At 44.9% G+C, this 72,089-nt stretch overlaps 1 protein-coding gene across 2 annotated transcripts; it reads left to right on the top strand.

Moving 5' to 3' along the window:
- The first annotated feature begins 28,781 nt into the window (after positions 1 to 28,781).
- LOC121001124 (ubiquitin carboxyl-terminal hydrolase CYLD-like) lies at positions 28,782 to 62,196 on the top strand. 2 transcript variants are annotated; one of them, XR_005778983.1, is made up of 15 exons: positions 28,782 to 28,910; positions 30,909 to 31,416; positions 33,770 to 34,039; positions 37,965 to 38,037; positions 38,559 to 38,737; positions 39,207 to 39,360; positions 39,786 to 39,921; positions 41,045 to 41,155; positions 41,705 to 41,796; positions 49,169 to 49,235; positions 50,054 to 50,186; positions 56,061 to 56,169; positions 56,325 to 56,443; positions 56,804 to 56,991; positions 61,956 to 62,157. XR_005778983.1 is itself a non-coding variant. In XM_040432056.1 (15 exons), the coding sequence occupies exons 2-15, from the start codon at positions 30,967 to 30,969 to the stop codon at positions 62,138 to 62,140; spliced, it is 2,286 nt and encodes a 761-aa protein (XP_040287990.1). In that variant the 5' UTR covers positions 28,782 to 28,910; positions 30,909 to 30,966; the 3' UTR covers positions 62,141 to 62,196. The 2 variants fall into 2 exon arrangements, 1 of the variants encoding a protein (XP_040287990.1); XM_040432056.1 differs by having other exon boundaries at positions 56,784 to 56,991; positions 61,956 to 62,196.
- Positions 62,197 to 72,089: the final 9,893 nt, after the last annotated feature.

The raw sequence follows: 72,089 nt of genomic DNA, 5'->3' as shown, positions 1-72,089 counted from the left end.
CCTTATAACGTGTACAAAAGGGGGCGCATGCGCGCGGCTCGCGAGGAGGTCATGCTTCAGTGAGCTCCGCTCCGGTATTCGAGCTATCCCTGATCTTAGCGCCTTTCATCGGGCTCCACTAAGCCTTGAAACTAATGCAAGGGACCCCGAAGATGACCCGCACCAAAGGGAGAACTAAAATACCGGGTACTCCCGTTCCATCGCAGACTTTACCGGAGATCTTCCGGCAGACCAGACAAACTGTCATGGCGGACGCAACTACAGAACCTGCTAGTCCTGCCTCCTCGTGTGATGGTGGGCCCCCGCCAGACATGGCAGATCGCCGCACAAGTCAAGACGATTTATATAAGAACATAGCGGCCCTGTTCCGAGCGGAGTTATCCCAAGCTATCTCAGAATTTTCCCGTCAGATACAAGATCTGGGAAACAGAGTCTCGGTTCTAGAGACAATGACAGATGACCTTTCTGACGCATTGGGCCGTGACAGAGGAGACATTAATACCCATGAGACCCAGGTAGCAGAGTTGGAACTTAAAATAGAGGACCTTGAGAACAGGACCAGGAGAGGAAACCTGCGGGTCAGAGGCCTCCCTGAATCGTATCTCGATATACAATCCACTCTATCCTCCCTGTTTACAACTTTATTGCCACAAACGGAGTTGAACCTCCTGAAGATGGATCGAGTTCACAGGGCTCTGGGGAAACCTCGCAATCCGGACCTTCCAAGGGATATAATCCTTAAATTCCACCATCTGGAAACGAGGGATAAAATCCTAGCAGCAGCTAGAGGTCTTCCTGACTTACCTGGACTTCCTGCTTCAGTCCACCTCTATGCGGACTTAGCTCCGTCCACGCTTCGTAGGCGTAGAGAGATGAGACCGGTCACTCAGGCCTTGCAAAAAGTGCAAATAAGGTACAAATGGGTATTCCCCTTCAACCTGTCCTTTCAACTGAATTTCACACGGTGCACTCACCATCAGAGGGACTTGAAGCATTACAGCGTGCAGGGATCCCCTGTGAACACCAAGCTCTGTCATCCTCCTCACCGAAGCCGCAACGACCGGCGAGAGTTTGGACCAAAGTTCCCCCTGCCTCTAATGGTCTGAACAGATCAAGGATCACCTGAATTATCTGCAATTTTTTGCAGCTTGATAGCGGTAATGCTCATCTTAATTATAACCGGTCTTTATAGGGACTCTTGTTATATACCCTAGAAAAGTACACTAATATTACAGGGAATCGATAATGCAGACTTTTATGTTGACCCTAATCCTGGGATCTTGTGGGAGCGTATTGTTGGCCACTATATGGCTAATTCACTCCCCATCTATCCCATCCGCAATTGTTATTTGTTTTGGGCTTAACGGCTCAATTTACTATTCTTTGTTTGTTCATGTTCTGCTAATGTTTAACTGTATTGTTGTTCTTTTCTTGGAGATTATGCCTATGATTATCAACGCAAATGCTGGGGTGGATTAGATCATTGAATCGGAGGCGCGCCTGGGAATGGATGACGTATGGCACTTCCCCAATAATAAGAGCTTGTGCTCACATCTTCATTATGTGCAAATTACTAACTCATAATGTCAGGGGTTTAAATTCCCCTAGAAAGAGAAAGACAGCTTTTTCTATATATCTTAACCCCTTCCCGACTGCAGTCTGTATATATACGTGATATTTGCACATGCCCCGTGCAGCTATCACGTCTATAAACGTCAAGCCAGTTCTTTAATCCAAGCGCTGCAAATCGCTTGGATTAAAGCTTCTGCCCCTGCCCTGCTGCTGTCACGGACAGCATACAGTGCAGTAATGGCTGGCAAAGGACCAATCAGAGTGGCCCCTTGACGGCAATCGATCCGATTGGTTAGTTTGTGCAGACTAACCAATCGGATCGCGGCAGTGGAAAAAATGCCGGTTTTAGGCTCGGATCTGCGCTCTGCAGATCACAGCCTGAAATCAGGTAGTGTGTCACAACCAGACAGCGGAGAAGCTCTGACAGGAGCTTTCCAGATCCTCCTCCTTGAGTTTCTTTGTTTTGGTTAAGTTCCTCATCTCGTTAGTCTATCTCAGCTGTCATGCAGTTGGACTGATTGCTTCCCTTTAAGTTCCTCCCCATAATGCAGTAGTGTGCGGCTTATACAACTTCCTGGAGTTGGTGTGCATGCTGTTTCTTTTCCTCAGTCCTCTGCAAGATAAGTGCTGTTCCTTTATTTGTGATTTTCTGTCTGCTGGATTTTCAGGTGACCCTGACTCCCTCCGTGTCTTGTGTAGGGAGCCGGTGGTCGTGTCCCCTCACTATTGTAGGTATTAGATAGCCGAGGTACGTGGATATGCGCCCATCCACCTTTGGGGTGTTCGCATAGGCTGAGCAATTAGGGAGAGTGGCAGGTCTCATGTAGGGGTCTCCCTTTTGTTCCTTAGTTGTGGATCCAGTGAGTCATTAATTGTATTGCATTGTCTTGTTTCCTGTACACCATCCGTGACATTATAAGCCGCCAAAACCGTCTCAAGCATGGATCCGGTTTCACTTTTGGCTGTGCGCTTCCAGGGTCTTTCATTGGAGGTAGCTGATCTCCGTAAGACTTTTTCTCAGTTTCAAGTGACCGGTTCAGCTTGCGTTCATGGAGTTTGTTCTGAGCCTAAGATCTCGCTCTTGGATACGTTCTCCGGGGGTAGTGAGAATTTTGTGCGTTTTAGAGAGGCTTGCAAACTCCATTTTCGCCTTCTTCCCCATTCCTCTGGTGATGAAGAACGGAGGGTGGGGATCATTATATCGCTGCTCAGGGGTAACGCTCAATCCTGGGCCTTTTCGCTGCCGGAGGGGGCACGGCCCCTCCGTTCAGTGGATGAGTTCTTTTTAGCCCTGGGTCAGATATATGATGATCTGGATCGTTTTGCTCTGGCTGAGTCTAGACTACGTCTGTTATGCCAGGGTAAACAATCCGCAGAGATATACTGCTCAGAATTTCGGAGATGGGCAGCTGATACTGGTTGGAATGATGCTGCACTCCGAAGTCAATTTTGCCATGGTCTTTCAGAGGGATTGAAAGATGCATTTGCCTTTCATGAGAGACCTACCTCTTTGGATTCTGCTATGTCTCAGGCCGTTCGTATTGACAGGCGTCTTAGAGAGAGGAGAGATCTCTCCTTCCTGTCATACTCAGTCCCGGGACAGTGCAGCGGTCCCTTTCTGTGCGCAGGGGTCTCAGTCGCGGTCAGCCCCTTCTGAGCAGGAGCCCATGCAGCTGGGGTTGATTGCCTCTGACAATAGAAGATTCAGCCCGCAGGGGAGGGTTTGTTTCTGTTGTGGAGGTATAAATCATTTGGCAAATGTTTGTCCTTCTAGGAGATTCAGGCAGTCTTCTGGGAGTAATAAAGAAACAAAAAGGAAAAAATCTTTTAAAAATGTTCCGTCTGTTACTATTGGCAGGGTTGAGGCGGAAATTGAAGGTTTTCCGTTTGCTTGTAGTTCCCGTTTTGTCCTGCCTGCTAGGGTGGCGCTAGAGAGCAAAAGCATTTTTTGTGAGATTTTTGTGGATAGTGGAGCAGCTGTCAATCTCATTGATAATCAATTTGCAATAACTCATGGTTTCCAGGTATGCACTTTGGGAAAGGATATTCCTGTTTTTGCTATTGATTCCACTCCACTTTCTCAGAAATCATTAAAGGGCATAGTTCACAATATTCGTTTAATTGTGAGTGATGCTCATGTTGAGGATGTGTCATGTTTCGTCCTTAGCGGTTTGCCTACTCCTCTAGTGTTGGGGCTACCCTGGCTCACTAAACATAACCCCACCATTGATTGGCAAGCGAGGCAAATAAATGGTTGGAGTGACTTTTGCAGAGAGAATTGCCTCATGACATCTGTTTCTGAGGTTTCTACTAAGACTGTACCACCTTTCCTCTCTGAATTTTCGGATGTCTTCTCTGAGAGTGGAGTTCAGGATTTGCCCCCTCACAGGGAGTACGATTGCCCTATTAATCTCATCCCAGGCGCCAAACTGCCTAAATCTCGTTTATACAATCTTTCCCAACCTGAGAGGGTCGCTATGCGTGCTTATATCTCTGAGAGTCTGAGAAAAGGACACATACGACCCTCGAAGTCACCTGTTGCCGCTGGTTTTTTTCTTTGTTAAGAAAAAAGATGGTTCTTTAAGACCTTGTCTGGATTTCAGGGAGCTGAACAGTATCACTATTCGTGACCCTTATCCGCTTCCTCTGATCCCGGACCTGTTTAACCAGGTTGTTGGGGCTAAAGTCTTTTCCAAATTAGACCTAAGAGGGGCATACAACCTGGTCAGGGTCAGAGAAGGAGACGAATGGAAGACGGCTTTCAATACCCCTGAGGGCCATTTTGAGAATTTGGTTATGCCTTTTGGTTTGATGAATGCCCCAGCCGTTTTTCAGCATTTCGTGAACAGCATTTTTTATCATTTAATGGGAAAATTTGTATTAGTGTATTTGGATGACATTTTGATTTTTTCTCCTGATTTCAAGACTCATAAGGAACACTTACGTCAGGTGTTGCTCATCTTGCGGGAGAATAAATTATACGCGAAACTGGAAAAATGTGTGTTTGCGGTTCCAAAAATTCAATTTCTAGGGTTTCTTCTCTCCGCTTCTGGTTTTCGCATGGACCCCGAGAAGGTCCGCGCTGTGCTTGAGTGGGAGCTTCCTGAGAATCAGAAGGCGCTGATGCGTTTTTTGGGCTTTGCCAATTATTACAGGAAATTTATTTTGAATTATTCCTCTGTTGTTAAACCACTCACTGATATGACCAGAAAGGGGGTAGATTTTTCTTCCTGGTCGGTAGAGGCGCGTAAGGCCTTTTCTAATATCAAGGAGAGTTTTGCTTCCGCTCCCATCCTGGTACAACCTGATATTTTGTTACCCTTCATAGTTGAGGTTGATGCTTTTGAGGTAGGGGTGGGTGCGGTCTTGTCTCAGGGTTCCTCTCCTGCCAAATGGCAACCATGTGCCTTTTTCTCGAAGAAACTCTCCTCCGCAGAGAGAAAATTATGATGTGGGAGATAGGGAATTGTTGGCCATCAAGTTGGCTTTTGAGGAATGGCGCCATTGGCTAGAGGGAGCCAGACACCCTATTACCGTGTTTACTGACCATACAAATCTGGCCTACTTGGAGTCAGCCAAGCGTCTGAACCTGAGACAGGCCAGATGGTCTTTGTTCTTTTCAAGGTTTAATTTTGTTGTCACGTTCCGCCCTGGGGTTAAGAATGTGAAGGCAGATGCCCTGTCACGTTGTTTTCCGGGAGGTGGGAATTTTGAAGACCCGGGTCCCATTTTGGCTGAAGGTGTGGTGGTCTCTGCTCTTTTTCCTGAATTGGAGGCAGAGGTGCAGGCAGCCCAGTCAGAGGCTCCTGATCTTTGTCCTCCTGGGAGGTTGTTTGTGCCTCTCGCTTTGAGACACAAGATTTTTAAGGAACACCACGATACGGTCCTTGCTGGGCACCCGGGGGCAAGAGCCACACTGGATCTCATCGCTCGGAGATTCTGGTGGCCTGCGCTTCGTTAGTCGGTTGAGGGTTTTGTGGCAGCTTGCGAGACTTGCGCTCGTGCCAAAGTCCCTCATTCACGGCCATCAGGTCCTCTCCTTCCCTTACCCATTCCTTCCCGTCCTTGGACACATCTGCAAAAAAAGAGGGTTAGTCAGCACCTCCCAGTGCGCAGGTGCACGCCGCCATGGCAAAGACCTAGAGGAAAAAAAGGAGACAATGCGGCAGCACTCTGCAAATCAGACAAAGTACAACAATGCTTACAAAAATGATGGTGCTAATACTACGCTTATTTATAAAAGCGAGATGCTTGGTCAATGCATTTTGTACAAAACCATCTAAGCCCGTATGCCAAACGTCAAGGCGATCTCTGTTACACGGGTCCTAACACTAAATACTACCTGTTGAAAAGGCAGAGTGGATCCAACATGCATGTGGGTCCAACACTCCCTGAATTTTATGGCGGTCATTATGGCGCATAACAGGTAGTATTTAGTGTTAGGACCCGTGTAACAGAGATCGCCTTGACGTTTGGCATACGGGCTTAGATGGTTTTGTACAAAATGCATTGACCAAGCATCTCGCTTTTATAAATAAGCGTAGTATTAGCACCATAATTTTTGTAAGCATTGTTGTACTTTGTCTGATTTGCAGAGTGCTGCCGCATTGTCTCCTTTTTTTCCTCTTGGACACATCTGTCCATGGACTTCATAACGGACTTGCCTCGTTCCTCGGGGAAGACTGTGATTCTGGTGGTGGTGGACCGTTTTAGCAAAATGGTGCATTTCATCCCTTTTCCTGGTTTGCCTAATGCTTAGACGCTGGCGCAGGCATTTATTGACCACATTGTCAAATTGCATGGTATTCCTTCAGACATAGTCTCTGATAGGGGCACGCAGTTTGTTTCCAGATTCTGGAAGGCTTTCTGTTCTCACTTGGGGGTTCGGTTGTCATTCTCTTCTGCTTTCCACCCGCAGTCGAATGGCCAGACAGAGCGCGTCAATCAGAATCTGGAGACATATCTGCGCTGTTTTGTGGCGGAGAATCAGGAGGATTGGTGTTCTTTTTTGTCCCTTGCTGAGTTCGCTTTAAATAACCGTCGTCAGGAGTCCTCTGATAAGTCACCATTTTTTGGTGCATATGGGTTTCATCCGCAGTTTGCGACTTTGTCGGGAGAGGGGTCTTCTGGTTTACCTGATGAGGACAGATTCTCCTCTTCTTTGTCATCTATTTGGCAAAAGATTCAGGATAATCTAAAGAGCATGAGTGAGAGATATAAGCGTGTGGCGGATAAGAGACGTGTGCCTGGTCCGGACCTGAATGTTGGTGATCTGGTGTGGTTGTCTACCAAGAATATCAAATTGAAGGTTCCCTCCTGGAAGTTGGGTCCTAGGTTTATTGGGCCTTACAAGATCCTGTCTGTCATCAATCCTGTTGCCTACCGTCTTGATCTTCCTCAGACTTGGAAGATCCATAATGTTTTTCATAAGTCCTTATTGAAACCTTATGTTCAACCTATTGTACCCTCGCCTTTGCCTCCTCCTCCGATTATGGTTGATGGAAATCTTGAATTTCAGGTCTCTAGGATTGTGGATTCTCGTCTTGTCCGCGGTTCCCTCCAGTACCTCGTTCATTGGGAGGGTTATGGTCCTGAGGAGAGGATGTGGGTCCCAGTGACGGACATTAAGGCCACTCGTCTCATCAGGGCTTTCCATAGGTCCCATCCTGAGAAGGTGGGCCCTGAGTGTCCGGAGTCCACTCGTAGAGGGAGGGGTACTGTTACAACCAGACAGCGGAGAAGCTCTGACAGGAGCTTTCCAGATCCTCCTCCTTGAGTTTCTTTGTTTTGGTTAAGTTCCTCATCTCGTTAGTCTATCTCAGCTGTCATGCAGTTGGACTGATTGCTTCCCTTTAAGTTCCTCCCCATAATGCAGTAGTGTGCGGCTTATACAACTTCCTGGAGTGTGTGTGCATGCTGTTTCTATTCCTCAGTCCTCTGCAAGATAAGTGCTGTTCCTTTATTTGTGATTTTCTGTCTGCTGGATTTTCAGGTGACCCTGACTCCCTCCGTGTCTTGTGTAGGGAGCCGGTGGTCGTGTCCCCTCACTATTGTAGGGTCTTCAGGTATTAGATAGCCGAGGTACGTGGATATGCGCCCATCCACCTTTGGGGTGTTCGCATAGGCTGAGCAATTAGGGAGAGTGGCAGGTCTCATGTAGGGGTCTCCCTTTTGTTCCTTAGTTGTGGATCCAGTGAGTCATTAATTGTATTGCATGGTCTTGTTTCCTGTACACCATCCGTGACATAGTGTCTCTGTGGCCCCCAATCTGTGCCCCCCGATCTGCCTCCAACACCCCCCTGTCCGCGCTTGCCCCTGATGCAGTAGTTCCCCTGCCCGATCCATATTCATGTAGTCCCTCCCTGATGCAGTCCGCCCCATGCTGTCTCCCCGCCCCTCCTGCCCCAGCCTCCCTCACCCTCAATGTTAGCCGCCGTACCCCAATACCTCCCCCCTTTCCAGCGCTGCCCCCTATCCTGTGCCCCCGCGGTGTGTGATGGCGGCGGCTCCATCCCTGAGCCGCCGCCATCAGCGAGTGTCAGCTCTATGCTGACACTCTGCTGTAACCCCATAGATGCCGCGGTTGCGGCATCCATGGGGTTAATAGAGGGAGGGAACTCCCTCTCTCAACCATTGGGGCTGCAGCGCTGTGATAGCAGCGCCCGATGGTTGCCATGGCAACCGGACGCTTTGCAAAGGCGTCCGGTTGCCATGGCAAAGGTGTCCGGTGCTGCCATCTACAGGGCATCTAATAGTATTATACTTTGCAATGCAAGAGCATTGCAAAGTATAGTACAGCCATCAGCCCCATTGGATCTTCATGATCCAAGAGGGACTTGATAAAAAAAGAAAGTGAAAATAATAAAAATGAAAAATAAAAAAATAAATAAAAATGTAAATTAAAAAAAGGAATTGCCTTTTCCTATAAAAAAAATGAAAAAAATTAAATAAAATACACATATTAGGTGTCACCGCGTCTGTAACGACAGTCTCTATAAATATCACATGATAGACCCAGTCCGATAAACACCATTAAAAAAAAAAAAAAAAAAAAAAAAAAAAAGCTATTTTTGTCACCTTACATCACAAATAGTGCAACAGCAAGCGATCAAAAAGGCTTATGACCCCCAAAATAGTACCAATCAAACCGTTACCTCATCCCGCAAAAAATGATACCCTATTTAAGACAATCGCCCCAAAAATATAAAAGCAATGGCTCTCAGACTATGGAGACACTAAAACATCATTTTTTGGGTTTCAGAAATGCTATTATTGTGTAAAACTTAAATAAATAAGAAAAAGTATACATATTAGGTATTGCCACGTCCGTAACGATCTGCTCTATAAAACTATCACATGACCTAACTCCTCAGATGAACGCTGTAAAAATAAATAAATGAAAGCTGTTCCAAAACAGCCAATTTTTTGGTCACCTTGCCCCATAAAGTGTAATAATGAATGATCAAAAAATCCTATGTGCCCAAAAATGGTACCAATTAAAACCTCAACACTTTCAGCAAAAAACGAGCCCCTGCACAAGACGATCGGCAGAAAAATAAAAAACATATGGCGTTCAGAAAACCAATCCAGCAAAATCTGCCTTCCAAAAACTGTATGGCATTCCTTTCCTTCTGTGCCCTGCCGTGTGCCCGTACAGTAGTTTACGACCACATCATGTAGGGTGTTTCTGTAAACCGCGGAATCAGGGTAATAAATATTGAGTTTTGTTTGGCTGTTAACCCTCAATGTGTTAAAGAAAAAAATGCAATAAAATGGAAAATCTGCCAAAAAAGTGAAATTTTGAAATTTCATCTCCATTTTCCTTTAATTCTTGTGGAACACCTAAAAGTTTAAAAAAGTTTGTAATATCAGTTTTGAGTAACTTGAGGGGTGTAGTTTCTACAATGGGGTCATTTATGGGGGTATCCACTATGTAGGCCCCACAAAGTGACTTCAGACCTGAACTGGTCCTTATAAAGTGGGTTTTGGAAATTTTCTTAAAAATTTTAAGAATTGCTTCTAAACTTCTAAGCCTTCTAACGTCCTAAAAAAATAAAATGACATTTCAAAAATGATGCCAACATAAAGTAGACATATGGGGAATGTTAAATAATAAATATTTTATTAGCCTTCCTGCAGAAGTGGTAGCTGCAAATACAGTGAAGGGGTTTAAGCATGCATGGGATAGGCATAAGGCCATCCTTCATATAAGATAGGGCCAGGGGCTATCCATAGTATTCAGTATATTGGATATATACTAGATGGGCCAAATGGTTCTTATCTGCCGACACATTCTATGTTTCTATCACTTTCTGTTTTAGAAGCAGAGAAATTTAAGTTTGGAAAATTGTGAATTTTTCAAAATTTTGGGTAGATTTTGGATTTTTTCATAAATAAAGGTGAAATATATTGACTCAAATATGACTGTCATGAAGTACAATGTGTCACGAGAAAACAATCTCAGAATGGTTTGGATAAGTAAAAGTGTTCCAAAGCTATTACCACATAAAGTGACGCATGTCAGATTTGTAAATTTTGACCTGGACATTAGGGCATCAATGACCCTTGGTCATGAAAGGGTTAAACATACGCCTGACGTCATCTGTTTGCAGGAAACGCATTTCACCCCTGCCTCCCACCCGAAATACTTCCACCCGCAGTATTCCAGTTTTTATTCATCTACCTTCACATCAAAATGCAGAGGGGTAATCACATTGTTGAGAAACTCTTTTCCTTTAACTCAGTCATGCATTGATCCAAATGGGAGATATGTTATTATTGTAGGAACTTATAGAGAGGAATCACTTTGCTTAGTTAATACTTACGCCCCTACTGATAACCACATTACCTTTTTTGAAAGCATGAACCGGATAATTGAAACACTCACATTCCACAAATTAATATGGTGTGGGGATTTCAATTTCACTATTCACCCTATACAAGATCGCTCTACCCCACCCACAACCCCACGTCCTGCAACCCAGGCAAATAAGATTAAACATGTCCTACAATCCCTATCCTTAGCTGATACATGGAGGGAACACAATGGCCCACAAAGAAGTTACACCTATTGCTCATCAAGTGTATTCCCGTATTGACATGGTTCTGGCATCCTCTACTCTCCTCCCCTATTTGTCCTACTCCAGACATGTTGTGTCTTCATGGTCAGACCATGATATGGTCATTTCGGATTTTGCAGCCCTCAATCAAAGTCACACCTAGTTTCATTGGAGACTAAATGAGTCGCTCCTGACTCACCCGACCTTATTTACCCAGCTACAGGATGACCTTTCAAACTTTTTCAAAGAGAATGTCTCCCCTGAAATAGACCCTATGATATTATGGCTGACACATAAAGCATACATGAGGGGTAAATTGATAAGTGTAGCTTCCAAACGAAAGAGGGAACGAACAGGCCCAGATTGGTCTGGAAACCAAACAGAGTAAGCTAGTTTGGGCCCATCAAAGATCTTCGTCACTGTACCTCCTTAAAGCAATAAAAGATGTTAAACAGCAATTAAATACGATCCTCACTAACAATACAGAAAAAGCCCTTCGATGGACAGGCTCCTTTTATTATAAATACGCCAACAAACCAGACAAATTACTAGCTAACCAACTCAAAACTAAACAAAGGATTAACCATGTCTTCCAAATACGTACGCGATCAGGCCAAACCACCTCTAACCCAGATACCATATATAAAACATTCCAAAAATACTATAAAACAACTTTACTCTACCCCTGAAGGAGACTCTGGTTTACAGGAAAATGATTTCCTATCATCAGTACGTTTGCCTGTACTGACTCCAGAGTCCCAGTCAGAGCTATGCAATCCAATATCAGTGGAACAAGTCATTAAATCCTTAAAATTAGGCAAAGCCCCAGGCCCAGATGGTTACTCCTTTACTATAAAAAAATTTGCCCCCTTGCTTACCCCTCACATAGCAAATTATTGTAATCAATTGATGCAGGGATCTATACCCCCAGAGGAATTCCTCAAAGCTTCAATCACGGTTATACCCAAACCTAACAAAGACCCTTTACTCCCATCTAACTATAGGCCAATATCATTACTAAACATAGAAACCAACTTTTTACTTCTATCTTGGCAGGCACACTCAACAGACTTCTCCCGAACCTTATCCATAAGGATCAGGTAGGATTTATACCAGGCAGAGAGGCACCTGACAATATCAGAAAAATCCTAAACATTATACAAACCTCTAATAAAACCGAAACCCCATTAGCACTGTTGGCCCTTGATGTTGAGAAGGCCTTTGACACTGTCACTTGGCCTTATCTTTACGAAGTTTTCAACAATGGGAATTAGGGGACCCTTCCTGACAGCTATTCAAGCACTCTACTCCAAACCAGAAGCCTGCCTTAAACTTCCTACCACTATGGCCTCCCCTATTCCAATTGGAAGAGGAACGAGGCAAGGATGCCCACTTTCCCCAGCATTATTTGCTTTAGCCATTGAACCCCTAGCAATTCACATAAGATCCCATACTGACATTAAAGGAATATCAATTGGGGGGACGGAATTTAAGCTAAGTCTCTTTGCAGATGACCTGCTACTATCTATTACTAATCCCATCATCTCCTTCCCCTCCCTTTTAAAGCTATTAGACTCCTTCACTAAAACGGCGGGCCATTCAATAAACCACACCAAGTCTGAATTGCTTCCCTGCTACAACTAGATCATTATTATTACAAAACTTCCCTTTCCAATACAGACATCTCTTATCTAGGAGTTCTGCTACCAAATGTTCTTGATACGGTTTATAAAACTAACTACTTACTTATGTACTGAAAGATACGCAAGGATTTGGTATCCTGGCAAACTTTGCAGACCTCATGGGTGGGTAGGATAAATATTATCAGAATGGTAGTCCTCCCAAGACTCCTCTATTTGTTTAGGGCTCTACCAATACCAATCCCAATAAAGGATCTGAGATCCATCCAGAGAGACGTGCTAAGGTTCATTTGGGCAAACAAGCGCCATCGTATTTCCAAAACAACCATGTGCAGACATAAGTCTCAAGGAGGGTTATCAGTCCCGGATTTTGTGAAATACTGTAAAGCAGCTAGATTGGCCCAAATGTTCCTAACCCATCTGGATCCACGAGAGCATCCTCTATGGATCGCGTTAGAGCACTCCAATTTCATTCCCTATACCTGGAAGGCCCTGATTTGGGATACCGCTCCTATCCCTCAGGCCATACGCACTAATTCCCTCCTGTCATACTACTCGCTGATACTTTGGAGATCGGTCAGATTCAAATCTACACTACAATCCAAACCCTCGCCTTTAGTGTATCTTATAGGAAATCCTGCTTTCCCACCGGGTCTTCAGCACCACAACCTTGATTGGTGGTCAGCCAATCGTCTTTGTATGCTACACAGGTTCCTAATTAGAGGCAAATTGATCTCCCTTGCGGATTTTAAAGAAAAGTACACACCTCCTATTAGGGAATATCTTACAATGAACGAAATATTTTCCTACTTAAGAGCTGTACAAACACCTAACCGAACTGTAGAGTTCACACCGTTCGAACGTTCTATCACTTACTCACTTTATAGGCAAGGTTTGTTGTCAAGGATGTATGGGGCACTCAACACTATTCCCGAAGGTAATAAGCTGCCCTATATGAGAGCCTGGGAGGAGGATCTACAACAGGAATACTCATCCTCAAGATGGTTTCAACGTTCCCAAACCCTTACGAAAGGATCGTGGCAAGTTACACTAGCGGAAACCTCAATTAAAAATTCTCCACAGAACCTACATGGTCCCTGCCCAACTCCACCATTTATATCCTGAGATATCCCCTATGTGCTTTAGGGGTTGTAATGAAGTAGGGTCAATGCTACACACTTGGTGGTCTTGCCCTGTTGTTAAATGTTTCTGGGTTCAGATAACAAACCTGTTATCGTCAGTGCTAGACTGTAAATACCCACTAGCATTACCTTTATGCCTTTTGGGTGACAAACCTTATTGGTTAACCTATGCCAAATTCAAACTTTCCCAATTCATACTACTAGCAGCTAGAATCCACATTGCTTTTAAATGGCGATCAAACTCGCTCTGCTTCCAAGCAGTTTTAGATAGGATCAATAAAATCCTACTATGTGAAAAACTGTCAGCTATTCGCACTTCGACACATTCCCCATTTTCGAGAGGGTTTGGGAACCTTGGCTATCCTCCCCCCATTCCCCAGATTTACGCTATAGTATCTCCCTATGAATCCTGTATCAATATCATAACCTAATGCAGGGTTGATGGATTAATGTGCTTATTCTATCCTGATATATTACAAAATGTGATAATTGATATGTATACCTCCAAGAGATGTAATTGTTCTATGTAACATATTCTGTCATTCATCATTGTAAGTTTTCGCTTACTTATACAATATGAAAAACAATAAATGCTCTTTAAAACATAATGTGTATAAAAATACCTCCTTATAATGTGTGCCAGTACAAAAATACCTCCTTATAATGTGTGCCAGTATAAAAATACCTCCTTATAATGTGCGCCAGTACAAAATACCTCCTTATAATGTGCGCCAGTACAAAAATACCTCCTTATAATGTGCGCCAGTACAAAAATACCTCCTTATAATGTGCGCCAGTACAAAAATACCTCCTTATAATGTGCGCCAGTACAAAAATACCTCCTTATAATGTGTGCCAGTACAAAAATACCTCCTTATAATGTGTGCCAGTATAAAAATACCTCCTTATAATGTGCGCCAGTACAAAATACCTCCTTATAATGTGCGCCAGTACAAAAATACCTCCTTATAATGTGCGCCAGTACAAAAATACCTCCTTATAATGTGCGCCAGTACAAAAATACCTCCTTATAATGTGCGCCAGTACAAAAATACCTCCTTATAATGTGGCCGGTACAAAAAATACCCCTTACCTTTCAGATCAGACCCCCATATCAGACCTCAAATCCAACCCGCATATCATATCTTTGGATCAGACCCCCATAACAGACCTTAGATGAGACACCCATCAGACCTCCATATTAGAAGCCCCCTCATCAGACCTTAGATCAGACCCCCATTAGACCTCCATGTGAGACCCCCACCTCAGATCAGACCCCCTTTAGATCTCCATCAGACTAAAAAATACATAAATTCACTTACCTCTCCTGCTCCGCCACCCCTCTCCCGGTCTGCTGGCCTCTCCTGCAGTCACACTCCCTGATCTTCTTTGGGCTCACACTGCACTGTGGCCTGACTACGTACAATGTCAGATCATAGTGCGCACTACGTCTTGACATTGTACGCAGTCAGGACAGTGCACCGCGGACCGGAGAAGACCAGGGAGCGGTGAGTACCGAGCTTCACTCCCCGCGCCACCTGCAGACTAGTGAGCTCTTCTATAATGGAACTGCTCAATAGTATTCACTTCATAAGACGCACTGTGTCTTATAAAGTGAAAAATGCAATAATTGGCGGTGCGCCACTAGCAAGGGGGGCCCTGTAGGCCACCTAGGTTAGGGGGCCCATCCACATTTGTGACAACTGTGATCCCTATAGCTACGCCACTATATCTATGTATCTATCTATCTATCTAGTTAATCTTCTTTCCCAGGATCCATCAGGCTGCAGTTATTACACAGTACGGTCTTTTTTACACACGTCAGTGTTTGATCAGTGATTTCCATCAGTGATTTTGAGCCAAAAACAGGATTGGAGCCTCCACAGACATAAGGTATAAGGGGAAGATCTGCTCCTGTTCTGTTGTTAGAGCCGCACCTGGTTTTGGCTCAAAATCACTGATGGAAATCACTGACCAAACACTGACTGTGAAAAAGCAGCATAAAAAGACAGAAGAAATCCTTGTGCTATCTACGAGGTCCTGACCTGGACTGTGGCATAGATGAAAGGACAATCTGCCACCGCCTTATGTACTCGCTGTATGCCGCTTCATGGTGGGTGCTTTGCTCAGGGCACTTACTGCTCCGCACCGGTGATTTCCACTCCCTGTGTCTCACCATTTATACATATGAGGGAATGTCACAGTTATAATGACTTGCTGTATATTACACGCCGGGCTGCGAATGGCGCCATCTGCTGGTAGAAAACCATAGATTGTATATAGATTGTAAGCTCTTGCGGGCAGGATCCTCTACCCCTCTGTACCAGTCTTGTTTACTGTGTAACCAGTCTGGATGTACAACGCCATGGAATTGATTGTGCTTTAAAATAAATAATATTAATAATAATAATAATAATAATAAAGCTCACAGTTCTAATGACATGCTCCATATTACACGCCGGGCTGCAAGTGACGCCATCTGCTGGTAGAAAACCACACTGAAGCCCAGTCGTCTCCTGCAGCGATTCTAAGCAAAGTACTAGGCGCAGCGTGAGACCCGGTCCCGCTGATTCTCTGCATTTTTGCCAGATTGTGGCCAGATCTCTGCCAGACCCTATTATAGTCAATGTGGCCGGCGGACATTCTGTCTGCATCCAGCAGTGCCGGGTCCAGTGAATTCCAGCAGACTGTTCTCTGTGGAAGAGTCTGCCAGGATCACTAACTCCGATGTGAAGGCAGCCGAATACAGGTCCACATACCTCTTACATCCAGGGACGTCTCCTCTGATGTAGATGTTCTCTGTCCTCATCTTCTCCGTTCAGACCAGACCGCCATGATGGTTTCTTTCAGCCATCTCTTCTCTCTGCAGAGTTTGACAGACAGGCATCTTAGTTTCCTACTTTTCCATCTTCCTCCCACCTTCTGAACACCCCATCCTGCCACCCCCAATACTGTGCCCGCTGTGCTCCCTATACAGGTTACACACAGATAGTTCCCCTTCAGTATTGGCACACAGTGTCCTAAACAATAACTGCGCCCAGGAAACTGTGTCCCTGGCACTAATAGTGTGAACATAATGTTCCCCAAAAATAATTGTGATAAGCTGATTGTGCTAAGCTCTTAGTGACCCCTGTAGAGCCAATGTCCCCATAGTGCCCTCATAATGTGTGCCAATGCCCCCTACTGTGTGCCCAAAAAAACTTAGTGCCCCCAGTTGAGACGAGGTCCCCATAGTGCCCTATAATTTGCGCCAGTATAAAATACTCCTATATCGTGCCCCAATAGTGCGCCTCCCCTTATCCCCATGGTGCCAGAATAAAATGCCCCCATATTGTGTGCCAGTATAATTTCCCTATATTTCCCACATTTGCATTTTCCGTTTGTATATGTATTTCGCCATAGTGATATGCACCTACATACAGGCAGGTTGTGCTGACCCAATCCCCCACATTTTTTCTTTGTAGTATATATTGGAGGCATGGCGATCTCCTTGGAGTCATGCACACCTGACCAGTTAATCTGTCCTGGAGGCTGGTTTTAAAGTCAGTATAAAACTGAGTCTGCTTATGTAGCACCTACCATTAGCCATTTGGCTCCAGGAGAAGTATATGGTGGATTCAGCATGCATGTTGGTACTTGCATCCCTGGATCCGATGAAAGCTGTAATGGCACCGGACAGGGTTAAAAGCAGAGTGTACTTGGCTTGCATGCTGACCTGCATTCCCTGGACTTTGTGTGGCTGTCATGGCCCATAAACAGGTAGGAAATAGCGTTAGGGACCACTCAAATGAGACGACCTTGACGCGGTGAGTGGCTTATTACGCTTTGGCCAAAATGTACACCAATGTCTCATCCAGCATGGAGGCAGGGCAGAGTGCTGGATGTAGAGTGCAATCACATTTGTATATGTATTTCGCCATAGTGATATGCACCTACATACGGGTTGTGCTGACTCAACCCCCCACATTTTTTCTTTGTAATTTCCCTATATAATGACCCCAATAGTGCTCCTCTCCTCCCTTCTCCATAGTGCCCCCCATGTGTGCCAGTATATAAGATAGGGTCCCCAGTAGATGCCCCCATAGATGCTCCCCCTTCTCCATAGTGCCCCCTTCTCTAGGTTGATCAAACCAAAGCCTTAATGAGCTGGAAACCCAAGAGGCGGCAATGGCCGGCCTAAGACTTGAAGCAGACTCCCAAGCCCATCTAACATAAATGTCTGCCTTTTTATCTAGAGGATCTCCTAAGCAGCCTAAATCATTAAGGTAGAGCAAATTTTTTGGCTATTTTAGCTACCGGGGCATCTACCGTGGGGGCTCTGTCCCAGACGCCCTCTACCGAATCCTCAAAAGGATATTTTCTTTTTACAGAATTAAGAAGGAAAAATGTTCTATCAGGATTTTCCCATTATTTTCAGATAAGGGCTTCCATATTTTTATGAACGGGGAAAACTCTACGGTTTTTAGGGCCGAGCCCCTCAAAAACCTGGTCAGCAATAGATTTAGGCTGTTCTACATCCTCTAATTGCATGGTGGCTTTAACGGTTTTAAGTAAAGGCTCGGTATCTTCCGGTGGAAAAAGAGCCCTCCCTGCTGAATCCTCATCTGAAGAGAAGAAATCATCTGATAAGGCTTGGCCGGTTTCTCTATCCTCGTCCTCCCCAGAAAAATCTGAATCAGAGTCCTTATTATAGGTAGACCTTTCTGGAGACCTTGGGAGACTCCGACCGAGTGATTTAATAGAAGATTTAACTTCTGACCGTACCAAGGCCTTAATATTTCTAGATAAGCTGTGAGACTCTTCCATAACCAGCTTATCTATACACGCTTGACATAGTGGTTTAATATAAGAGGCTGCTAAAGCTACTCTACATCCTCAACATTCTTTATGTTTAGTCTCTAACACCCAAAATTAATTAGCAGAGGATAAATCTCATAGTAGAGTCAAGCTTCCCCACTCCTCAGGACCAATACCGGGATTGTGGGCCTCGAGGGCTCCAGGGGGTCGGCGTGTCCTGCATCACCTGGTTCCGACATGCTGGTGGAAACCCAGATCCTGCACAGCACTGGGTGCCACAAGGCTGGTTGCCTTCTCCTGCTGCCGATTTGTAAAGCGTGTCTCGGCTCCTTTTAACCCCTAGGCCCAAAAATGCCTAATCCAATGAGAAGGTAATCTCCTTCTGGCCCGGCGCCCCCGGAGATTACCTTAATGTGCCGGAAGCGGGATGCCGGGCATCCGGCTGCAATGGACTGGGAGCCGCCTGAACACGGCCACAGCGGCTCCCCACAGAGGCAGGAAGAAGAGCAGGCTCAGGCAGCGGCTCCCCAAGGAGACTGACACCGACACGGATAGGTCCCTTTACGGTATAGTAGACCTGGACCTCCCCAGCCTCCCGAGGTGAGAACCAAAATCACGTCAGAAGCCAGAGCTCCTCAGGTACCTCCTATCCGGAGGACAGGAAACCTGAACTGAGGTGTGGTGGGGGTGTGAACCATTTTATCGCTTCAGGTTTCCTGTCCTGGATGGGAGGTCCTAGTCGCATGGTTGCCGTCATGGGTGAGGGAAAAAAATAAATATATAACAACCGTGCAATCCGCCATTTTTAAGTCACCTTGTCTCCCCGAAAAATAGGATAGGACTGTTCTATTATGGGCCGGACGTTCCATAAAATGTGGAATGCACGCAGCTTTTTTAGAGTTTTATTTTTTCACGTGTTATCGAATATCGCGATTCAATTTCAATACCATAAAAAAGTATCAAAATTTTGGTATCGTGACAACCCTAGATCTGAGGTCACCTGCACTTCTGATAGCAGGCACAGGCCCTGTCTCCTCTCTCCCTGTCTGTCAGCGCCTTCTCTCTATTGTACACACACAAGTCGGTTTTTTTTAACCCTCTTGTGTAGGCTAAGATTTTTTCCCTTAGCGCTGCTATACCTGCTCTCCAGACCAATTGGGGGTCACGGTTGAGTTTGTTTCCCAGTATTCTCCCCACCAATGGCTCAACATCTCAGAAAAATCATCATTTAGGGTTAGGTCTGATGGGAATTTCCAGATGAAAAACTGAACCTCTTGGGATACTGTCTGTAATCTCCATAATCACTGGGGAGTGGTCAGAAATAACCAAATCCCTTATGTTCACAGACACTGTCTTTTGAAGAATATGTTCTGTTACTAGAAAGTAGTCAAGCCGTGACCATGAGTCGTGGGCTGCTGAGAAGTGAGTTGACTCTCTTACTTCCCGATAAGACCGACGTCAGGCGTCATGAAAGCCCAGTTCCTGAAACCAATTTTGTCAAAGTCCTATCTCTATGTCTGGGTATAATTTGTCTATTTGCAAAGCTGCGGCGATCTTCTTCATGGGTCATTACCGTATTCATGTCACCTGCAACTATCTGTAGAGGTATTGGATCATTGAGGGGTCTGTTTCTCAGGTCCTCAAAAAATCCAGTATTAGTATCATTTGGGCCATATACATTATACATGCTCAATGATTCAGATGGAGAGCAGAGGTGTACATGTAGTAATCTTCCTTCCTGATCTTCTGTACATGATATTACTTTGTGAATTAGGTCTTTATGGAGCAAAATTAGTACTCCCTTTTTGGAGCCTCTAGAGGGCGACCCCAGTACCCTGCCCACCCATCGTCTCTGCCTACGGAAATAATCATCCTTGGTCAACTTTCTTGAAGTTTAGCGATATCTGTTTTTAGGCGCTTGAGGTGTCTCAGCACCATCAAGCATTTATGAGGAGACTTCAGTCCCTGAACCTTCCATGTAATGAGTGTCGTCATACTCAGAGACTGAAGTAGATGTTTTGACACATACAAGCTTTCTGCCTAATGGTGTACACTGTGTTTTCTGAGATGTACATATATTCCCCATATAACATTTCAAACTAAACCAGTGAACAAATAATTCGGACCTCACTTCTTCCCGGCATGTTCTCCTCACTTCCCTCTAGGGCTCGCAGATAAAGAGTCCACCAAGTATAGAGATCTTTTTTTTTCCCTTTTGTTTTGATAAAATACTGGGAGGCAGCTTAGGACCACCATATAAAATTATTACTGACTAATTACTAATGTCCCAGTTATTCTTTCCTTTCTTTGTTTTCCCCCCACCTTTCCCCCCTCCTCCATGTTAATCCATGGCCTCAATACTCCACTGTTTGTGGCAATGAAATGTTCACGTTTCTGGTTGGGCTTTGGGTCTCTTCCTTTGTTCTTTGGGATCTTGTTCTGCTCCAGATCTCGGTGTAGCAGTCAACGAGTCTCTCTCTGGGGAGTATATGCGTCGTCTACTATTGTGTGGTTGTTGTCTCAGGTTCTTAAGGGCGCCATCTTGCAGTGCTTGTTTCGCCACTTGGAAATCATGATGATAAGTGCTGGAAGAGCCGTCTGGGTTATAGATCCGCAAGATTGCGGGATATAGTAGCGCAAATTTAATCTGCAAATGGTACAATTCCGAGTATATGGTTGAGAACTCCCCCTTCCTTCGGGTTACTTCAGCAGAGAAATCTTAAAATAGTAGCACCCGGAACCCCCGTATCTCCAGGGGCGTATTCCGCTTCTTGTATGCCCGGAGAATAGAAGCTTTTTCTGAGAAATCTAGATAGCACATTATGACTTGTCTGGGCTTTCGCGCAATTGCCTAATAGAGCGCAGGGTCAGGTAAATCCCGGTACAGAGTTGAGGACGCCGGGCCCACTCTACCTTGCAGATATTGGGTAGGTTAAGTGCTTTAGGCAGTTCCATTTCACATATGGTTAAAAGATCTTGTAGTGGCACTGATTCAGGCACCCCCACTAACCTTAGATTATTCCGCCGGGAGCGGTTTTCCAGATCATCTATTTTTTCACTCATCTTTTTATTTTCTTGGAGCTATTTTGAATGTTCTGTTTTTAAGTGCGTATAGTCATCTTCTAGAGAACTGACCCTCTCTTCCACCGCGTCTAGGTGCCGACCATGTTCTGATATCTCCTGATGTACAGTCGTGGCCAAAAGTTTTGAGAATTACATAAATATTGGAAAAGTTGCTGCTTAAGTTTTTATAATAGCAATTTGCATATACTCCAGAATGTTATGAAGAGCGATCAGATGAATTGCATAGTCCTTCTTTGCCATCAAAATAAACTTAATCCAAAAAAACCTTTCCACTGCATTTCATTGCTGTCATTAAAGGACCTGCTGAGATCATTTCAGTAATCGTCTTGTTAACTCAGGTGAGAATGTTGACGAGCACAAGGCTGGAGATCATTATGTCAGGCTGATTGGGTTAAAATGGCAGACTTGACATGATAAAAGGAGGGTGATGCTTGAAATCATTGTTTTTCCATTGTTAACCATGGTGACCTGCAAAGAAACGCGTGCAGCCATCATTGCGTTGCATAAAAATGGCTTCACAGGCAAGGATATTGTGGCTACTAAGATTGCACCTCAATCAACAATTTATAGGATCATCAAGAACTTCAAGGAAAGAGGTTCAATTCTTGTTAAGAAGCCTTTAGGGCATCCAAGAAAGTCCAGCAAGCGCCAGAATCGTCTCCTAAAGAGGATTCAGCTGAGGGATCGGAGTGCCACCAGTGCAGAGCTTGCTCAGGAATGGCAGCAGGCAGGTGTGAGCGCATTTGCACGCACAGTGAGGCGAAGACTTTTGGAAGATGGCCTGGTGTCAAGAAGGGCAGCAAAGAAGCCACTTTTTTCCAAAAAAACATCAGGGACAGATTGATCTTCTGCAGAAAGTATGGTGAATGGACTGCTGAGGACTGGGGCAAAGTCATATTCTCCGATGAAGCCTCTTTCCGATTGTTTGGGGCATCTGGAAAAAGGCTTGTCCGGAGAAGAAAAGGTGAGCGCTACCATCAGTCCTGTGTCATGCCAACAGTAAAGCATCCTGAGACCATTCATGTGTGGGGTTGCTTCTCATCCAAGGGAGTGGGCTCACTCACAATTTTGCCCAAAAACACAGCCATAAATAAAGAATGGTACCAAAACACCCTCCAACAGCAACTTCTTCAAACAATCCAACAACAGTTTGGTGAAGAACAATGCATTTTCCAGCACGATGGAGCACTGTGCCATAAGGCAAAAGTGATAACTAAGTGGCTCGGGGACCAAAACGTTGACATTTTGGGTCCATGGCCTGGAAACTCCCCAGATCTTAATCCCATTGAGAACTTGTGGTCAATCCTCAAGAGGCGGGTGGACAAACAAAACCCACTAATTCTGACAAACTCCAAGAAGTGATTATGAAAGAATGGGTTGCTATCAGTCAGGAATTGGCCCAGAAGTTGATTGAGAGCATGCCCAGTCGGATTGCAGAGGTCCTGAAAAAGAAGGGCCAACACTGCAAATACTGACTCTTTGCATAAATGTCATGTAATTGTCGATAAAAGCCTTTGAAACGTATGAAGTGCGTGTAATTATATTTCACTACATCACAGAAACAACTGAAACAAAGATTGTGAAAACTAATATTTGTGTCATTCTCAAAACTTTTGGCCACGACTGTAGGTGAGCTAAAGATGCTGACACCGTATTCGAGAGGGATTCTTGCAAATCAAGGAGTATTCTGTCTGCCACTTCAATCAAGCGCTAGCTTCTTGTAGTCGACTTTCAGTTCCTCGTTTGAATCTTCGCCATCTAGGGAGTCTCTCTGGTGGTAATGGAGGAACTTCGTCTGAAACGGGTAGGGGGGCGGGGTCCGCCATGTTGTTTGCTGGTAGGGTTGTTCTCGTTGCCTTTTTGTCAAGTTTTGCTCCCCATAGTGACAATGAACTGGTCTATATGACTCGGTATTAGTTTATACCTTCGGTGAGCCCAGGCCCTGCTTTATACCAGGCTGGTATGACGAGGAGCAAAAGATTTTCAGAGCTGTACGATGCAGAGCTCTAAGTAGCGTGTCCGCTCATGCTCGCGCCGGAACCGGAAGTCCAAGAAGCCATTTTTGAAAGTAAACCATAAGAAGTTCCATTTCCAGGTTGCCACAAACCATGTAGGGGACACAGCAAACATGGAAGAAAGTGCTCGTCACAAACCACCGGATGTGGACACACTGTGCCACTTGACCAAACTCCTTTAAGGACAATGTCTAAGTGAACCCCTTGTTCTTCCTGATGGTGGGGATAGACTTTCCTGAGGAGAACACCAGGTCACTACCTCTTGAGTCGTAATAAAGAGCAACAGTGCAGGGCCAAAGGTGAGGCAGAGTCGAGACGGAGCAGGCAGGGATCAAACAGGTAGTGGAATCCAGAAGACAAGCACTGTCAGGAACACAAGCTTTGACACTCAGGCATCTGGGAAGAGTGCTGGACCACTTATACGCTGTAGGTGCAGGAAGGCTGAGATTGGTCAGAAGGTCAGCACAGGTCACATGTGCTTAACCCTTAAATCACAGGAAGTGACGCACGCTGGCCCTTAAACAAATGTGCTACAGGGAACAGGCTGGAAGGTGGAATGAGGCCAGGTGAGGCGATCACCTAAGGCAGCACCATGTAGGGACTAGAGGGGGGCAGTGGAAGGGCCATAGGCAATGAGTGCTTTCATTGTGGCGAAGGGGTTAGGTTAAGAAATTGGCATGGAGGGGGGGGGGGGGGACCCATTTAAGTTTTCGCCTGAGGCAGCAGAAAGGCTAGGTGCACCCCTGCGTGGAGGACGGCGCCCGCAAGGACAGAGCCAGGGACCTCGCTAGCTATCCACCCCTACTAGGAGTCGATTTGTTTAAAAACTTAAAGGGTTTGTCGGACATATCCCCTTCTTCACCCAAGCAGCCCCCTAATACCGTAGGATCCTGATCAGTCTGAAAAATGCCTGATCACTCAGAAAAATGCATTGCAATACCGGATCCGTTTTTCCAGTGTCATCAGGCAAAACGGATCCGGTATTTATTTTTTTCTCATTTTTAAAGGTCTGCGCATAGGCAGACCGGAAGGACGGATCCGGCATTCCGGTATTTTGAATGCCGGATCTGGCACTAATACATTCCTATGGGGAAAAATGCTGGATCCGGCATTCAGGCAAGTCTTCAGTTTTTTTTCGCCGGAAATAAAACCGTAGCATGCTACGGTTTTCTCTTTTGCCTGATCAGTCAAAACAACTGAACTGAAGACAACCTGATGCATCCTGAACGGATTACTCTCTATTCAGAATGCATGGGGATATGCCTGATCAGTTCTTTTCCGGTATAGAGCCCCTAGGACAGAACTCAGTGCTGGAAAAAGAAAAAACGCTAGTGTGAAAGTACCCTTAGGTGACAAAAAAAAATTGCTTTTTTGGCCCTGTTTTAATTTAATTTTATTTTTTTACAGTGTTCAGGAGTTAGGTCATGTGATATTTTTATAGAGCAGGTTGTTACGGACACGGCGATATCTAACATCAATTTTTTTTATTTATTTCACTTTAACACAAAAATAGCATTTTTAAAGCTAAAAAACCCCAACATATTTTAGTGTCTCCATTGCTTGAGAGTCATTTTTTTTGGGGGGGCGGGGGCGATTGTCTTAGGTAGGGTCTGATTTTTTGTGAGATGAGGTTACTGTTTGGTACTATTTTGGGGGGCATGCTCCTTTTTAATCGCTTGGTGTTGCAAATTTTGTGATGTAAGGTGACAAAAAATGTTTATTTTTTTACAATGTTTATCGGACGAGGTGGATCATGTGATATATTTATAGAGCCGGTCGTTACGGATGCGGCGATACCTAATGTGTGCGTTTTCTTTTCTTTTTTTTTCTTTTTTATATAAAATCAGGGGGAAAGGGGCGTTCAAAAAAAAACAACTTTTTTTTAATAAAAAAAAAGTTTCAAAGAAAAAAAAATCTTTTTTTCTTTGAAACTTTTTTTTTATTAAAAACCCTTTTTTTTAAAACTTTATTTCTGTTGCACTCTGGGACTTTACTTTTGAGGATCTGATCCCCTCTGCAATGCATTACAATACATCTGTATTGTAATGCATTGCCTGTTAGTGTATGACACCGAGTCATACACTAACAGGTTGCCTAGGAGACGGGACTGGGGCTGGACAGGTTGCCTAGGAGACGGGACTGGGGCTGGACAGGTTGCCTAGGAGACGGGCCTGAGGCTGGATCTCCTTGGCCCTGTAGAAAGCAGTTTCCGATGCCGTGCAAGGCATTGGGCAGCCTCCTCACCCACCGCAAATCCCTTCTATGCCACAGCAATGATGGTGGATAAAGCAGGGGCCCGGCTATCAGGGACTGCCGGGCCCCTGCAGTGATCGGGCGCGCACCGCTCCAGTGCCCACCCGATCGCCATGACGTAATAGTACGTCAAAATGCGGGAACGCACCTGCCGCCATGACGTGATGCAAAACGGACATTAAAAACGGACACACGGCCAGAAAATGGATGCAAACACTGATGCAAAATGGCCATAAAAAAAAATGCTAACAGTGTGTCCGTTTTTAACGGACGTTTTTTTTCACTGTCGTGTGCATGAAGCCTTAGATACAGCAGCTCAGCAGACAGTATAATAAACAGCAGGATTAGATACACCGCTGGCAGTATCACACATGGTAGGATTAGATACAGCAGCTCAGCAGACAGTATAACAAACAGCAGGATTAGATACACCGCTGGCAGTATCACACATGGTAGGATTAGATACAGCAGCTCAGCAGACAGTATAATAAACAGCAGGATTAGATACACCGCTGGCAGTATCACACATGGTGGGATTAGATACAGCAGCTCAGCAGACAGTATAATAAACAGCAGGATTAGATACACAGCTGACAGTATCACACATGGTAGGATTAGATACAGCAGCTCAGCAGACAGTATAATAAACAGCAGGATTAGATACACCGCTGGCAGTATCACACATGGTAGGATTAGATACATGACTCAGCATGAAGCCTTAGATACAGCAGCTCAGCAGACAGTATAACATACAGCAGGATTAGATACACCGCTGGCAGTATCACACATGGTAGGATTAGATACAGCAGCTCAGCAGACAGTATCACACAGGATAGGATTAGATACACTGCTGACAGTATCACACATGGTGGGATTAGATACAGCAGCTCAGCAGACAGTATAACAAACAGCAGGATTAGATACACCGCTGGCAGTATCACACATGGTAGGATTAGATACAGCAGCTCAGCAGACAGTATAACAAACAGCAGGATTAGATACACCGCTGGCAGTATCACACATGGTAGGATTAGATACAGCAGCTCAGCAGACAGTATAACAAACAGCAGGATTAGATACACCGCTGGCAGTATCACACATGGTGGGATTAGATACAGCAGCTCAGCAGACAGTATAACAAACAGCAGGATTAGATACACAGCTGACAGTATCACACATGGTAGGATTAGATACACCACTGGCAGTATCACACATGGTAGGATTAGATACACCACTGGCAGTATCACACATGGTAGGATTAGATACAGCAGCTCAGCAGACATTATAATAAACAGCAGGATTAGATACACCGCTGGAAGTATCACACATGGTAGGATTAGATACACCGCTGGCAGTATCACACATGGTAGGATTGGATACATGACTCAGCATGAAGCCTTAGATACAGCAGCTCAGCAGACAGTATAATAAACAGCAGGATTAGATACACCACTGGCAGTATCACACATGGTGGGATTAGATACAGCAGATCAGCAGACAGTATAATAAACAGCAGGATTAGATACACCGCTGGCAGTATCACACATGGTAGGATTAGATACAGCAGCTCAGCAGACAGTATAACAAACAGCAGGATTAGATACACCGCTGGCAGTATCACACATGGTAGGATTAGATACATGACTCAGCATGAAGCCTTAGATACAGCAGCTCAGCAGACAGTATAATAAACAGCAGGATTAGATACACCACTGGCAGTATCACACATGGTAGGATTAGATACAGCAGCTCAGCAGACAGTATAATAAACAGCAGGATTAGATACACCGCTGACAGTATCACACATGGTAGGATTAGATACACCGCTGGCAGTATCACACATGGTAGGATTAGATACAGCAGCTCAGCAGACAGTATAATAAACAGCAGGATTAGATACACCGCTAGCAGTATCACACATGGTAGGATTAGATACAGCAGCTCAGCAGACAGTATAACAAACAGCAGGATTAGATACACCGCTGGCAGTATCACACATGGTAGGATTAGATACATGACTCAGCGTGAAGCCTTAGATACAGCAGCTCAGCAGACAGTATAACAAACAGCAGGATTAGATACACCGCTGGCAGTATCACACATGGTAGGATTAGATACATGACTCAGCGTGAAGCCTTAGATACAGCAGCTCAGCAGACAGTATAACAAACAGCAGGATTAGATACACCGCTGGCAGTATCACACATGGTAGGATTAGATACATGACTCAGCGTGAAGCCTTAGATACAGCAGCTCAGCAGACAGTATAACAAACAGCAGGATTAGATACACCGCTGGCAGTATCACACATGGTAGGATTAGATACAGCAGCTCAGCAGACAGTATAATAAACAGCAGGATTAGATACACCGCTAGCAGTATCACACATGGTAGGATTAGATACATGACTCAGCGTGAAGCCTTAGATACAGCAGCTCAGCAGACAGTATAACAAACAGCAGGATTAGATACACCGCTGGCAGTATCACACATGGTAGGATTAGATACAGCAGCTCAGCAGACAGTATAATAAACAGCAGGATTAGATACACCGCTGGCAGTATCACACATGGTAGGATTAGATACAGCAGCTCAGCAGACAGTATAATAAACAGCAGGATTAGATACACCGCTGGCAGTATCACACATGGTAGGATTAGATACACTGATGACAGTATCACACATGGTAGGATTAGATACACCGCTGACAGTATCACACATGGTAGGATTAGATACACCACTGGCAGTATCACACATGGTAGGATTAGATACACCACTGGCAGTATCACACATGGTAGGATTAGATACAGCAGCTCAGCAGACATTATAATAAACAGCAGGATTAGATACACCGCTGGCAGTATCACACATGGTAGGATTAGATACACCGCTGGCAGTATCACACATGGAGCCTTAGATACAGCAGCTCAGCAGACAGTATAACATACAGCAGGATTAGATACACCGCTGGCAGTATCACACATGGTAGGATTAGATACACCGCTGACAGTATCACACATGGTAGGATTAGATACACCGCTGGCAGTATCACACATGAAGCCTTAGATACAGCAGCTCAGCAGACAGTATGACACATGGTAGGATTAGATACAGCAGCTCAGCATGAAGCCTTAGATACAGCAGCTCAGCAGACAGTATGACATACACCGTGACACGTGACTGGGCAGAGTAGTCCTGTGTCTGTGGGTGGTTATAGTCTCTAGTAGTCCTGCCCCTGCAGCTGCTGATAGGACTGCGCCTCTTCCTCCTCCGCCCCAGCCTGCAGGCTATGAGACCGGTGACCACAGGCCCAGATCAGACGGGGGTCCCTGAACCTGCTGCTGCACTGTGAGTACCCCTCTCATCTCCACCTAGGTCACTACATGGACCAGCACACAGGGTCCCACCAGCTCTACTGGGAGGAAGTGCTGAGCACTGTATGCAGTTCCACTGGAAGCTGTCAGAGATGGCTGAGACTTTGTATTGTTTGCTCTGGCTGTGGTCTGGAGGATGTGCTGAGACTTGTAGTTCTGCTGTGGTCAGGACTGGCTGTGAGGTGTAGTACTTCTCCAGCTTCTGGTTCTTCTGGGGGCAGCATTGTACTCTGAAGTTACATTGTATCATATCATTTTTTATTATTATTTAAATACAAAATTTTAATGAGACAAATAATACAGAAAACTCAGTAAACAGTCAGGAAATGGTAATCAACCAGTAAACCCAGTTCAGAGCTGGGAAATCCCCAGTACAACCAACTGCTCTTCTACTATTGACCTAGTGAGCAGAGCTCACATGATCATGTAACTGATATGTACTGCTGATGAACACATAATATAGATGTCACCTGCAGTCCTATGTAACACCACAGATAGCACAGTAATAACTCTCTGAGTACAGATAATGTAGTAGATGTCACCTGCAGTCCTATGTAACACCACAGATAACACAGTGATAATACTCTGAGTACAGATAATGTAGTAGATGTCACCTGCAGTCCTATGTAACACCACAGATAACACAGTGATAACTGAGTACAGATAATGTAGTAGATGTCACCTGCAGTCCTATGTAACACCACAGATAACGCAGTGATATCTCTCTGAGTACAGATAATGTAGTAGGTGTCACCTGCAGTCCTATGTAACACCACAGATAACACAGTGATAACTCTCTGAGTACAGATAATGTAGTAGATGACACCTGCAGTCCTATGTAACACCACAGATAACACAGTGATAACTCTCTGAGTACAGATAGTGTAGTAGATGTCACCTGCAGTCCTATGTAACACCACAGATAACACAGTGATAACTAAGTACAGATAATGTAATAGATGTCACCTGCAGTCCTATGTAACACCACACATAACACAATGATAACTCTCTGAGTACAGATAATGTAGTAGATGTCACCTGCAGTCCTATGTAACACCACAGATAACACAGTGATAACTCTCCTACTACAGATAATGTAGTAGATGTCACCTGCAGTCCTATGTAACACCACAGATAACACAGTGATAACTGAGTACAGATAATGTAGTAGATGTCACCTGCAGTCCTATGTAACACCACAGATAACACAGTGATATCTGAGTACAGATAATGTAGTAGATGTCACCTGCAGTCCTATGTAACACCACAGATAACACAGTGATAACTCTCCTACTACAGATAATGTAGTAGATGTCACCTGCAGACCTATGTAACACCACAGATAACACAGTGATAACTCTCTGAGTACAGATAATGTAGTAGATGTCACCTGCAGTCCTATGTAACACCACAGATAACACAGTGATAACTGAGTACAGATAATGTAGTAGATGTCACCTGCAGTCCTATGTAACACCACAGATAACACAGTGATAACTGAGTACAGATAATGTAGTAGATGTCACCTGCAGTCCTATGTAACACCACAGATAACACAGTGATAACTGAGTACAGATAATGTAGTAGATGTCACCTGCAGTCCTATGTAACACCACAGATAACACAGTGATAACTCTCTGAGTACAGATAATGTAGTAGATGTCACCTGCAGTCCTATGTAACACCACAGATAACACAGTAATAACTCCCTGAGTACAGATAATGTAGTAGATGTCACCTGCAGTCCTATGTAACACCACAGATAACACACTACGGCATCTACATGCTGCGCAGCAGTGGTTGTCCTCTCTGCAGGTATCCGGCCTCTCCTGCCTTTTCTCCTCTTGTGATGATTGGGCCCTGAGATTACATCCTGCTCAGAGCGGTCTGGGGATTATGGCAGTGATGCCGGGATTATGGGAATTATTGACACAGGAGATCTCTTAATGACACATGAAAGTTTTCTCTGCAGGTAAGGACTGCGTGGTCAGGTCTCCTGCGGGCGCTTGTACACTCCCTTGAGGGACAGCATGGCGCAGGACAGCAGAGAAGTAGATGATTTCCTCATGTACTTCATCTTGTTGGAGAAGGTCCCGATGGGCAGTCGGACGATAGAGCCCGGCAGACTATGCTGCATGAGCGAGGAGTCCTATCTCCAGAGTGTGACGGGGCACGAGAGCCCGGCCCAGTCCCTCAGCGTCACCGTCATCGAGGAGAACGTCTCGATAGATGTAGATGTCAACGTTCTCCAGCCCCTGAGCCAGAGGAAAGCGGCCCTACTCCTAGCCATCCGCAACCCCACCGAGAGGTTCAACTGCTTCCTGGAGAGGGGTCTGGAGCAAGCTGTCCAGGCTGAGGTCGGGCAGAGGGTCCTCGTGGAGCACGAGCAGAAGCTTTTCCCTGCATTAATCCATCTTGTGGACAACATTCTGGACACCAGCACCTTACTACCTCCCGTGTACTTCGGAGTGGAGCTGGAGGTGGGTTGCAAATAAGTATTACAGTGCATGGTCTCCTTTTTGTGGAAATAGTCTGAAGACTGGAGAGCAGCAAAGACAGCAAGACTCCTGGGGTCTCATGAGGCACATACTTCATGATCCATTCACTGTAGCTCTCCATATTTGTGATACTTATTTTGTAGATCACATTGCTATAGAGGAGGCCATAGGCGACACCTGTCCGATACCACATTGGGATCTCATTGGGGCACAGATTAGGCTACCGTTGGTATGCATGGGCACTATCATTGAGGGGGTTAGCTCTTCTTTAGGCTAGAGCAGGCATGGCCAACCTGAGGCTCTCCAGCTGTTGTAAAACTACAACTCCCACCATGCCCTGCTGTAGGCTGATAGCTGTAGGTACCCTGGGAGTTGTAGTTTTGCAACAGCTGGAGAGCCTCAGGTTGGCCATCCCTGGGCTAGAGCATAGTGCTACTATTAGGAGGTATTGATGTTGCTTTGAGGAGAATATAGTGCCACCATTATAGGGCAAATTTTGACATATAAGAGGTATAGTGCTGGGATTTTGGGTGTATTTTTGCTTTAGGCTGGGGATGTAGCTACCAGAAACTGATGGGGATTGTTGAATTGGTCCAAATTATGTGTGGATTTTGGAAGACAAGGGGCAAATAGTAGGCGCTAAGGGATGGGAATAGCTCTGGATTGGTGGGATCAAGGTGGTGAGTATAGTTTTAAAGTAGGTCGGGGTATACGGCTTCCAATAAGGGGATGTTTATTGGTATAGGTGACCACTAAAGGATGTGAATAGTTCTAAACTGAGTGATAGGGCAACTATAGGTGTTGACTTTTAGTCCAGGGAGAAGTAGGGTTAGGGTTGACTTTAGGCTTGCAAGAGAGGGTTAGGGTTGTTTTTAGTCCAGGGAGGAATAGGAGTAGAAATATGAATGGCTTTAGTCTAAGGAGGAGTAAGCTTAGCGATAGCTTTAGTCTGGGGAGGAGTATGATTAAAGATGCCTTTAAGCCAGAGAGGAGATAGATTTAGGCCAGAGAGATGTAGGGATGGCTTTACGATCGGGATGAGTAGAGCTTTTGTTGACTTTAGGCCAGGGAGGAGTATCGTTAAGGATGGTTTTATGATGGTGAGGAGTAGGGTTAGAGTTGGTTTTAGGCTAAGGAGTTAGGATTATGATTGGCTGTAGGTTAGGGTTAGGGATGACTTTAGGTTGGGAATGGGTAGATATGGGGTAGGCCTTATGTTGAGGCTTTAGGCCAGGAAGGGAGTAGGGATGGGGACAATTGTAGACTGGAGATGTTTAGGATTAGAGTTGGCTTTAGGTAGCACTGGAATAGGGTTAAGGTTTTCTGTAAACCAAAGAGGTTTATGCTGGGAAAGATTAGGGGTGACTTTAGGCCAGTGAGGAGTAGGATTAGGGGTGGCTTTAGGATGGGGTGAGTAAGGGTAGTATTAGGTTTAGGCCGGGAAGGAGTCATGTTAGTTTTGGCTTTAGGTTTTAGAGGAGTAGAGTAAGGGTTGGCTTGGGGTTGGGAGGTCTTTAGGTTGGGAAGGAGTTGGGATAGTGTTGGATTTATTTTATGGAGGAGTAGGGTTAGGGTTGACTTTAGTATGATGAACAGTAGTGGTATGGTTGGTGAGAAGTAAGGTTGGTCATGGCTTTAGGTTGGGGAGGAGTAGATGTAGGGTTGCTCTTAAGTTGGGGAGGAGTAGGATTGAGGTTCTTTTTAGGATGAAGGAGAGTAAGGGTATGATTAGCTTTAGGCCAGGGAGGAATAGGGTTAGTGTTGGCTTTAGGATGGGGAACATTGGATTAAGATTGCTTTTAGGATGGTGTGAAGTAAAGGTAGGGTTAGCTTTAGGTTGTAGTGTAGTAGGATTGGCGTTGGCTCTTAGTTGGTGTTAACAATGGGGTAGGGTTTGAGCTGGCTTTAGTTTGAGAGGAGTAGAGTTAAAGATGGCTTTATGATGGTGAGCTGTATGGTTGGGATTGGCTTTAGCTTGGTAAGGAGTAGGTGTAGGCCAGTGTTTTTGCTGGCACTAGTCAAAAATTATTGTTGTTTGATATGACACTTTTTTTAGACTTTTTTCCCCATAGGCGGAGAGTTATCCAACTGTTGTAAAGTAGAACTGGCTTAGTCGCCCATAGCAACCAATCAGGTTCCACCTTTCATTTTCCAAAGGAGTTGTGAAAAATGAAAGATGGAATCTGATTGGTTGCTATGGGCAACTAAGCCAGTTCTACTTTACACCAGTTTAATAAATCTACCCCATAATGTTACTGGAAGTGGTGCATTTTATATGTGGCCCTAAAGTGTTTGGTCTTCCTTTTTCACTGATTATGTGGTGGTCATTCCACAGGGTGAAGGTGAAGGTCGTGGTAACATGGATGGCACTTATAAAGGGGTGACATTCTTCAAGTGTAAGAAGAACAGTGGCCTCCTACTACCTTTTAATAAAGTCATTTTCTCTGGGGCCCCTCCATCGGATGATACAGGATCCACAAATCCACAGAGTGGTTCAGTGAATCGTGGTGACAAGGTTGCGTACTTTGTGGAGGACTCTTTAAAGCGAGGAATAGTTGTCTTCTCAAGTAACCAATCGGCTACAGGCTTTGTGGAAGTCTTACCGGTAAGAATTGGAAGATCTAGGACCACAACAGGTATCAGTATATATCATTGGCAGTATGGATTCTGTGGACATCAAAGACTCTGGTTGACTCTATCCATGTTTCACATTCAGTAGCTTGGATCACCTTCTTTTGCTGCTACTATTGGGGAATGAGTACGACCTTAGCTTGAGTTGTAATGCTACCATTAATTCATTAGACATGTTTGTGAGACATTTATAAAAGGGGCCCTATGTAAACTGCATGGGTTGGAGCCTGGTTGAGATGGCAACCCCTCCTGCCCACAAGCCCTTCAGTAATGGCTGCCACTATGATACCTATGCTCCCCTTAACCAAATATATATATTGGTACTTGCCATCAACCTTCTCTGGACAGTGGGGTGGCATGAACCAACTCCAACAAGGGAGAACATAGTGAAACGTGGGGTGGATAGGTCTGATTAGGCTCCTACCACATCTGCATAGACATACAGTGTATGGTTTCTATAGGTGGCACTTTTGATCACCGTCTGTGGCTGCTTGTAGACTTTGCAGGAACCTGCTGATTTTAGTTTTCCACCATCATGGCTTCCTGCTAATAATAAAATGCAAAAAAATGGAAAGTGAATCGAGAAGTAAAAAACACATCGCGAGATTACGGCGCTCTGGCTTTGTGACGGGAGCAAGGAGGAGATTCTGAGGATGCGGGGCGGTGCTGGGCTCCTTCACGCTGGACTCATCTCACGTACAGGACACATCTCGGGTTAATTTGCATATGGATCAAATCGTTTTTTTTACACAATAAAAGCACACAGAGCTATGGGGACTGGGTATTGCGGATGTGCTAGCGGCCATCTAGCAACCCATGTCCTCAGCTCTATACATCAAATCCCGGTGACAGGTTCCCTTTAACGCCCCATGTACTATTTCCTCTGTATGACTATGGGATCACAGTGGGTTTAAATGGTCTGATCAGCAGAGACCCTTTAAAAAGTGAGAACAGATCTGCAGTAAGCAAATTATAGCCTTTACAGAAATGCAAAACTATTTACTTGTTTCAGAGGCAGGGCTTAGTAAAAATCTATTTTGTCAGGAGTTTTAGCCTTGAGACAGTGGGTAGATGGGTGACCGTTCTCTTACAGACTAGAGCAGGGTTTTCTCAGGTGGCCGTTCTTTGGCAGACTGCACCAGATTTTCCTCGTGTGATTGTTCTCTTGCAGACAGCAGCAGGTTTTCCTCGTGTGATTGTTCTCTTGCAGAATGCAGCAGGTTTTCCTCGTGTGATTGTTCTCTTGCAGACTGCAGCAGGTTTTCCTCGTGTGATTGTTCTCTTGCAGACAGCAGCAGGTTTTCCTCGTGTGATTGTTCTCTTGCAGAATGCAGCAGGTTTTCCTCGTGTGATTGTTCTCTTGCAGACTGCAGCAGGTTTTCCTCGTGTGATTGTTCTCTTGTAGACTGCAGCAGGTTTTCCTCGTGTGATTGTTCTCTTGCAGAATGCAGCAGGTTTTCCTCGTGTGATTGTTCTCTTGCAGACTGCAGCAGGTTTTCCTCGTGTGATTGTTCTCTTGTAGACTGCAGCAGGTTTTCCTCGTGTGATTGTTCTGTTGTAGACTGCAGCAGGTTTTCCTTGTGTGACAGTTCTCTTGTAGACAGCAGCAGGTTTTCTTTGTGAGATTGTTCTCTTGCAGACTGCAGCAGGTTTTCCTTGTATAATTGTTCTCTTGTAGACTGCAGCAGGTTTTCCTTGTATAATTGTTCTCTTGTAGACTGCAGCAGGTTTTCCTTGTATAATTGTTCTCTTGTAGACTGCAGCAGGTTTTCCTTGTATAATTGTTCTCTTGCAGACTGCAGCAGGTTTTCCTCGTGTGATTGTTCTCTTGCAGACTGCAGCAGGTTTTCCTCGTGTGATTGTTCTCTTGTAGACTGCAGCAGGTTTTCCTCGTGTGATTGTTCTCTTGTAGACAGCAGCAGGTTTTCCTTGTATACCGTATTTTTCGCCCTATAAGACGCACCGGCCTATAAGACGCACCTAGGTTTTTGAGGAGGAAAATAAGAAAAAAAATATTTTGAACCAAAAGGTGTGCTTTTGGTGGGTTTTGAACTAATTGTGGTCTGTGGATGGCACTGTTATGGGGGATCTGTGGATGATGCACTGTTATGGGGGATCTGTGGGTGATGCACTGCTATGGGGGATCTGTGGGTGATGCACTGTTATGGGGGATCTGTGGGTGACGCACTGTTATGGGGGATCTGTGGGTGACGCACTGTTATGGGGGATCTGTGGGTGACACTTATGGGGGATCTGTAGGTGACACTTATGGGGGATCTGTGGGTAGCTCTTATTGGGCTCTCTGGATGGCACTGTTATGAGGATCTGTGTATGACAGTTATGGGGGGGATCTGTGGATGACACATATATAGCATCTTATGCTATGTGTCATCCACAGATCCCCTCCATAACAGTATCCCTGTAGTGAATGACCCTCAATACACGCTGGGGGCTGGTATCTGCTTTTATAATGACAGCGGGGCCCGTGCAGTGACTGTATTCTACTACACGGGCCCCGCTCACTGTATGATCCTATGTCTAATAGTTAATTGTAATTGTATGTAATCACATAAGGAGCGCTGACACGGTACTTACAACTAGAAGCGGTAGGTAGCAGAGAGAGGAGGGAGGAGGGAGAAGGCAGGCCGGGAGGACGGACGCTGGCAGCGTGAGTCATACGTCATGCGCCCAGTCCACGTCGCCTGCTTCATTCATTCATAAAGTGGGCTGCGCAGCCGCATGACGTATGACTCACGCTGCCAGCGTCCGTCCTCCCGGCCTGCCTTCTCCCTCCTCCCTCCTCTCTCTGCTACCTACCGCTTCTAGTTGTAAGTACCGTGTCAGCGCTCCTTATGTGATTACATACAATTACAATTAACTATTAGACATAGGATCATACAGTGAGCGGGGCCCGTGTAGTAGAATACAGTCACTGCACGGGCCCCGCTGTCATTATAAAAGCAGATGCCGGCCCCCAGTCCCGCCTCCCTCACAGCTGATACACCCGCCGCACGGCATCGCGGCGGGTGTATCATTGAAAACCCGGCAAAATCGGCAGCATTCGCCGTATAAGACGCACTGCTATTTTCCCCCCACTTTTGGGGGGAAAAAAGTGCGTCTTATACGGCGAAAAATACGGGGTAATTGTTCTGTTGTAGACTGCAGCAGGTTTTCCTTGTGTGATTGTTCTCTTGTAGACAGCAGCAGGTTTTCCTCGTGTGATTGTTCCCTTGCAGACTGCAGCAGGTTTTCCTCGTGTGATTGTTCTCTTGCAGACTGCAGCAGGTTTTCCTCAGGTGATTGTTCTCTTGTAGACTGCAGCAGGTTTTCCTCGTGTGATTGTTCTCTTGCAGACTGCAGCAGGTTTTCCTCGTGTGATTGTTCTCTTGCAGACTGCAGCAGGTTTTCCTCGTGTGATTGTTCTCTTGTAGACTGCACCAGGTTTTCCTCGTGTGATTGTTCTCTTGCAGACTGCATGAGGTTTTACTTGTGTGATTGTTCTCTTGCAGACTGCACCAGGTTTTCCTCAGGTGACAGTTCTCTTGCAGACTGCAGCAGGTTTTCCCTCAGGTGACAGTTCTCTTGTAGACTGCAGCAGGTTTTCCTTGTGTGACAGTTCTCTTGTAGACTGCAGCAGGTTTTCCTCAGGTGACAGTTCTCTTGCAGACTGCAGCAGGTTTTCCCTCAGGTGACAGTTCTCTTGCAGATTGCAGCAGGTTTTCTTCCAGAATTTCCTGGCATTTTGTTTAATTTGCTGCACTTATTTCAACCTTTTCCTTCACAAACCTTTCAGAAGCCTCTCTTCACAGCGTTACTATCGGTGTACCATTGATTCCATTGGGACGGGGGGTATGAATTCTTTGTCCTCACGTTTACCACCTCTACATCTTGCTTGGCAGGAGGAGACCACATCAGGTGACTTGTTGAAGATCCCCCTGGACTCCATAGTGAAGGAGGAAGTCACGACTTCAGGTACATCATACAAAGAGCTTTCGAAACAGAAGGTCTTGACCTCTCGGTACCCAAGATGGCAATGGGTTTAAAGTCTGTGTCTGCTGACAGAATAACATGAAAGCTGCAGGGATATTGAATTCTCTGCAGCTTCCCTGTCCCGCTTTTTATGCTGGAGCCTTGATAGGATTTTTATGGTTTTTATGTAAATAATTCTTAATCCTTCTGTAATGAAATGTTCAGTAACTCTTTGTGTTTCGCATCTTTGCTGTTGTCAAGAACTCTACTTGTTGTTGACGAATGAAACCATTTGTTTACATCCAGAAGCTCATTACAATGTATCCGACCTGTATCAGCTACTTGTGTCATTTGGAAATGATTAGGACGTGTTGTCAGCTTCTGAATGTGGACAATGAATATTTCAGTTCACTGGGAGCAAGCAGAGATCTTGATTTAAATTGGGCAACTGAACCACAAAGGATATCATGTGCATATGAAGGGAGTTTTTGCTTGAAGAGTCTTGTCTCCTCTTTTACTGGTAGATGATCAGAGCCTGGTGCAGGACGGGAAGCCTGCCAGTAATGAGGAGCAGAGAAAGGCAGGCCTGGAGGTGGACTCGCTGGTGCAGATTCGGTATAAGGAAGGGGAGCTGGCCTTCGGGATCATCCGATGGTTGGGCTACATGCCTCAGAATATGGATGTCATGGCCGGGGTAGAGCTGGTGAGTTTGACCTCTACAAGATGCACATATGGCCCATTATTTTAAAGAAATACTTCTCCCTAGCATAATCGCATAACTGGACTGGTCACAACCCATGTGATTGGGCATTCATCTCCTGAAATGCTCTGTGCTGCTGGGGCCTGCTCCTTCTACTATATGTAACTCTGTCTGTCAACACTCGTATAATCAGCACACTCCTAACATACTCTGTGCTGCTGAGGAACCTGGTGCTTTTACTTTAAGGGACCTTTCAATGGGCCACCCTTCCCCTCCTCACATCCTGACAGGTCAAATGTCCCACATGCAGCCCTGTCCTCACATCATCAAGACCGATCACTTCACCCTGCAAGATCATCTTGCTCTTTTCCTGAAATACTCTGTGCTACTGGTGGTGGTGGTGGGGGGGGGGAGATAATGTTGCTCTTATATATACTGATAAATACTCATGTTTTATTTCTTGGCCCTACAGGAAGAAGACAAAGGTTGCAATGATGGCAGCTGGTGCGGCCAACGGTATTTTTTCTGTCCACCTAGACGAGGACTGTTTGTGAAGTTAAAAGCTTGTCAACCGGACACTCGCTTCCTGTCCAGTGGAGATTTTCCACCAAAGAGCCCAAAACACAGTAAGTGTACCTCTTGTAAGAGCTGTTCCTGCTCTCTGGTTTTAGGAGAGGTTCACCCACTGGAGCCTGGAGCCTTGTCGTAGGTCCAGGGTGGGTAGGAGACGGTGAGACCTCAACCAAGCTTTGGCGGTTCGTGGGGTCTGCAGTGCGTACGGTGTCAAGTGGAGTGCTTGGAGTCCTCTGAAAGCCCTAGGAGCATCTATCAACGGAGGTACCCGGTCAGGGTGCCAGGAGATCCGTTACAGTACCCATCTGCTGACCCATGGCAAATGCCAAAGCCTGGAAGTCCTACTTGAGCAGCTAACCAGTCACCTGGTGTGGTAGCATCAGGACAGATATACAGAGACTCACCTATAACAGTATATAACTACAGTATACATATAATGCATCTATGCGGCTGGTTACAGAAATTCTTTTTGTTTCAGGTAAAAGTGATGGTCGCAGGGTGCCAGGGAAGGTTCCTCCTTTGCAGGGTGCTGCTGCTGTGGATATTTTAGAAGGAGATATGAAGGGTATTCAGGGTCATTGCAATTCCTGCTACATGGATGCCGCACTTTTTAGGTAATCTTTGTGAAGAAGCTTCTGGTTTGTCACTTGTTCCTCCGGGGTGGGACAATGCTGCGAGACACAGTATCCTGAGAATTTCTGGGCTGATGGTTTCCTAGTTGGGGCAACTGAATATTCAAGGATATTAGTTTGCAGTTACTGTGTAGATGATTATTGCTAACTTGGCAGAGGTTCTTGATTGGACAGCTGATCCTCAAGGGTGGGGCAGCCCTGCGGGACACATCGTTATAGAGGGTTCATGTGGAAAAACAAACAGTGGTCTCCAATTCTGAATTAATATTTCAAGAAATTGCAGTTCTTATGATAGTTTTACGAAATGGAGAGGTGCTTGATTGGCCAGGTGCTCCTCAGGGGTGGGACAGTGCTGGAAGACCTGAGGGTTCTTGGGACAAAAAAAAAGAAATAAACAATGGGTTCCTTGTTGTATATAAAGAATTAATAGTTCAAGCACATTATTTTGCAATTCTTACAACATGGATGATTTTGAGTAATGCTGGGGAAGTTCTTTATTGGCCGCGTGCTTCTCAGGGGTGGGCCAGTGCTTTTGCAAACATCATTATGGGGTTCCTGGGAAAAAGCTAATAAACAATGGTTACCTATTTGTGCCTACCAAATTAATTTTTCAAGAATTTTACTGTGCAGTTCTTACTAGGTGGATGGTTATAAGTAACTTAGGAGATGTTTATTGGCCAGGTGCTCCTCAGGGGTGGGGCAATACTGAAAAACACAGACTTCCTGGGATAAAACAGCAGATAAATAGTGGTTTCCTACTTGTCTCCACTGAATTTTTCAAGAATATTACTGTGCAGTTCTTACTAGGTGGATGGTTATAAGTAACTTAGATGTTTATTGGCCATGTGCTCCTCAGGGGTGGGGCAATACTGCAAAACACAGACTTCCTGGGATACAACAGCAGATAAATAGTGGTTTCCTACTTGTCTCTACTGAATTAATTTACTAGGACATTATTTTGTACTTTTTAGGCAATTTGGGGGAAAAGCATAGTTGGCCTTGTGTTCCTCAAGGGTGGAACATTACATTGAATAATACAGATTTTTTTTGCTTTCCAGGACTATGACTTCTTATCAACTTTTATTTTTTTTATCCTTCTGCACAGTCTCTTCTCTTGTAGCTCTGTGCTGGATTCACTTCTCTTCAAACCTTCAACTCTTCCTGATGGAAAAATCCAGGAAACCCTGAGGGAGGAAATAGTCAACCCCCTGCGCAAGTGAGCGAAGATTTTTATTTTTATTTCATCGTGTTTCAAATACAAACTTTAAATGCACATGGAAGTATACGGAAGGCTTGTGGAAGAGTTTCTTGCCCCCTTGGTTATTAACTTAATTCCAAAATGGTGGATGGGATTAAGGATCAGGATAAAGCAGTGGGGACAATTAAATTTGAGCAAAAGAAGGTAAAGTAAGGGGGGGGGGGGAGTGAAAGACTACGAGTATGGGAAACAGAAGAAAATGTTACATTTGTCCGGGCCGGGCACATTTGTCTATACTTACACCAGCAGATAAGTGATGTAGATGTTCAGTTTCTGACACCCACCCAGATGAGGAGTGAGCCTCGAAATAATGTTGGTGCATCTTTCGCCACGTCCAACTAGATCAAGGCTGACTTTACAAGCTCCAGTCTTCATGAATCTCCCCCGAAAGTGGCAGAACTTTCTGTTACACAATGTTACATAAATCTGGACTGGCCCTTTAAGATAAGTATTATTACTGGTGTGAGCTGTTACTTCCAGGTAATAAACCAGTTTCCTTCCTCACAGGAACGGCTTTGTGTCAGCGGACAGTGTGATGACCTTGAGATGCCAGCTGAAGGAGGAGAGTCAGTGCCCCAGCTTCACCACCTCTGAGAAAGGTACGAGTCCAGAGGTCCCCAACCTTCTGCACCTCGAGACCCACATTCAGCTCAAACTTTAAATGGGGAGAGACAAGAAGTTCTGAAATTATAAACAGTTGCTGATAAATTAGTGTAAAATTCCAAACTAATTATAACATCAAAACGGCCACTGTCTGCCTGTTACTATAAGGCCCCTTTCACACGGGCGAGATTTCCACGCGGATGCGATGCGTGACGTGAACGCATTGCACCCGTACTGAATCCTGACCCATTCATTTCTATGGGGCTGTGCACACGAGCGGTGATTTTCACGCATCACTTGTGCGTTGCGTGAAAATCTCAGCATGTTCTATATTCTGCGTTTTTCACGCAACGCAGGCCCCATAGAAGTGAATGGGGCTGCATGAAAATCGCAAGCAAGTGCGGATGCGGTGCGATTTTTCACGCACGGTTGCTCGGAGACGATCGGGACCCGATCTATATTATTTTTCCTTATAACATGGTTATAAGGTAAAATAATAGCATTCTGAATACAGAGTGCATAGTACAATAGCGCTGGAGGGGTTAAAAAATTTTTTAACTCACCTTAATCCACTTGTTCGCGCAGCCCGGCTTCTCCTTCTGTCTTGTTCTGTGAGCAATAGGACCTTTGATGACGTCACTGTGCTCATCACATGGTCCATCACCATGGTGATGGATCATGTGACGGACCATGTGATGAGTGCAGTGACGTCATCAAAGGTCCTATTGCTCACAGAAGAAGACAGAAGAGATGCCGGCTGCGCGAACAAGTGGATTAAGGCGAGTTAAATATTTTTTTCTTTTTTTTTAACCCCTCCAGCCCTATTGTACTATGCATTCTGTATTCAGAATGCTATTATTTTCCCTTATAACCATGTTATAAGGGAAAATAATACAATCTACGCAACCTTGAACCCAAACCCGAACTTCTGTGAAGAAGTTCGGGTCTGGGTACCACAGTCAGTTTTTTTATCACGCGCGTGCATAACGCATTGCACACGGAACGCAATCAAAACTGACTGCAATTGCGTACCTACTCGCGCGGGTTTGCCGCAACGCATCCGGACCTTATCCGGACACGCTCGTGTGAAAGAGGCCTAAGTCTGTAATATGGTGAGTATCTATGGTCAGAAGAGCAGGACTCCCATGGTGAGCCACGGAGCAGAGGGCTGCCGGCCACATGTGGCTCCTGAGCAACTTATAGATTATGTCTGATGTGATCACAACCAGACTCCCAAGAGTCACTGTGCACCGACCACATGGTGAAAGTCAGTGAATATTTCCTTGTCCTTGTTTACGTAACCCATTAAAGGGATTCTGTCACCAAGTTTTGGGCTATAGAGCTGCGGACATGCACGGCTAGATCGCCGCTAGCATCTCCGCAATATACCGGTCCTATAGGGCTGTGTGCTTTTATTTTCTTTAAAAAAGGATTTTAGAGATATGTAAATTAGTCTTGTAAGGTGTCCAAGGGGCTGTACGAACCTTTCTGGGGCCCAGCCACGCCCGCCTGTGAAGGAGCCCAGCACTGCCTATATCCTCCGAATCTCCTCCTTTCATCACCGATAGATTGCCGTAATCTCACGATGCACAGTTCCTTCTCTGAGGCTGATGCCAGCACAGGGAAGGAACACTATACCGGCACTGCGCTTGCGCATCGCGAGATTATGGCTATCTAACGGTGACGAAAATAAAAGCACACAGCCCTATAGGACCGGTATATTGCGGACATGCTAGCGGCGATCTAGCTGTGCATGTCCGTATCTCTATAGCCTAAAACTTGGTGACAGAATCCCTTTATGAGTCAGGATGCAGATGACTACATGTGTGCATTACATTACGTATCCTGTACTGATCCTATATTATACTCCAGAGCTGCACTCACTATTCTGCTGGTGCAGTCACTGTGTACATACATTACTTATCCTGTACTAATCCTGAGTTACATCCTGTATTATACTCCAGAGCTGCACTCACTATTCTGCTGGTGCAGTCACTGTGTACATACATTACTTATCCTGTACTGATCCTGAGTTACATCTTGTATTATACTCCAGAGCTGCACTCACTATTCTGCTGGTGCAGTCACTGTGTACATACATTACATATCCTGTACTGATCCTGAGTTACATCCTGTATTATACTCCAGAGCTGCGCTCACTATTCTGCTGGTGCAGTCACTGTGTACATACATTACTTATCCTGTACTAATCCTGAGTTACATCCTGTATTATACTCCAGAGCTGCACTCACTATTCTGCTGGTGCAGTCACTGTGTACATACATTACTTATCCTGTACTGATCCTGAGTTACATCTTGTATTATACTCCAGAGCTGCACTCACTATTCTGCTGGTGCAGTCACTGTGTACATACATTACATATCCTGTACTGATCCTGAGTTACATCCTGTATTATACTCCAGAGCTGCGCTCACTATTCTGCTGGTGCAGTCACTGTGTACATACATTACTTCTCCTGTACTGATCCTGAGTTAAGTCCTGTATTATACTCCAGAGCTGCACTCACTATTCTGCTGGTGCAGTCACTGTGTACATACATTACTTCTCCTGTACTGATCCTGAGTTACATCCTGTATTATACTCCAGAGCTGCACTCACTATTCTCCTGGTGCAGTCACTGTGTACATACATTACATTACTTATCCTGTACTAATCCTGAGTTACATCCTGTATTATACTCCAGAGCTGCACTCACTATTCTGCTGGTGCAGTCACTGTGTACATACATTACTTCTCCTGTACTGATCCTGAGTTACATCCTGTATTATACTCCAGAGCTGCACTCACTATTCTGCTGGTGCAGTCACTGTGTACATACATTACTTCTCCTGTACTGATCCTGAGTTACATCCTGTATTATACTCCAGAGCTGCACTCACTATTCTGCTGCTGCAGTCACTGTGTACATACATTACTTATCCTGTACTGATCCTGAGTTACATCCTGTATTCTACTCCAGAGCTGCACTCACTATTCTGCTGGTGCAGTCATTGTGTACATACATTACTTATCCTGTACTGATCCTGAGTTACATCCTGTATTACACTCCAGAGCTGCACTCACTATTCTGCTGGTGCAGTCATTGTGTACATACATTACTTCTCCTGTACTGATCCTGAGTTACATCCTGTATTATTCTCCAGAGCTGCACTCACTATTCTGCTGGTGCAGTCACTGTGTACATACATTACTTATCCTGTAATGATCCTGAGTTACATCCTGTATTATACTCCAGAGCTTCACTCACTATTCTGCTGGTGCAGTCACTGTGTACATACATTACTTATCCTGTACTGATTCTGGGTTACATCCTGTATTATACTCCAGAGCTGCACTCACTATTCTACTGGTGCAGTCACTGTGTACATACATTACATTACTTATCCTGTGCTGATCCTGAGTTACATCCTGTATTATACTCCAGAGCTTCACTCACTATTCTGCTGGTGCAGTCACTGTGTACATACATTACTTATCCTGTACTGATCCTGAGTTACATCCTGTATTATACTCCAGAGCTGCACTCACTATTCTGCTGGTGCAGTCACTGTGTATATACATTACTTATCCTGTACTGATCCTGAGTTACATCCTGTATTACACTGCGTGCAGAATTATTAGGCAAATGAGTATTTTGACCACATCATCCTCTTTATGCATGTTGTCTTACTCCAAGCTGTATAGGCTCGAAAGCCTACTACCAATTAAGCATATTAGGTGATGTGCATCTCTGTAATGAGAAGGGGTGTGGTCTAATGACATCAACACCCTATATTAGGTGTGCATAATTATTAGGCAACTTCCTTTCCTTTGGCAAAATGGGTCAAAAGAAGGACTTGACAGGCTCAGAAAAGTCAAAAATAGTGAGATATCTTGCAGAGGGATGCAGCACTCTAAAAATTGCAAAGCTTCTGAAGCGTGATCATCGAACAATCAAGCCTTTCATTCAAAATAGTCAACAGGGTCGCAAGAAGCGTGTGGAAAAACCAAGGCGCAAAATAACTGCCCATGAACTGAGAAAAGTCAAGCGTGCAGCTGCCAAGATGCCACTTGCCACCAGTTTGGCCATATTTCAGAGCTGCAACATCACTGGAGTGCCCAAAAGCACAAGGTGTGCAATACTCAGAGACATGGCCAAGGTAAGAAAGGCTGAAAGACGACCACCACTGAACAAGACACACAAGCTGAAACGTCAAGACTGGGCCAAGAAATATCTCAAGACTGATTTTTCTAAGGTTTTATGGACTGATGAAATGAGAGTGAGTCTTGATGGGCCAGATGGATGGGCCCGTGGCTGGATTGGTAAAGGGCAGAGAGCTCCAGTCTGACTCAGACGCCAGCAAGGTGGAGGTGGAGTACTGGTTTGGGCTGGTATCATCAAAGATGAGCTTGTGGGGCCTTTTCGGGTTGAGGATGGAGTCAAGCTCAACTCCCAGTCCTACTGCCAGTTTCTTCAAGCAGTGGTACAGGAAGAAGTCTGCATCCTTCAAGAAAAACATGATTTTCATGCAGCACAATGCTCCATCACACGCGTCCAAGTACTCCACAGCGTGGCTGGCAAGAAAGGGTATAAAAGAAGAAAATCTAATGACATGGCCTCCTTGTTCACCTGATCTGAACCCCATTGAGAACCTGTGGTCCATCATCAAATGTGAGATTTACAAGGAGGGAAAACAGTACACCTCTCTGAACAGTGTCTGGGAGGCTGTGGTTGCTGCTGCACGCAATGTTGATGGTGAACAGATCAAAACACTGACAGAATCCATGGATGGCAGGCTTTTGAGTGTCCTTGCAAAGAAAGGTGGCTATATTGGTCACTGATTTGTTTTTGTTTTGTTTTTGAATGTCAGAAATGTATATTTGTGAATGTTGAGATGTTATATTGGTTTCACTGGTAAAAATAAATAATTGAAATGGGTATATATTTGTTTTTTGTTAAGTTGCCTAATAATTATGCACAGTAATAGTTACCTGCACACACAGATATCCCCCTAAAATAGCTAAAACTAAAAACAAACTAAAAACTACTTCCAAAAATATTCAGCTTTGATATTAATGAGTTTTTTGGGTTCATTGAGAACATGGTTGTTGTTCAATAATAAAATTAATCCTCAAAAATACAACTTGCCTAATAATTCTGCACTCCCTGTATACTTCAGAGCTGCACTCACTATTCTGCTGGTGCAGTCACTGTGTACATACATTACTTATCCTGTACTGATCCTGAGTTACATCCTGTATTATACCCCAGAGCTGCACTCACTATTCTGCTGGTGCAGTCACTGTGTACATACATTACTTCTCCTGTACTGATCCTGAGTTACATCCTGTATTATACTCCAGAGCTGCACTCACTATTCTGCTGGTGGAGTCAATGTGTACATACATTACTTATCCTGTACTGATCCTGAGTTACATTCTGTATTATACTCCAGAGCTGCACTCACTATTCTGCTGGTGCAGTCACTGTGTACATACATTACTTATCCTGTACTGATTCTGAGTTACATCCTGTATTGTACTCCAGAGCTGCACTCACTATTCTGCTGGTGGAGTCAATGTGTACATACATTACTTATCCTGTACTGATTCTGAGTTACATCCTGTATTGTACTCCAGAGCTGCACTCACTATTCTGCTGGTGCAGTCACTGTGTACATACATTACTTATCCTGTACTGATCCTGAGTTACATCCTGTATTATACTCCAGAGCTGCACTCACTATTCTGCTGGTGCAGTCACTGTGTACATACATTAGTTCTCCTGTACTGATCCTGAGTTACATCCTGTATTATACTCCAGAGCTGCACTCACTATTCTGCTGGTGCAGTCACTGTGTACATACATTACATTACTTCTCCTGTACTGATCCTGAGTTACATCCTGTATTATACTCCAGAGCTGCACTCACTATTCTGCTGGTGCAGTCACTGTGTACATACATTACTTCTCCTGTACTGATCCTGAGTTACATCCTGTATTATACTCCAGAGCTGCACTCACTATTCTGCTGGTGCAGTCACTGTGTACATACATTACATTACTTATCCTGTAATGATCCTGAGTTACATCATGTATTATACTCCAGAGCTGCACTCACTATTCTGCTGGTGGAGTCACTGTGTACATACATTACTTATCCTGTACTGATCCTGAGTTACATCCTGTATTATACTCCAGAGCTGCACTCACTATTCTGCTGGTGCAGTCACTGTGTACATACATTACTTCTCCTGTACTGATCCTGAGTTACATCCTGTATTATACTTCAGAGCTGCACTCACTATTCTGCTGGTGCAGTCACTGTGTACATACATTACTTATCCTGGACTGATCCTGAGTTACATCCTGTATTATACTCCAGAGCTGCACTCACTATTCTGCTGGTGCAGTCACTGTGTACATACATTACTTATCCTGTACTGGTCCTGAGTTACATCCTGTATTATACTCCAGAGCTGCGCTCACTATTCTGCTGGTGCAGTCACTGTGTACATACATTACATTACTTATCCTGTACTGATCCTCAGTTACATCCTGTATTATACTCCAGAGCTGCACTCACTATTCTGCTGGTGCAGTCACTGTGTACATACATTACTTATCCTGTACTGATCCTGCGTTCCTTTAATTCTTGTGGAACGCCTAAAGGCTTAACAAAGTTTGTAAAATCAGTTTTGAGTAACTTGAGTGCTGTAGTTTCTACAATGGGGGTCATTTATGGGGGTATCCACTATGTAAGCCCCACAAAGTGACTTCAGACCTGAACTGGTTTTTAAAAAGTGGGTTTTGGCAATTTTCTTAAAATTTTTAAGAATAGCTTCTAAACTTCTAAGCCTCTAATGTCCCCAAAAAATAAAATAACATTTCCAAAATGATGCCAACATAAAGTAGACATATGGGGAATGTTAAGTAATAAATATTTCATGAGGTATCACTTTCTGTTTTAAAAGCAGAGAAATTGAAATTTAGAAAATTGCGATTTTTTTTTTTTTTTTGTAAATTTGGGATTTTTTAATAAATAAAGGTGAAATATCTTGACTCGAATTTATGACTATCATGAAGTACAATGTGTTACGAGAAAACAGTCTCTGAATGACTTGGATAAGTAAAGTACATAAAGTGAGATATGTCAGATTTGCAAAATTAGTCCTGGTCAGGAAGGGGGCAAATGGCCCAGATGTGAAGTGGTTAAATAAGTCTGTGCAGCGTGGAGGAACGGTCTAGTGTGCTGCAGGCAGGACCTCCCGTCACCTCTTCTGTGCTGACACGGCGGCGCTCAGTAGCGGTATATTACTATTGTATAATGTCAGATGATGGATTCCCATCTTTCCTTCCCCCTTAGACCCGGAGGAGTTCCTCAACCTCATCATGCATCGTATCCTGGGGGCCGATCCTCTCTTAAAGCTACAGTAAGTTGGAAGCATGGCGTCACCCTCCGCCCCATGTCACCCTGCTCTTAGCACCACTGTGACCCGAGTGCTAGGAGTGACTAAAAGATTTGGGGCCCTCAATCCCAGGAGGAAGTTGGAGATGTGACCACCAGGAGGGGCCCCGTTCCTATTTGCATCCAGCAAATAAAATTGATCTCCTTGATGTTTGGTTACAGTTGTATCCAATCTAAACTGTAATCGGGCTGGACTCCAGACTGATACATTTCACCTGCACTGATACATTGTAACAAACTATCAGCACAAGAGAGAGATTTGTGCTGCTGATGTGTTCATTGTCTATAGTAGATTGGATGCTTCTGTAACAAACCCTCAGCTGAGAGATGAGCAACAGGTCAGGATAGGTATTTACTTTATAATAGATGTTTTAATTGACAGCAAGCAGAGATCTTGAAAATGGTGAGGGCTGATACACAAAGTATATTAGAACTTTTCATGGGGTTTTCCCACAATATAAATGTATCCCCTATCCACCATAATGGGTATAAGTATCTGATTGTTTGGGGTCTGTGACCCCCATCGATCACAAGAATGGGGGTCCTCAGTTCCCTGAATATAGATAGCAGTAGGTTGAGCATGTTTATTGCTGCTGCACATACTCTATTCTATTCATTTGGGGAAATGAGTCCCCCATTTTCATGACCGTGGGAGTCCCAGCAGTTGGACCCCTACCGATCAGATGCCTTTGCCCCGTCCAGTGGATAGTTGTGGGAAAATACCCCTTTAAGTTTGATACGGATGAGCCCTTTAAGGATGACTGTGTTTATTCCTCCTGACAGATCTGCGGGTCAGCGGGTGCAGGAGTGCTACTGCTATCAGATCTTCATCGAGAAGCAGCAGGAGATGACCGTGCCCAATGTCCAGCAGCTCCTGGAGCAGTCCTTCCATCACTCCAGGCTGAAGCTGACGGAGGTGAGGTCTTCATGGCGACTCCTCCGGGAGCGTTATGATTGGCCTAAACATTTGCGCTGTCCCGACACATCTACATATAATAGGGGGGACTGAAGTATTTTTTGTGAGGGTCCATATGCCTGGTTGTGCCATCTAGTGAAGGTCCAAGAAAAAAATAATAAATTGACCAAGCCAGTGCTGGATAGCATTCTGCGGCTGGTTAGTTCTTCTAACAATAAACTATGGTTGTAATCCCACCGAACACCATTAGAATGTCCTCTTAGTGTCCCTCAGACAGTATGATGCCATCTAGATGCCACCACAAAGTATGATGTGGCGCAGTAACGCCCTGGATTGTCTCCAAAATGCTCACCTACCCCACATTCCCCTGCCAGTGGTGGTTCAGCATTGTCAGGCGTTGTGCAATGATGTCACCGCACCAGCCGTACCGAACCACAGAGGGCAAAGGGCGGAGCAGGTCACACCCTACTTCACCAATGTATTATACTGCCTCTGCATTCTGAGGACATGCAGGGGTTACATGGGTCTGGATTTGCTGCGCCATTAAGGACCCCTCGCATATAGGATACTGGGATACAATAAAGTGCTCCCTGTTATCAGCCATTTAGGGGGAGAAGATGACTGTAGGACAGGAGAATACAGTATATTGCTCCCTGTTATCAGCCATTTCAGGGGGGAGGATGACTGTAGGACAGGAGAATACAGTCTATTGCTCCCTGTTATTAGCCATTTCAGGGGAGAGGATGACTGTAGGACAGGAGAATACAATCTACTGCCCCCTGTTATCAGCCATTTCAGGGGAGAGGATGACTGTAGGACAGGAGAATACAATCTATTGCTCCCTGTTATCAGCCATTTCAGGGGAGAGGATGACTGTAGGACAGGAGAATACAGTCTATTGCCCCCTGTTATCAGCCATTTCAGGGGGGAGGATGACTGTAGGACAGGAGAATACAGTCTATTGCTCCCTGTTATTAGCCATTTCAGGGGAGAGGATGACTGTAGGATAGGAGAATACAATCTACTGCCCCCTGTTATCAGCCATTTCAGGGGAGAGGATGACTGTAGGACAGGAGAATACAATCTATTGCTCCCTGTTATCAGCCATTTCAGGGGAGAGGATGACTGTAGGACAGGAGAATACAGTCTATTGCCACCTGTTATCAGCCATTTCAGGGGAGAGGATGACTGTAGGACAGGAGAATACAATCTATAGTCACCCTGTTATCAGCCATTTCAGAGGAGAGGATGACTGTAGCACAGGAGAATACAGTCTATTGCCTCCTGTTATCAGCCATTTCAGGGTAGAGGATGACTGTAGCACAGGAGAATACAGTATATTGCTCCCTGTTATCAGCCATTTCAGGGGAGAGGATGACTGTAGCACAGGAGAATACAGTATATTGCTCCCTGTTATCAGCCATTTCAGAGGAGAGGATGACTGGAGGACAGGAGAATACAGTCTATTGCCTCCTGTTATCAGCCATTTCAGGGTAGAGGATGACTGTAGGACAGGAGAATACAGTCTATTGCCCCCTGTTATCAGCCATTTCAGAGGAGAGGATGACTGTAGGACAGGAGAATACAGTCTATTGCCACCTGTTATCAGCCATTTCAGGGGAGAGGATGACTGTAGGACAGGAGAATACAGTCTATTGCTCCCTGTTATCAGCCATTTCAGGGGAGAGGATGACTGTAGGACAGGAGAATACAGTCTATTGCCACCTGTTATCAGCCATTTCAGGGGAGAGGATGACTGTAGGACAGGAGAATACAGTCTATTGCCCCCTGTTATCAGCCATTTCAGGAGAGAGGATGACTGTAGCACAGGAGAATACAGTCTATTGCCTCCTGTTATCAGCCATTTCAGGGTAGAGGATGACTGTAGCACAGGAGAATACAGTCTATTGCTCCCTGTTATCAGCCATTTCAGGGGAGAGGATGACTGTAGGACAGGAGAATACAGTCTATTGCTCCCTGTTATCAGCCATTTCAGGAGAGATGATGACTGTAGGACAGGAGAATACAGTCTATTGCCCCCTGTTATCAGCCATTTCAGAGGAGAGGATGACTGTAGGACAGGAGAATACAGTCTATTGTCACCTGTTATCAGCCATTTGATGCTGGAGAGGATGACTGTAGGACAGGAGAATACAGTCTATTGTCACCTGTTATCAGCCATTTCAGGGGAGAGGATGGCTGTAGGACAGGAGAATACAGTCTATTGCTCCCTGTTATCAGCCATTTCAGAGGAGAGGATGACTGTAGGACAGGAGAATACAGTCTATTGCCCCCTGTTATCAGTTATTTCAGAGGAGAGGATGACTGTAGGACAGGAGAATACAATCTATTGCTCCCTGTTATCAGCCATGTCAGGGGAGAGGATGACTGTAGGACAGGAGAATACAGTCTATTGCTCCCTGTTATCAGCCATTTCAGGGGAGAGGATGACTGTAGGACAGGAGAATACAGTCTATTGCCCCCTGTTATCAGCCATTTCAGGGGAGAGGATGACTGTAGGACAGGAGAATACAGTCTATTGCTCCCTGTTATCAGCCATTTCAGGGGGGAGGATGACTGTAGGACAGGAGAATACAATCTATTGCCCCCTGTTATCAGCCATTTCAGGGGAGATGATGACTGTCGGACAGGAGAATACAGTCTATTGCCTCCTGTTATCAGCCATTTCAGAGGAGAGGATGACTGTAGGACAGGAGAATACAGTCTATTGCCCCCTGTTATCAGTTATTTCAGAGGAGAGGATGACTGTAGGACAGGAGAATATAGTCTATTGCTCCCTGTTATCAGCCATGTCAGGGGAGAGGATGACTGTAGGACAGGAGAATACAGTCTATTGCTCCCTGTTATCAGCCATTTCAGAGGAGAGGATGACTGTAGGACAGGAGAATACAGTCTATTGCTCCCTGTTATCAGCCATTTCAGGGGAGAGGATAACTGTAGGACAGGAGAATACAGTCTATTGCCCCCTGTTATCAGCCATTTCAGGGGAGAGGATGACTGTAGGACAGGAGAATACAGTCTATTGCCTCCTGTTATCAGCCATTTCAGAGGAGAGGGTGACTGTAGGACAGGATAATACAGTCTATTGCCCCCTGTTATCAGTTATTTCAGGGGAGAGGATGACTGTAGGACAGGAGAATACAATCTATTGCCCCCTGTTATCAGCCATTTCAGGGGAGAGGATGACTGTAGGACAGGAGAATATAGTCTATTGCTCCCTGTTATCAGCCATTTCAGGGGAGAGGATGACTGTAGGACAGGAGAATACAATCTATTGCCGCCTGTTATCAGCCATTTCAGGGGAGAGGATGACTGTAGGACAGGAGAATACAGTCTATTGCCCCCTGTTATCAGCCATGTCAGGGGAGAGGATGACTGTAGGACAGGAAAATACAGTCTATTGCCCCCTGTTATCAGCCATTTCAGGGGAGAGGATGACTGTAGGACAGGAGAATACAATCTATTGCTCCCTGTTATCAGACATTTCAGGGGAGAGGATGACTGTAGGACAGGAGAATACAGTCTATTGCCCCCTGTTATCAGCCATTTCAGGAGAGAGGATGACTGTAGGACAGGAGAATACAGTCTATTGCCTCCTGTTATCAGCCATTTCAGGGGAGAGGATGACTGTAGGATAGGAGAATACAATTTATTGCTCCCTGTTATCAGCCATTTCAGGGGAGAGGATGACTGTAGGACAGGAGAATACAGTCTATTGCTCCCTGTTATCAGCCATTTCAGGGGAGAGGATGACTGTAGGACAGGAGAATACAGTCTATTGCCCCCTGTTATCAGCCATTTCAGGGGAGAGGATGACTGTAGGACAGGAGAATACAGTCTATTGCTCCCTGTTATCAGCCATTTCAGGTGAGAGGATGACTGTAGGACAGGAGAATACAGTCTATTGCCCCCTGTTATCAGCCATGTCAGGGGAGAGGATGACTGTAGGACAGGAAAATACAGTCTATTGCCCCCTGTTATCAGCCATTTCAGGGGAGAGGATGACTGTAGGACAGGAGAATACAATCTATTGCTCCCTGTTATCAGACATTTCAGGGGAGAGGATGACTGTAGGACAGGAGAATACAGTCTATTGCCCCCTGTTATCAGCCATTTCAGGAGAGAGGATGACTGTAGGACAGGAGAATACAGTCTATTGCCTCCTGTTATCAGCCATTTCAGGGGAGAGGATGACTGTAGGATAGGAGAATACAATTTATTGCTCCCTGTTATCAGCCATTTCAGGGGAGAGGATGACTGTAGGACAGGAGAATACAGTCTATTGCTCCCTGTTATCAGCCATTTCAGGGGAGAGGATGACTGTAGGACAGGAGAATACAGTCTATTGCCCCCTGTTATCAGCCATTTCAGGGGAGAGGATGACTGTAGGACAGGAGAATACAGTCTATTGCTCCCTGTTATCAGCCATTTCAGGGGAGAGGATGACTGTAGGACAGGAGAATACAGTCTATTGCTCCCTGTTATCAGCCATTTCAGGTGAGAGGATGACTGTAGGACAGGAGAATACAGTCTATTGCTCCTTGTTATCAGCCATTTCAGAGGAGAGGACGACTGTAGGACAGGAGAATACAATCTATTGCCCCCTGTTATCAGCCATTTCAGAGGAGAGGACGACTGTAGGACAGGAGAATACAATCTATTGCCCCCTGTTATCAGCCATTTCAGGGGGGGAGAGGATGACTGTAGGACAGGAGAATACAGTCTATTGCCCCCTGTTATCAGCCATTTCAGGGGAGAGGATGACTGTAGGACAGGAGAATACAGTCTATTGCCTTCTGTTATCAGCCATTTCAGGGGACAGGATGACTGTAGGACAGGAGAATACAGTCTATTGTTCCCTGTTATCAGCCATTTCAGGGGAGAGGATGACTGTAGGACAGGAGAATACAGTCTATTGCTCCCTTTTATCAGCCATTTCAGGGGAGAGGATGACTGTAGGACAGGAGAATACAGTCTACTGCCCCCTGTTATCAGCCATTTCAGGGGAGAGGATGACTGTAGGACAGGAGAATACAGTCTATTGCCCCCTGTTATCAGCCATATCAGGGGAGAGGATGACTGTAGGACAGGAGAATACAGTCTATTGCTCCCTGTTATCACCCATTTCAGAGGAGAGGATGACTGTAGGACAGGAGAATACAGTCTATTGCCCCCTGTTATCAGCCATTTCAGAGGAGAGGATGACTGTAGGACAGGAGAATACAGTCTATTGCCCCCTGTTATCAGCCATATCAGGGGAGAGGATGACTGTAGGACAGGAGAATACAGTCTATTGCTCCCTGTTATCAGCCATTTCAGGGGAGAGGATGACTGTAGGACAGGAGAATACAGTCTATTGCCCCCTGTTATCAGCCATTTCACGGGAGAGGATGACTGTAGGACAGGAGAATACAATCTATTGCCCCCTGTTATCAGCCATTTCAGGGGAGAGGATGACTGTAGGACAGGAGAATACAGTCTATTGCTCCCTGTTATCAGCCATTTCAGGGGAGAGGATGACTGTAGGACAGAAGAATACAGTCTATTGTCTCCTGTTATCAGCCATTTCAGGGGAGAGGATGACTGTAGGACAGGAGAATACAGTCTATTGCCCCCTGTTATCAGCCATGTAAGAGGAGAGGATGACTGTAGGACAGGAGAATACAATCTATTGCCCCCTGTTATCAGCCATTTCAGAGGAGAGGATGACTGTAGGACAGGAGAATACAATCTATTGCTCCCTGTTATCAGCCATTTCAGGGGAGAGGATGACTGTAGAACAGGAGAATACAGTATATTGCCCCCTGTTATCAGCCTGGTACTCTGGCTGAAGCGTCTCCTCATCACCTCTAGATCCCGTCCTGCTTCATTATCCAGATGCCGCGCTTTGGGAAGGAATACAAGATGTTCAGTAAGATCGTCCCATCTCTGGAGCTGGACATCACGGATCTTCTTTCTGATAGTGAGTACAGGATAATAAGACAGAGTCCGTATTCATTCTCCATAGAAAAATATACTCCCAGTTTCCCTCCTGCTTTCACTGTAGAACGCTTCTTTCCCGACAATCGGCTTTCTGGTCGGTGCGTATAAACTCACCTTTATCTTCTGTGTTGTCAGGTCCTCGGGAGTGCGTGGTGTGCGGGATCCTGGCCACTCATGAATGTCCCGAGTGCTTCAAGGACGTGATCCTGTCCGACTATGGCCCCAAGCAGTACTGTCTAGTGTGCTGTAAACAGGTAAAATCTGTGTGCAAGGGCCCCATGAGGAATGGATGATGGGGGGGGGGGGGTCTCCAAATTGCCCAGTGGGTCCTTTCATTAATAGTCATTATAGAGATTTATGGAAATTATTTTATACCTTCCCCTGAATAGCACCCCCACTATTAGCTCCGTGGGGCCCCTAATGGTTGTGTATAACACGGGCCCCACAGGATTTCCAAACCAGTCTTGCATTTATACCTTAGCTGGTTGAGGAGCAGATTGGGAAGAGGTAGATGGAAAGGTTATGTTCTGCTCCTGAGGGGTTCCTGATTCTTCCATACATCCCTGTTGGTTTTTTCCATATATTCTCCTAAAGGTTCATTCACATCGCAATAGGAAGGACCACAGACCCGTTCCTCTGAAGATCCCAGAAGGCTTCCTGAAGACGCCAAACAAGATCCCACGTGAGACGTTGGAGCTGTTCGCAGTGCTGTCCATAGAGACCAGTCACTACGTCTCCTTCGTCAAGTACGGGACGGAGAAGGGCAGCTGGATGTTCTTTGACAGCATGGCCGACCGATTTGGTGAGCATCCAGTCGATCAGACTGAACCCGTCCTGATTTACACGTAACTCCTTCCTGATTGAGCGATTTCTTTGTTTTATTTTGTTTCTGAATTTTTATCTTTCACTCCTTACCTTCTCGAATCCATAACTTTTTTAGTAATTTTTTTATTTTATTTTTCAGTTTTTTAACATAGCCACAGCCTTGGAAAGAATTACTTTTTCTTTGCCTCACCATACTCTGACCACATAACTGTTTAACAGTTACCTCTTCAGAACTTTGTGAGGGATCATTTTTTGCAGGACGATATGTAGTTCTTAGTGATACTATTTTGGAGTGTGACATTTGATCACTTTTTATTTTTTTTCCCGTTATAGTACAGACAATTTTGGGAAGCAGCCATGCCTATTATCTTAACTTTTTTTTTGTTTATTTATTTTTAATATGGGGAAAGGGGGGTGATTTGACTTTTTATATATTTTAAAAAATTATTTATTATTATTTTATTTTTTTTACACATATTTTAAGTCCCCTTAGGGGACTTGAACATGCAATCGTTAGATCGCTTGTCCCATAGACTGCAATGATTTATCATTGCAGTCTGTGGGATATTCAGTACAATTCTGTGGAGTCGTGCCACAGGCTGTGGTAGCCTCAGATCGTTCAAAGGGACTGGGCCAAGACAAAGGAACGAATGGTCCCCTGGATTGCTGCGCGGGGGAGCCGCAGGGCTCCCAGGGAAAGTCGTCTCAGATGGCGTGGTTACAATTGTCTATAGCATCTGAGGGGTTAAATGTGTGTGACCAGCGTTATCAGTGATTGCAGACATTAGTCCTGGGTGTCTGCTGTGTGAAACATTAGAAACCTGGCAGGAGCGGGCATGCTTGAAGACCTGACTTCCGCCGTACATGTACTGCGGCCGTCAGGAAGGGGTTAAAGTGCTACTAAAGCCAGAATCCAAGCAAAAAGAACAACAACTGAATGTAACATAATCTATTTTTGTGTATTTGTTATTTGCTCTTGTTTCATCAGATTGCAGAGCATGAAAGATACAATGGAAAAGCAGTGCATTGTTCTCTCAGGTTGCAGCCTTGTCTTCTAACCCCTATGCTCTTCCCCCCTCTGATGCTAGTGCACGTGAGCCAAGAAGTTTATAAAGAGGGGGCTAGGTTTAGTCTGGATACATTTTGTCTACACAGTGAAAGTGGCCATTTTGTAGGAAGGAATCTCCTAGTTACTAATAGCTGCCAGCCATAGGGACAGTGGTACCAGCCGTAGCACATACCTAGCACCAGCCGTAGTGACAATAGTACCAGCCATAGGGACAGTGGTACCAGCTGTAGCACATACCTAGCACCAGCCGTAGTGACAATAGTACCAGCCATAGGGACAGTGGTACCAGCCGTAGCACATACCTAGCACCAGCCGTAGTGACAATAGTACCAGCCATAGGGACAGTGGTACCAGCTGTAGCACATACCTAGCACCAGCCGTAGTGACAATAGTACCAGCCATAGGGACAGTGGTACCAGCCGTAGCACATACCTAGCACCAGCCGTAGTGACAATAGTACCAGCTTTAGTATAGTACATAGAGCTGAATAGCTAATTTGCCCAGTTACACAATAATAATTCCTACCTTCTCTGCATAATTGTGTAGATTTTCCTTTCATCGGCTTTGGAAAGCTGGGTAGCATGTGGAGGTATGCTGCAGATCACATTACATATTTATTATATACTCATAGTTGTCCTGATATATTTATGTATATTGTGTATGCAGAACATAGTGTGGCCTCCATTACATCTCTGCAGGGGCTGTTACCCAGCTTTCCCAGACTGCTGAATTCCAAATGTGCCTAGTTATGTAGTGATGAATCCCTTCATATAGCTAGGTCAACTTACCATTCAGGGTTCTGGAAAAGCTGGGTGTCAAGGCTGTAGAGCTGCATTAGTGACAACAGATTACATTGCCCTGGTAACATATGCTAAATTCTCACAATATATCAGGGTGGCATTGTGTGTATTTTATATAATCCATATGACCCATCACCACACCCTGTGGAGGTTGTTACCCAGCTTTCCCAGACTGCAGAATGCCTGATCAGCCTGTTTCTGAATTTGGTAAATCTCCAGTTTTGTAGAATGGCCATATCTGGTAGCCAGAAGCCTGAAAAGCTGAGTAAGAATTCAGTTGACAAATGCTCCATGCTGTAGCATAGCTAGACAGATGTGTCATTCAAAGGCCCAGGAAAGCTGGGTAACCCATTAGGTGGTGCTTTAAAAGGGACTGCTACATACTAAGTCTACCTAAATAAATCCCCCTTTTCACTCCTAAATACTGCCACAGCTAGGCAGATTTGACTTTCAGGGTTCTGGGAAAATTCTGTTACCACCAAGTAGAGCTGTAATAAAGAATGCTAAATCTACCAAGATAAATCCCCCTCTCCACTCCCAAATAGTGCCACAGCTAGTTAACGCTACCTAAATAAATCCCCCTTCTCACTCCTAAATAGTGCCACAACTTGTTAACTCGTTAAATTCTACTTTCAGGGTTCTAGGAAAACAAGGTTGCAACCATGTGGAACTTTAATAGACTGCAGAATACCAAATCTACCAAGATAAGTCCCCCTCCCCACTCAAATATAACCCAGACGATGGTAGTCAGTCCGGTCTGTCAGGTGTCGGTCATCATTTGATGGAAATGCATTTTCCATTATTTTAATTGTTCTTCTTCTATAATGGACAGTTTTGTGTTTAATATAAATTATTTTATGCCATTAGATTTTTTTGCAAGTATTAAAAAAAATTATTACACAATTATACTGCTTTTGCAATGTATTGTTATAGAGAGAGAGAAATGTATCTGTAGATAACAGTACATTGAAATACATGGGGAAAGTATTTTCAGGTATTTAGTCATAGAAAGGGTCGTATATCCTACTGGTTAGGGTACTTTCACACTAGCGTTAAAGTTTTCCGGTATTGAGTTCCGTCCTATTTCTATTTAAATGTATTAATGTCTGATCTGGTACCAAGTGTTCCGGAAAAACGGATCCGGTTTTCTGGTCTGCACATGTGAATGTGAAAAAAATAAATGACGGGTCCGTTTTTCCGGGTGACACCGGAGAGACGGATCCGGTATTTTAATGCATTTGTCAAACGGATCCACATCTGGAAACAAATGGTATCCGTTTTGCACACGACTGCCTGCCGGATTCCTCTAACGCTGGTGTGAAAGTACCCTTAGAGTATCTGCATCCAATACAGAAAGTCCTCAGTTCAAGACCCAGCAGTGAAAAATTATACTTCTGCTTTTATCCTCTAAAAACACTCATAAATGTACTATTAAATACAAAGAGATGTATCTGTAGATACCAATACACAGGAAAATATTATTCGGATTATTACTCATAGAAAATCCTCCCATTTATAACAGTGGGCTATGTAGCCTTCTGTACAGAAGGTCCTAAGTTCAAGACCTGCCAGTGACAATTTAAAAGTAGATACAGAATAAAAGTTACATTTATACGGGGGATACCCTCCTCCTCATCTTCATAGGGCTGACTCCATATATGGATCAGCCGCTGAACTTGGACTCCTAAACTATCTATGCTGTGGCATTTTGATCTGCTGGCATTTCAGTGTGCCCAGGGGTGGTATCCAAAATTTTAACAACAGGTTCCCTACTCAACGGCGGACATGCGGCGTCACGACACATGTTTACATATTCATACACCATATATATGCAACACACATACACATAAATACACCAGATACATGGTACACATACATAAATACACTATATATACACTACACACATACCACCCAACTAAGGAGATAAACTATTAGCGGCGCGCAAAGCAATGGAAGCGAACATCTCCAGCTGCCGCCGCCAGAGCACCAGATCGGGACTCAGCCGGTAACACAGTTCTCCGATCCAGTTGTAATTTTAACAACCGGATCTGGTGAACTGGAGGGAACTGGCTGGCACTATGGATTATTTGTATTCATGTTTTTTCAGGGTTAATGTCCCTTTAAAGGGGAATCAGACTTAAATGTATGTCACAGAGCCTCATGGAGGTTGCCGTGACTTGAACTTCTTGGTTGCCAATTAATGGCATCCCATAGAGATCTTCCAGTGGTGCCAATAGTTCTTCACATGGAGAGGAGATGGTCAGGTGTGTAGTGGAGCCTCCTGAGACCATGTTGGTTTCTATAAAAATGAAATGATCGGCACTCACAATTTATATGGGTCACGCAGAGTATTAATAATAAATTAAAATTTATTCACATTAGTAACACAAACAAACATGATAAAATATAGGTATTGGCCAATACCACAAAATTGCTGAGGATATTGGACTGGATCAATTGCCCAAATCAATAGGACTCACATAAGAAATACCAATTAATAACAATGAACGTGTATTTGGTCTTTTGTCCAAGATGGTCACAATGGATCAATTGGTCAAAATAAGCCTGACAGTTGCTGTCTCAACTTAATAGTTGCCAAAACGCCTCTTCTGTGATGCCTACATGTACATGTACCTTCGTCTCTCCGTTATATACAGCTGGCTGCTGTTGGCAATTCTTAAGCAATTGGTTCCAATGCTGAATCGATTCTTTATCGAAGATATGTACTACCGGTAGTATTCTTGTAACTTTTTCTTAGAAAGGCATTTGGGCAATTGATCCAGTCCAATATCCTCAGCAATTTTGTAGTATTGGCCAATACCTATATTTTATAATGTTTGTTTGCGTTACTAATGTGAATACATTTTAATTTAATATTAATACTCTGCGTGACCCATATAAATTGTGAGTGCCGATCATTTCATTTTTACAGTATCTATTTGGTAAACGGGGGTTTACAATTGATCGTGCACCTGGCCAGAATTCTCCACACTGAGTAGAGCCACCCATATCTGAATTCATGTTGGTTTCTAGTTCACAATTTAGCGTGTAATATTTTTATTGTTTCCCCAGGAAGTGAAGAGGGCTACAATATCCCGAGAGTTTCCCTCTGTCCAGAAGTGGCTACTTACCTGGCAGCTCCGCTCAACGATCTCATGAACCAGAACCCTCGTGAAATGAAAGGAGTTGCCAAACGCCTCTTCTGTGATGCCTACATGTACATGTACCAGAGTAAGAGGATGGCGCTTTATAAGTGAGGACATCTGAAGGAACAGATCTTGACCACACGCTAGGCCTCGGCTCTCAAAAAGATCTAGGATGTGAAAAAGACGGGTCCCTCAGTGGGTTTTGATTCCTCCTGTTGGTGGCTTATCAATGCAATGACCTGGTCAGGTCCAGATGACAAGGTGACCTATATTCTTCTATCTGACTTTTGTTCAGGTGCCATAGCCATCTAATTTGTGGTGAGTTATTGTAGGGTTATCAAAGAGTCTTCCTGGATGGAAGGAATATTATTGTGAATTCATAAGACCTCAGGTCCCCTTCTCCCTGCCAGTGTAGGAATACCATGGCTGGTCAAGTGGTCCAATCGTGGACTTATAGTATCCACCTCATTTTGAGATAGGAGGGTCTTTGCTTGGACACATGACCCATGGACAGCTTGAGCTAGGCCAATCTCTCAATAGGACCCATAAGACATGTGGGTGGTCTATGGTAATCCTCCTAAGCTTTGTTGTGACACTTAGTGAACCTGGTTTCTTCAAGTACTGCACAGGAAATGCACTCAAAGCCCCATGAACCTGTAATACGGGTCTGACATCTTCTGTAAAATGCTGCTCTTCTGTATTTTCAGGAGACTTAATATCTCAGGAAAGCTTCACATTTCTTACAATGTGTCAGGAATTGACACAATCTATCCAGTCCAATAAACAAGCCATGACCTTCTGATTACCCCGCACTCTCAGGGACAGCAGAAGACTTTCCAGATTCTGGGAGGTTTTCATATTTTAATAAAAATCTGTTTACAGTAAAATGTCTCATCATTTTGTTATAGTCTTTTCATTCAGGGGTGACTACAACTCCCAATATACTATGACAATCTGCAGCTTTCCATTGCAATAGCTAAGTGGCCACAGGTTGCAGACCATTGTCTTAATTTTAGGTGATGTCCAGTCGGGGCTTAAAAGAAAATGTACAGGATTATGAAAAAGTGCCTCGCCTTTCCAAAAATTGTTTGTGGTATTAAAGGAGCTGAGCTGCAGTACCAGACACCACTCGTTGTACAGGTGTGGCACCGATTCGGGCAGAAAGCAGCTATGTTTTCCTACTCATGGACAACCCCTTTAAGTGTGGCTGTATGCATTAGATTGACCCCTTCCTGCTGTACGATGTACCTGTGTGTTATGTTTGCGAGTGATTTAACGCATCAATGTACACATCGAGTGGATGGCGTGGTCTTAGGAGTTGAGCTTGCTCCATCCTCAGGGCTTGTCGGTTACCTCCGATCCCGGTAGTTTAAACCCTTGGGTGCCACTGTTAATAGTAACTGCGGCATCTAAGTGGATGACAAAGGGGTTATCACAGCGTCTGTAATGACCCGAGCTATAAAATTATAATTTTCTACTTGGGCCTGCAGTTCAGACATCTGGCGTCCCATCCAGTCCCAGAAGTTCTCAATGGGGGAGAGATCTGGAGATCGAGCTGGTCAGAGGAGCTGCTGGATACTCTGAGGAGCATGTTGTATAGTTCAGGCAGTATGTGTCGGTGTTATCTTGGTGTTGGAACACCATGTCTCCTGAGTCAGAAAAGGCAGTAAGGACTGCATTCATGATGGCCTGGACATACCGAAGACTAGTTTATGTTCCCTCCACGAATATCAGATAGGAACACCTGGTGTTGGTCCTGTGTGTCTCTGCACTATGCATGGTGGCAGTAGGTGATCTTCACTGCTTCTGTGAACGCTGAAGTGGCCATCAATGGCAAACAATAGTGTTAAGTGATAAAAGCCTGTTCTGCCTTGGTACTAATAAATGCCACATCAGAGTTCACGCAAGGGCTGCAGAGCACCTACTGCAAGTAAACAAAACAGCTTGTTTATTAACACTGAGCTGTCGGATTTGTCATGCTTCTATACATTTTTAAAAAAAGTTCCAAAAATTGTACCTTATTAGGGGCAGATGTCTGCCAGTGTTTATACACACAGTAGTATCTGAAAAAGCAGTGGCTTGTTCTGAACAAGCGGCCCAAAAATTCTCCCTTTTTCTAGAGCAGCAGAAACCGTGTGGAACCTGATGGACAGGACTTGTGTAGAAGCTTTGCAACATTTTTTTGGGAGGAAAAAAAAGGCACAATTCTGTAATGCGCACTGTAAAAATATGCACTGCAGGTGATGCTGGAAAATAAACTTATTTTAGGCTTATTAACAGTAGAATATTTTCAACAGGTTTTTGGAAGAAAATGGTGCAATTGCACCATGTCTAGTGCATGATGCTTAAAATATCATCAGCCACTGGATTTGTGTTTTTTTTTTCATATTATTTGGGCTGCTAGCTGGCTCCTCCACATAAAATAAAAGGTTACTGTCCCTTTAAAAACTGATGTGCAGCAGAGTCTGTATGTATATGATCAGAGGCAGCCCTGGCTATAACACACAGTATACTAACTCACCCCACCCTAAATTCGTCAAATTTGTAGCAAATTCAGTATGTTTAGAATCAATCTGCTCCTCTCTAGTTATGAGGTGTGAGTGTTTGTCTTAAAGAGGTTATCCAGGATAGGTCATCAATATCAGATCTGCGGGAGTCCGACACCTGAGACTCCTGACGATTAGCTGTTAGAAGGGGGGCGGGCGCGCCATCACGTCACCGTACATCAGTCATATGGCTTAGTTACAGCTCAGCCCCATTCAAGTCAATAGGGCTCAGGTGCAATACCATGTACTGCCACTATGCAATGAGCGGCGCTGTGCTTGGTGAGTTGCTGGGAGGCCACAGCGCTCACCCGAGCTCTGCCAATGTGATAATGATGAACTATTCTCAGGTTGTGTCATCATCTTTTCCAGGATAACTCCTTTTAAAAGCAATGAAACACAGGTTTTGAAAATTGCTAATTTTTAAATATTTTTTTTCTGAATTTTTTTTTCTTTTTTTCATGAATTAAAACAAAATGGGTGGGCCAAAATTTACCAGTACGGTGTGTCACAATTTTTTTTAAAATCAGAATGGCTTGGATAAGTAAAAGCATTCCAAAGGTGACGTGTCAAATTTGAAAAATGGGGCTCCGGTGTTGGTCCAACATGGGGTTAATGACGGACACCGCGCCCCTCATAATTTGCACCTCACTTCGTAGAAATGATCCGCTTATCAACATGCCAAACTGAACTGTCAGCTCCGGGACATGACTACAAAAAGTTGTGGCTAAAAATACAAAAACAAAATGGGATCGCTCAAGGGGGACTATCTGCAATAGTCGCCATCGTTTTAATTAAACTTTATATATATATATATATATATATATATATATATATTTTTTTTTTTTTTATGTTTTAAGCAGACATTGGTCGGTTGTCGGCACTTACAAATGATCATCGTATATTGTAAAGCTGAGCCAGAAAGGTACAGATCGGCCACTCATGTGCAAACACAGCTTTTTTTTAATGGGGTGTAATTCTACAATTTGGCCACAAGAGGTCAGTGTTGAACCATATAAGGAAATCACACAAGCATGTTACCGTATTTTTTAATTACTATTATTTTTATTTAATTATTACTATTATATTATTATAATTTTTTATTTTTTTATTACTTTATTTTTTTCCGTTTTTAAATGTTAAAAACATGGCTCATTGTACAAAATGCCTTGAAATAAAATGAATGCTTAAATATATGCAAAGGTTGTAGTAATTATGTCCATTATTATGTGATGTATGCAGGATGGGCAGAGGCCTATGTTGAAACTCCTGGGCCCCCGAAGTCTATAACAGGGCCCCCACCTATGGCACGTCATTTACAGCTTAGGTCTCCTTGTGGGTCAGAATACCATTATGGGCTCTCATGCACCTGTCCTTTAAATATCAGCTATGACTGGAGTTGCCCTTTAAGTAAACATTGACTCTGTCCCCGTTGACCCTAGCGCCTTAGTATAATGGGCAGGCAACATCTGCTGCCTCTACTCATTGAGTTTGTAGCTGCTGGTATCCCACCAGCATTAACGGAGGCGCCGCAGGTGCGGGACGTCCGTCCTGTCTAGACACCCGCGTGGCCCGCGTTCACTTGGCCCAGCCGCCCTGTTTAACAAGGATAAAATGGCTTTCAATCTATTATACAAATGTTCAGTCCTCTGCCAGGAAGTTACAGCCCTTTTATTGGACAGAAAGGGGTTAATTAATGACTGTGAAGCTGAGTGTCCCGGCACCAGCTGTGATGGGGCACAGGACCAGTTATTGCCCCTGTGGGGGGTAGAAAGAAATCAGGTGCCACAGGTGGAACTGCAGGATGCTGCTTCAGACCAGGGCCGGGGCTGTGCTGGTCTAAATCTATCAATTCCTGCAGGTTTTTTTTTTTTTTTTTCACTTTTTCTGTAGGTTTCTGTGGCTGATCAGAGTCCGACCCCTTCTGCTTTTCTCCGCCGGTGGGAGGGTCAGCTGCTTGTCTGCCTGGTTCTAACCCTGGACAGGATCCTCATTGCAACTACTACAACCCTCAGGGTGATGCAGGCTATAGACAAGTGTCCAGAAGGAGCAGTTTTTGAAGAGTGGGGCTTATCTGCATGTGGCTACCTGTCGCGGCTTTCCACCGTGTGAACATGCTCTAAAGCAAATTACTTTGTCACGAACCGCATAGCGGGTGCAATGACAGGGAGAGGCGATTGCACCCACTATTAGTAGTTTGTTCAATCCCTCGCTGCTTCAGTGTCGCCGCCCTGGTGGCCCTTCCCTGCAGCAACGTCGTGCCATACACCTGCGTAACCACTTCAGCCAATCGCTGGCTTCAATGGCGATATTTGGCACTAGATCACAGAGGCCGGTGATTGGCTGCAGCCGCCATGTGCATGTACGGCATATCATTGGTGCAGGGAATTAAATAGATACCGGCGGAGACCACCAGAGCGGCGCCGGAGCTGCAGGGATTGAAACAAACCTATATGCAGGTTCTGTCCAATCCTGACGATCTTTGTGCTGTTGAGTGTTTCTGTTCAATGGCAGCAAGCAGAGATCCTGAAAAGGATGAGTATTCGAAACCCAATGAGGTGAAATTATCAATGCCCTTCGATATAAGAGAACATCCCTCTACTGCTTCTCCCCCACCCTCAAATTATAAGGTGTCGGTGTGCATTCTATCCAGCAACGGAAGAGTTAATACGAGGTCCCTTGCAGTTCCCCGCTGCTGCTCTAGGTGGCAGTGTTGCGCTGCAGTGTTGCGCTGCAGGGTGGTCCCTGCTCCCCCCTCCCAGCCTCCAGTTTATAGTTGAAGTAACATTGTTTCACTGACAACATATGCTTGGTCATCAATTTTTCAGAAGCCTCTGGGAAGGCAGCGTCTCCGGGCCGCGCTGAGAGACCAGACCTCTGCTTCTCCATCGGGGTCTCCACTGTGTCCAGCAGAAATGTGGCTGCAAGCTCCTGGGCCCCCGAAGCAGATCTGCACCAGGGGTCCCACCTGCCATTTGTTGTTGTTGTTTATAATACTGGGGTCTTCTTACCCTCATCATATGATATGCAGTTCTCTTTCTGACCACTAGGTCTCGTAAGGTCCAGGGGGCACACTCGAAGGGTTCTTTGGATGGTGCAGTAGGAGAAACATAAAATGGGACCCCCTGATCCACAGATTTAGCTGAGGTTCACCTTTCCTTTTGTAGTTGTCACACTTGCCCTGGGAACTTCTCTTTCCGTGGTCCTGTGGCATCGACCAGGGTGATGGCGACTCTTCAGGCCTGGCGGCACTAACGCGACTGCTTCCTCTTTCAAGGACCCAGCCTCCTAACCTGGCACTTTGACGAGGAGGGAGACTCTCTCTCCCCCCCCCCCCATTCTCGTCGTCACTGTGGCCATCTTCTGCAGGTGGCGCATCAGTGGAACAGAGACAACCTCTCCTTCCATGGCGCAGCACTCGGCAGGTTATTTTCTACCCTTGAGCAGCCACTACACATCATGAGTTGCCTGCCCACTTCTGTCATAGGCAGCCACCTTCTGGCCACTGCCACAGGGACTTATCCCAGGCCTGGTCTGCTGTCGCCACTTTTTGCCAAAAACATGCAAGTGGCCAATCACAGGAGGGAGACTCCCTTCCCTACTGCATGTATTAATCTGCTGCAGCAGGCCTTTGTTTAGTGCTCACCCCCAGCGTAGGCGAGAGTACCCCACATAGCTCACATTGCACTGTCCAATGTGGCTCCTGACAGGCCATTCTATGAGAGCTCCTCCTCCTCTTAATGGGTCTCCACTCATATGGCACTGGATTCTGCACCGTTTCTTCTTCTCTACTTTTTCCTGGCACGGGACACAGCAAAGGTGGGGGTATCCTGCTCCTTCTAGAAGCCAGTGCACAGAACGACACTGCGGCTGTTTTATATGGCTGAACATTGTGCCTCCAAGTCCCTGCACCTTCTCACATATCCAGAGGGGCACCATGTTCTTTATGGTGGGTTCTATACCCCACTTTAAAGCCTCACTATAACCTGACACTTGTTGTTGTAGCGATCACGTCTCAGCAGTCAGCTCATTATCATCACAGGCAGGATTACAAAGATAGATAACACAGAATCCACCATTCACAGTAGATGATGTCACCTCCCCCTCCCTGCTCAATGACTTTTGCACAGGTCACAGAGCATGCCTGCAACACTTTGCAAAGATAAATCTCCAGAGGCATCTCCACTACTGTTTCCTATGGTCATTGTGGCGGTGGAAAAGCAAGTCTCTGAGTGTTGTTAACAGATTCGAGACAGTTGAAAGGTATCTGGGTTACCTCCAGTTCCAGATCCTCATTGACCAGAGTGGAGAGCGCTTGTATAGAGCATCTCTCGCTCTGGAGGACCTTTCCTGTTCTGCATTACACAGGCAATCCATGAATGTGAATGGTGCGGTGTAATACTGCAATTCCCCTGGGGTGGAGCTGCAGGGAAATTCATCTCTTGGTTTCCCATATAATACACCGTGTTCCATGGATTTAATTATCATAAAGATGTAATTTTTGGGTTTTCAATTAAACTCCTGGATGGTCTTGTGTCTCAGGCTCTTTGGAACACCAGTGATAATGTTTTTTCCAGATGAGTCCAATTAAAGGAAAACTACTTAAGAAGGACGTTCCACATTATTAAGCAGGCCACAGGTTTCAAGCAATATGGGAAAGAAAAAGGACCTCTCTGCTGCCAAAAAGTGTGATCCTCGTACTGTGAGGAGATTTGTGGCTGATTCGCAGCACGGATGGGTTCATGCAGATAAAGGCAGAATGAGGAAGGTTTCTGCCAGACAAATTCATCGGATTAAGATGCCATCACAAAGCAGCAAACCGGTATCTGAAGCTGCTGGAGCCCCTGGAGTCCCACGAACCTCAAGGTGTAGGAGCCTCCGGAAGCTGCAGTTGTGCATAAACCTACTATTCAGACACCCCCAACCAGTGCTCACAAGCAGAACGGTTGCAGTCGGCCCACTCATACGTGAAGACTCATTTTCAAATGTTTTCTTGTTTACCGATGAAGGACGTCCAACCATGGATGGTCCAGGTGGATGGTTGTTGGATGGCCACCATGTCCCAGCAAAGCTGCAACTTCATCAAGGAGGTGGCAGAGTCAAGTTTTGGGCTGGAATCATGAAGAGAAAGCTGGTAGGCCCCTTTTAGAGTTCCTGAAGGGGTGAAAGTGACCTCGGCAAGGTATATACAGTTTCTGACTGAGCATTTTCTTCCACAATACAAAAAGAAGAACCGTGTCTTCCATAGCAATTTCATCTTCATGCTGACAATGCACCATCTCAGTCTGCAGAGAAGACCTCTGAGTCACCGGCTGCTATGGGCATAAAAGGAGAGAACCTCATGGTGTGGCCACCATCCTCCCCCGACCTCAACCCTATGGAGAACATTTGGAGTCTCCTCAAGCTAAAGACCTATGACGGTGAGAGGCAGTTCACATCTAGGAGGCTATTCTGACATCCTGCAAAGCAATTCAAGCAGAAAATCGTCAAAAACTTCAATGGATGCAAGAATTGTGAAGGTGATACCAAAGAAGGCTCCTATGCTAACACGTAACTTGTCCTGTTCAGATGTTTTTGATGGAAATAGCTTTTGATTTCACTAAATGTGACCTCTTAATGCTGCAACTTCAACAAATTACCATTTTCAGTTCTTTACAATCTAGAAAATGTTTCGATCTCTGTTGAGCAGAATAATTTTTGAGTTTTTTTAATTTGTGAAAAACTCCTGTTATCATTAGGAGGGTTGTTCAGTAAAATGTCATTTATACTCTAACGGTTGATGACGTGAAGATTGTCCCGACCGCCATCTGCGCGATTGTCCCGACCGTCACCTGCACTGACCGTTCAGGAAAATCAGAAAAAAATATAATTTTCATAATAATTTGGAACGCGGTGTAGATCCCGGTCACAACAGACAATTGAAAAAGAAATTCGCAAAAATTTGTACCTATTGTGTAGAAGTGTGACCAAGGTGGTCAGTCCCGCGGGGAACTTACAGAACTGGAATTACGCAACGGTTCCACAACCGTCCTGCTTTCCAGTAAAGACATTTGCAATTCCCAGTGCAATGGCTGTTGAGATTGCCACCGTCATTAATACCGCCACACTCCGCGCAGTCTCGCCTGTAATGGAGGGACAGGACGCAGCAGCGGATGGGAATGAATGGCTTCTGAATGTTTAATAAAGAAGCCGCTGTCTCCTCAATAAACCTGTGATGACAGCAGAAGAGGCTTATTACCCCCTCCCCCGCCCGCGCCTTCCTTACTTAACTCTACAATAACCGCCTGAATAGTCCAACCGGGAGCTGAGGTGAAAGTCCTATCGCAGAATGTATTTCCGAATTTAATTGAAGCTCCGTCTGTGGAGAGAGAGGCGGGAGGCGATCAGGTCACCTCATCGGAGACTCGTCAAAACTTCTCTGCTCTACGCCGCACCGTATGGCTACGAGAAAAAAAAAACATCAGAGGAAAATGGCAGTGGGGGAACCTGAAAGTCCTGGACCCCCCGCCACCATGTGACATCTATAACACTAGTAGCCCATTATGGCGCAGAGGGTCCAGGGGTCTCCACACCCCTAGAGCTACACTGCGGGGGCCAAGCTAGCGTTTTATGATTTTTTGATTGTGTACACTGCGTGCAGAATTATTAGGCAAATGAGTATTTTGACCACATCATCCTCTTTATGCATGTTGTCTTACTCCAAGCTGTATAGGCTCGAAAGCCTACTACCAATTAAGCATATTAGGTGATGTGCATCTCTGTAATGAGAAGGGGTGTGGTCTAATGACATCAACACCCTATATTAGGTGTGCATAATTATTAGGCAACTTCCTTTCCTTTGGCAAAATGGGTCAAAAGAAGGACCTGACAGGCTCAGAAAAGTCAAAAATAGTGAGATATCTTGCAGAGGGATGCAGCACTCTTAAAATTGCAAAGCTTCTGAAGCGTGATCATCGAACAATCAAGCGTTTCATTCAAAATAGTCAACAGGGTCGCAAGAAGCGTGTGGAAAAACCAAGGCGCAAAATAACTGCCCATGAACTGAGAAAAGTCAAGCGTGCAGCTGCCAAGATGCCACTTGCCACCAGTTTGGCCATATTTCAGAGCTGCAACATCACTGGAGTGCCCAAAAGCACAAGGTGTGCAATACTCAGAGACATGGCCAAGGTAAGAAAGGCTGAAAGACGACCACCACTGAACAAGACACACAAGCTGAAACGTCAAGACTGGGCCAAGAAATATCTCAAGACTGATTTTTCTAAGGTTTTATGGACTGATGAAATGAGAGTGAGTCTTGATGGGCCAGATGGATGGGCCCGTGGCTGGATTGGTAAAGGGCAGAGAGCTCCAGTCCGACTCAGACGCCAGCAAGGTGGAGGTGGAGTACTGGTTTGGGCTGGTATCATCAAAGATGAGCTTGTGGGGCCTTTTCGGGTTGAGGATGGAGTCAAGCTCAACTCCCAGTCCTACTGGCAGTTTCTGGAAGACACCTTCTTCAAGCAGTGGTACAGGAAGAA

Source organism: Bufo bufo, chromosome 5, assembly GCF_905171765.1.
Source record: "Bufo bufo chromosome 5, aBufBuf1.1, whole genome shotgun sequence".
In the NCBI taxonomy this organism is placed as follows: Eukaryota; Metazoa; Chordata; class Amphibia; order Anura; family Bufonidae; genus Bufo; species Bufo bufo.
The sequence above is the reverse complement of the archived record's forward strand: the minus strand, read 5'-3'. Positions and strand labels throughout refer to the sequence as shown.

Coding starts and splice junctions, on each gene's coding strand:
- LOC121001124 (XM_040432056.1), top strand. CDS start 30,967: ATGGCGCAGGACAGCAGAGAAGTAGATGATTTCCTCATGTACTTCATC. Junction 31,417..33,769: donor ACTTCGGAGTGGAGCTGGAG/GTGGGTTGCAAA, acceptor GTCATTCCACAG/GGTGAAGGTGAAGGTCGTGG. Junction 39,361..39,785: donor ACCAAAGAGCCCAAAACACA/GTAAGTGTACCT, acceptor TTTTTGTTTCAG/GTAAAAGTGATGGTCGCAGG.